Below are 54,274 nucleotides of genomic sequence, written 5' to 3'. Positions count from 1 at the left end.
ACTGCTCACTCTCTCCACAGCAGCACCGTCGATGGTCAGTGGCGGGTGTTGAGTGTGCCCCTCGCCAGTTGAGAAGGGTAAAAAGATTTTTTGTAGATGAATTTGTCCAAAAGCCAAAATGACAGATCTTTAGGATATATAGTATAGTATGTCCAGGGCTTCCTGGGCAAGGTACAGGCCTCACAGAAAGAATGTGGGATTCTCAAGGTATTTCTGAGCAATTAAAGCGGTATAAAATAAATGCTAGATACGTTTAATGCTATATTGTGGAACACTGGAGGTAATGCCAAAACATCACAATGGAAATAAGCAGATGGCCTATCATCCTCCAGAAAAGTTACATTGTGCAGCTTTAAAATAACAATTACTATTAACATGTGAAATAGAAACTTGTCTGAGAACTCAACATAGAGCTGTAGTATTGTTTTGTGCTATAACTGTTAATCCAATGTAATTCTATCCATTTGTTTCAGAGTAATAAAATAGCACAGTTGCCATGGCGATTAACAATTTAAAGGTCTTATATTACTCAAAACTGATTCTTGTGAACTGTTAGTCATGTTGCAATCTACATCCCATAAAAAACAGACCTGGAGTTGTGTTTTGTTTCATTCACACATGTTTGAGTAACAGTGCATTATATTACTGTCTTCATTTCTTCCACCTTGTGATGTCATGAAATGGTAGTTTTCTACAAAAAGAGTTCTAAAAAGAATTACAAAAAGAGTTACACAAAGAGTTGTTTAAAAATGTGTGGTGTACTTTAATTGTGTCTCTTTTGTCCTCAGTCTTTCTTCGCTGAGCGGTTCTTCGCACTCTTTGACTCTGATGGGAGTAAAACCATCAGCCTGGACGAGCTGCTGAAGGCTCTGGACCTGCTCATCCACGGCTCTGAGACCGACAAACTGCGCTTCCTCTTCCAGGTGTATGACGTGGATGGTCAGTCAAAGCGCCACCTCCAGACCAGATAGTTTGGTTTTGGCTGAAAAGTTCCATAAAATCGCATACAACTTGGCAGTTTTTTTCATCAGTTTTTGACAGCGGCGGTTTTTCGACAGGCAGCGGTTCCATTGACCCTGATGAGCTGCGCACAGTGCTGAAGTCATGTTTGAGGGAGAGCGCCATCTCCCTGCCGGAGGAGAAACTGGATGACCTGACGCTGGCTCTGTTTGAGTCTGCGGACAAAGACAACAGTGGCTCCATCACCTTCGAGGAGCTCAAGGCCGAACTGGAGACCTTCCCTGAAGTCATGGAGAACCTCACCATCAGGTAACTCCACTAGTGACGTCACGATTCTCAAATTTAAATTTGATTTTGACACTAAGGAATAAATTCGATACTCGATACCCATTCCGATTCCACAATGATAATCGTAATACTTTCTTTATACAACAGAATGTGATTTTCAACATTAAATCATAGCACTTTCTTTTATATTACAATACTACAATACTAATACTTTCAATACTATGGACAACGCTAAACTAGTTATTAGCTGATTAGTTAACTATCCCAGCCTACATCCCTGCACTTACGATTCAGATTATGGGTCATACACATGTTGATACTGTATGTGGATGATTTTTCTAACAAAATTGCTTAATTTTAGGTCTGACATCAGATGAATATGGTCTAAGCAAGAACAACTGTGATGAAACATAGGCACATTTTATTACAAATATTGGGAACTTTTATATATATAATTTTATATATATATATATATATAGTATAGAGACCCTGCAGTCATGGGATGTTTTTGTTTTGGCCGCCATATTGACCGTCCCGACGATGGTAGCTAGCATTCTAGTAACATGGCTTGTCTGTGGTTAGGTCATAAATTCCCTAATTTATGGCAGCCAGTGTGCGACATACAGCTACCATACAGCTGATTAACCCATCACAAACCCTAAAAAGCCTCAAAAAAATACATAAATAAATAAAAAATAGTCCAGACGCCATCCCATACTGACCTGGACAGGGTCAGCCCAAAGTTCCCGATGTTCATCCAATGGCGAAATCTATGTTCCCAATTAAAACTGCGGGTTGTCATCATCTCAGCTCATCACCATGAACTTATAAAACAGCAGCATGTAAGCAACTCACCACACATCAGCCCAGAGCAGATGCACTGAGGTGTGCATGTGACTGTTACTTCAGGTAACAGCAGCAGATTCTGGGTTGGATCTAGTGAGACTGTAGCATTTCTCACACAAGACTAAATGCAGTTCTGTCAGCTTCAACCAGGATACAACTGAACCCCTGAGTTTTTATCTCTCTGCTAATTACTGCTCTGTGCACAACACTTTTACACCATGTGTCTTAATGTGAAAATTAAATAAAACGACTCGAAAATGTGTTAACTTTACAATGGCGATCTACTGGCAGTCTGACTTGCTGGACCACCGGAAGTGGATGAGGGCACAGCTGTGATGTCACATGCAGGTTGTCTATATATACAGATAGTTACCGGAATATATATAGTTATATAGTTATAGTTCTATGTATTATGAAGCCCCACCCCCCTCTCTAACTCCTCTCTCCCTCTCCTCCCCTTGCTCTCATGTTCTCTCTCCCCTCTTCTGGCTTCTCACTCTTTTTCTCCCTTTCCCCTTTCCCTTTCACATTCTTCTCTCTCCCTCCTTTTCCCTCTCCCTCTGTCGCTCACCCATTTCACTCCCCCCTCTTTGTCCATCCCCCTCTCTTCCCCCTTCTCATTCATCTCTTTCCCACTCTCTCTCCTGCTCTCTCCTTCTTTCCCTGTCCACTCTCTCCCTCCCCTCTCTCCCCCTCTTTCCTTCTCTCAGTGCGGCTAACTGGCTGAAGCCTCCGGTGGTGGACCAGAAGAAGCACCAGACCCCCCGGTACCTGACGGCTTCTTACTGGCACAACAACAGCCGCAAACTGCTGTTCCTGATGGGCTACGTGCTGCTCAGTATCGCCCTCTTCAGTACGGCCATGTGGAGGAGCAAAGAGGGGGGCCCGTGGTACATGCTCGCCCGGGGCTGTGGCCAGTGCCTCAACTTCAACTGTACGCTCATCCTGGTACGGCACAGATTTGGGATATGAGAACCTGACTGACTAATGCTATTTGAGAGACTAGTTTAAAAGCACAAATCAGCTCATCTGTTGTTGTATCAAGTATCACCTGCATTTCCAGAGATTATTCCAGAAAAGTAGAGTAGCCAAAGTGTTCTGCTCCAAATAGATATCACGCTGGACTCTTGGCAATAATACGTCACTGTTGAAGTTACTCATCTCATTCAAGTTGACCTTAATCTTACTGACAACTAATGTGCTTATTTCACCCTGAAAGTGACTTACTTTACCACAGTCATTAAGATCCACTAATTTGTAGCTGTGAGTAAAGTTACCAAGCTAAATGCACGTGAACCCTAACGTTAGATTTTACATTGTAATAAAAATAAATAAATCACCTTTTGTATATTTCGTGTCTAAGTACAGTGTAATCAATACTGAAACTCTCTGTTGTCCCTATAGACTGTATAAAGAAGTGGACAAACCGAGAGTCATGTCACCCACAGCTTTCGGCTCCAGTCAAATGAAGCTCATCGAGGCCAATATGGAGCCAAGTTGAAGTTTGGTCCTTCTGGTTTAACAGGGACTGGGCACTTAGCAATGCTGTCAATCAAACCTGTTGCTAATGATATAAACATTTTAAGACCAAAATAACAGCAGCAGTTACAGAGAGAGGAGTGACAGTTTATCAATACAAAGTGAATTGGAGTTGATGGAGCCAGAAGTGCGCCCATGCTCACTTCATTTATATATACAGTCTATGGTTGCCCCCTGTCTGCAAGTATGACATCCTCACATTCTAGTTAGAATCTGAAAACCACCAATAGATCACTGATTCTTCTAACATGTGACCAGCTTTATAAAATCAAACTCTTTCCTATGCCCCAGGTCCTGATGTTGCGGCGCTGTCTGACTTGGCTCAGGGCCACATGGGTGGTTAAAGTCCTGCCTCTGGACCAGAACGTTCTCCTACATCAGATCGTGGGCTACGCCATCCTCTTCTACACTCTGCTCCACACCTGCGCTCACCTCTTCAACTTCGGTAAGACACAGCAGCTTCATGAAGAGCCTGTGGATAAAGGGGCAATATGGAACTTTTCTGGGAGGGTCTGTCACCTGCTTGGAGTTTGTATGAGTCTTGTCTTAATCAATAGGCCTGTCATAATAATTACTTTATCAACTTATCAATTGTCCAATACATAAAAGCTGGAACAATATATTTTTGGGCTCATTATTTATTGTGTGTACAATTTCTTTATAAAAGTGATCAGATTTGGGGTATTTTTCTTTTAATACAATTACATTTGAGATGGAAAGTGGTAAATAACTGACTTCTATCGCTACTTATTGCTTCTTCTGCTATTTATTTTTGCAGTTTGTGTTTTTTTTAATGATACTGTCTTTTTAAAAATGGCTTACTGGGATTATGTTGCATTATTGTTATTGTATCAGTGGCATAAAGTAGTGTCAAGATTATCATTTATTGCAGTATATGTCTGTAGCAATATATTGTGCTTCAAAATTTGTTATCAGGACAGGCCTAAAACTGGATTTCTATTTCTTTCCCAGTATGGCATTACTCATATCTATGTTGTATTTTATTAATTAGATTATAATTATTCATTTTCTTATTCAGAAGTTCCTTGAAAAACATGTATTCTTATAGAGAGTGGGCTTGCCTCTCCACAGATCTGACCTGTAATTTGGTAACTACAGTGTCTATATAACATTTATCCTGTTCGAAGGGATTTTAATGCTCATCTTGAAAATGCAGTAAGTGGATTCTGATCTAGCAGCATAGTTAATGCCGTACTGTGGAACATGGCAAAGTAACAATATCTCCATGGAGACAAGCACCCTCCAACAGAAAAGTTACATGCAGTGTTAATGGGTTTACTTACTAGATCACGTTTTTGGTCTTTCGTGGGGGGAAAAAAGTGAAAAACCAAAAGTACTCATGAATACACTTGAATACTGTATATGCAGTAGCTAAAATACTGTGACTTATTGACTGTACATTTATAGAAGTAGTTGCCAGAAAACAGCTACAAAAATCTATCTTGCATGTTTTCATTTCAAGGTGATTTTACTATTCAGAAGTACCTTGAAAAACATGTATTCTTAACCGTGAGTCAGCTTGCCTCTCCACAGATCTGACCTGTTATTTGGCCTCCTAACATCACCTGCTTGTCCCACAGAATTCTGCCACATATTTGATGCAAAAATAGATAGATTAGATAGAAAAAAAGACAAAATAAATAATAAAAAAGTGGACTGCACATATATAAATTGGTAAAACCTGAGATATTATTTTTGTCAGTATAATAACTAGGGGTGTGCAAAAATATCAAAATATCAATATATCAAATAGTTTAATGTATTAATACAATATCGATATTGTGGGCTGCTGTATCGATATATCGTCAAGAGTATTTTTTTGTTTATTTTACTAAATCATTTTGTTACAGCTCTACAGTTTTGTTGCTTGTGTAGTGGAAGGAAACTTGTGACACATTTGACATTTTCACTGTTTTGAGGATGAAAATGTTTGTGTTTCATATGAACTTTGCACATGAAGTAGTTTAACAAAGACTTTTAGTATCACAGCCATGATTTAGGCTTTATCTTTTATTGAGTGTTATCATATTGATTTGAAATATATCGTATCGAAAGCTCACTGTATCGAGATATGTATCGTATTGTGACTCATGTATCAAGATATGTATCGTATCGGCAACTTCTTAATGATACCCAGACTTAATAATAGCACAGTCATGTACTTTGACTTTCCTCCATTTGTAGCTAAACTGTCAGAGTCTGGAGAGTTCAGTTTCTGGGAGTACGTGTTCACCACTCGCCCGGGCATCGGCTGGGTCAAAGGGACAGCGTCAGTGACCGGAGTCGTACTACAGGTCCTCATCTTCCTCATGGTCATCTGCTCTCTGACCTTTGTGCGCCGCAGTGGTCATTTTGAGGTCAGACTACAGACTTTATCACTGTTTTTGTTTGTTTAACATTTAGGTGTAAATGTTCATGGAGTAGAATAAGTTTACAATGCTTAAAAAAGGCCCATATTATGCTATTTGCTGAGCTATATCGTAATCCTTTTCATCGCAAACATATCCAGAGTTGTGTTTTGTTTTATTCGCACATGTTTAACACATAAACCCTGCATATTTAGGCTGAGTTCTTCTTTCAAATTGGTAACAATTTGTTCCACCTTATGATGTCATGTGGTAATACAGGAAGTATTGTGTTTTTAGGCTTAGGGAATGTGCAGTAATTATAATTAAAACTGCACATAGGCTTAGGGAATGTGCAATAATTAATAGAATACAAGAATGCAAGGGCTTACCTGTTAAGGATAGTTTAAAGGTCCGGTTGGTGCATCACTCGTGGTCATACTTTGTCTAATATTTAATTAGTTCTATGGTGTTTGTTTATGTGCTGCTTTGTGTTGTGTTGTCCTAGCTTTTTTTTTTTTTTTTTTGATAAAGCATGTTACCCCGTGTCCCAAGACAAATTTCTCCCATGGGAGACAATAAAGGATTATCTTATCTTATCTAAACTCCAGACACCTTCTCTACACTCATTTGTGTAATTTCAGCCCCAGATTTGCCCATTTCTACTAAACATTTCTACTAAACTAAACAAAGGTAAAAGGTAGCTGTTAATTTGAAAAGTATTGCTTAATGACATGACAAGGTGGAATAGAACATTTTTTGCTTTGGAGACTAATAATGTTGGATTACATGTGTGAATGAAACCATACACAACTCCAGGTATGTTTTTGATAAGATAGTAATATTCCAACATTCCTTTAAAGTCACAGTATGTAACTTTTAAGACAAAAAATTACTAAAATAAAAACTTTTCTTTTACTTTTTAATTTTGGTAGTGTTTAATGTCGAAAAACGTGTCTTTACTATGACCAGACTTGCACTTAATTATATTTTTTACCAAAATCTTGCTTAGTTTTTTTCTTTTTTACTTTAATGTAAAAGACAACATCTTTATTTTGTTCAATTTGAATGTTTAAATTGTTAGAAAAATGTCTTTCTTGTATGTAAATTATCTTTGTATTTTAGATGGAATTTTCGGTGTTAATACAAAGTATATTGTACACGAAGCACGATCATTTAAATCTCCATGTCTTCATACATTTCATTCAGATTTGCATTTATTAAGAGTTTTGTTATTGCAACATAATATTTCTCAAGTAAAAGTATAGTAGCATGCTATTGGAAAAGTACAATTTGGTGAAAAAGTTCCACATACCTCACTGCTGTCCCCCTGTGGTCCGAAGGTGTTTTACTGGTCCCACCTGTCGTACGTGTGGGTCTGGACTCTGCTTGTGATCCACTGTGCCAACTTCTGGAAGTGGTTTGTGGTCCCTGGGCTGGTTTTCCTTTTGGAGAAGATCATCGGAATGGCTCGCTCGCGGATGGGAAGCCTCTACATCACTGAAGTCAACCTGCTGCCGTCTAAGGTGAGGGAGAAAATTAGAGATGCACGATAAATCAGATGGATTGGGTATCAGAGGAGAGGGTCAGATGGAGCAGAGGAGGGGGTCAGATGGAGCAGAGGAGGGGGTCAGATGGAGCAGAGGCGAGGGTCAGATGAGAGGGTCAGATGGAGCAGAGGAGAGGGTCAGATTGAGCAGGTCAGACGGAGCAGATGAGAGGGTCAGACGGAGCAGAGGAGAGGGTAGATGGAGCAGAGGGTCAGGTGGGGTTGCCAGTATAATAATTGATCTCTTGTTTTTGCAGGTAACTCATCTTGTGATCAACCGTCCTCAGTTTTTCCAGTTCAAACCTGGAGATTACGTCTACATCAACATCCCGGCCATCGCCAAGTACGAGTGGCACCCTTTCACCATCAGCAGCGCCCCCGAGCAGTCAGGTACGGTACTGCAGTGTTTCACAGACCCAGATGACAGGTTAAACTTCTCCTTTCCCTAAAATGTAATTATTAGATTTAAGATAAGTCAAAAATAATAACATAAATTAAGAAATAAATAAAAGCTTTAATTCTGAAAGCATGGTTAGACATGTGACAGTGGCAGATGTGACATACAAGGACCAAAACTTATCAAAAATAAATGACAACACTTTTATTTTATGCATAAATTGTCCTTGTATTTTGAATGGAACTTTCTATGTTGACAACGCACAACTACTCCCTGTATTTTTGTACTTTTCTTCTCTGCTTTTTTCCTCAAACTGCCACTTAACTGATGAAAACTATGATAATTATTGACCACAAGTGTTGAATATGTAGTTTAAAAAGCTTTTAAAAATTCATTTGGTATTACATAGTTAAAATTACAGTTTGATAAACTAGAAAAGCACTCAGAGAGCGCAGACCTCCGCCAAGGACGACCCCCATTTTTTATAGAAATTGCGATAAAATCAGTCTTCTGGATGAGATCCGGATCAGCCTTTGGAATATGAAAGAGGATCCCATTGTCCATCCCTGAGTCAAATTTCATGGGGTTTGGTCAATAATTAACCGAGATATTGAGTTTTTTAGTTTAGTTTAGTTTATTTTACTTATTTAGTGTCATGCACCATTAGTTGGTGCCCAGCTCACATGGACTTATAAGACACATAAAACAATAAGCAGACAGATCACACATCAAACATAAAGTGTCCTCTTACGGAGGTCCCAGGCTTTCAGCACAAACTGAGCCAACTTAAAAACATTACATTTAAACAAATATTTAAGTCTGTCCTCATCAGACATAACAAACCAACAGAAAGACACATTAGACAACAACTGACAGCGAAGGTCATGATACAAAGGACAGTAAAACAAAAAATGCATTTAATTTTCAATGTCCTTTAAATCGTACAGAACACAAGTGTGCTCCTCCTCTGGGACTGAGAAACAAAATTTTTGGCCCCATTACCACAATGTTAACTAAAATTTCAAAGTGATCCAGAATCCAGGATTTCTTCCGGATCACCCCCAAAATGAAATCAGTTCTTCCTTTTCACATTTCCAACAAATCCTGAAAATTTCATCAAAATCAGTCCATAACTTTTTGAGTTATGTTGCTAACAGACAAACATACAAACAAACAAACAAACAAACAAACAGACAAACGCCGGCAAAAACATAACCTCCTTGGCGAAGGTAATAAATATATTCAGATTGAATTCATTACAAAACTACAATAAGTTAATGTTTAAAAGGCTACAGTATATGATAGTTGTATTTGTTATTTAAAACCAGAAAAAGGATTATTTTCCTTCAGTTGTAGCACCAGATATTTTCACCCATAGATGGCTCTGGTTCTCTGTATTCCAAAAAAGGATGTTGTCTTTAAAAAACTCAGCTGAAGAAGACTGCACTATCAGTTATAAACAGTTATAAACATGTTGGCTAGTCAGAGAGAATATTGCAACTTGTAACAGAAAATGAATGATTTGACACTGGCAGCATCTTTTCAGTAAAGCCATTGAACCTGAAGTTATTGCTCGGACATTTTTTCATTTGTAGTTGTAGCTGAATCCACAACAACAAGTACTATCCCACCAAGGCAGGTCATAATTGCAAAAACATAAAAACCTCTTATGCACTTTAAAGGTTCTCTATTACCCAAAATTGACTCACGTGAGCTTTAAGTTGTGTTAGAATGCTGTTACCTCCACAAAAACACACCGCACACATATTTTGTTATAAGGTTCTTTTTTCAGACCAAGAGTTTGTTTTCATACCTGACAGTTTCGTCTGCTCACTAGTGGTTTTCCTCAGAGTGCTCACGTGATGTTGCTGTGATGTGTCCAGTCAGCTGATTTATACAGGTTGCCCACGGGACTATAAACCTGGGTGAGGGGGCATTTTTACTCTCACACACCTGGGATACTGTCCTGAGGAAGTGGGACTGCAGATGGCACTGTCCTCCTGCCTCCATCTGTAGGAAGACAGCGCCAAAACTTGTAAAGATCAGCTGACCGGACACGTCACAGTAACAACACGTTACCAGTCTGAGGAAAACCACAGGGAGCAGTCCAAACTGTCAGGTATGAAAACAAAACTCTTGGTCTGAAAAAATAACCTAATAACATATGTGTGAATGAAACAAAACACAACTCCAGGTGTGTTTTTGAGGAGGCAAAAGCATTCTAACATGGCTTGAAGCTCACGTGAGTCAATTTTGGGTAATATAGAACCTTTATAGTGCAGGTTAAAGACGGTTTTTCATGTTTTATTTAGATCAGTAGAGATGAGCAATTCCAGGACAGAAATCATCCAAATGATTCAAGTGGAGGTGTATAGAGTTCAAAAACACAGTGGAGCACTTTGTGTATTACCATATGACATCACAAGGTGGAACAGTGTTTTTAGTTTGAGAGAAGAACTCATCCTAAATATGCAAGATTTGTGTGTTGAACATGTGTGAATTAAACAAAACACAACTCCAGGTCTGTTTATGATGAGGAAACAACATTTTAATGTAGATCAGAAAATAGGGTAATTTGGACCCTTTAAGTTTGACCGTTCATTTTCAGCTCTTGCCCCCTCTCCTCAGATACCCTGTGGCTGCACGTGCGTTCCCTCGGCCAGTGGACCAACCGTCTGTACGAATACTTTAGGCAACCAGAGCTCCACGACAGCCCCAAGAGACTGAGCACCAGCCTGAGGAAGAAGAGGCAGGACTCCAAAACACAGGTCCATTACACACTGATACGCCACAAATATCAGACAAAGCAATAACCACTGTTGTGTTTCTCCATGGAGAAAAGCATTTGAGGGACCCTCAATCAAAAAGTTACGCAATGCACCTTTAAGATCAAGTTTATGTGAGGACAAAAAGGTTATGAGTTTTGTGTTGAGCACTTATTTCAGAGCCTGAATCTTAGTGTCTGACTCCCTCTGCTGGCAAGAGTGAAAGTGGAGGTGAAAATAAATGAAGTGAAAGCTGCATGATGGTGGTCATGGAGAACACATATGGACAATTGCTTTGCTTAGAAGGTCCACAGCATGGTACTTAAACTTGTCTAACATAAAGCATGTTATCCCCTGTCCCAAGACAAATTTCTCCCATGGGAGACAATAAAGGGTTATCTTATTTTACACTTTCACTAGAATTATTTGGATATTTTCAGCCTTGTTACTGCTTCTACTAAACTAAAGGAAAAAAGGTAGCTGGTACCACATTATGACATCACAAGGTGGAACAAATTATTTTGAGCATTGTAGATCTAGACAGACTAATAATAAAGCATTACTCAAGCATGTGTGAATGAAACAAAACGCAACTCTGGGTATGTTTTTAAGGAGGTAACAGCAATTTAATATGGACAAAAGCTTGCATGAGTCACATTTTTTGTAATATAGGCCCTTAAAACATTTATTACTTTGACTGTGTAATATTGTAACACTCTTGTTCTCTGCCAGGAGGCACTGTTTTGCTCCACAGACTGTCTGGGGACTGTGGCGTCAAATGAAGACGAAGCCGTAGAGCTGACAATGTACCGACACAATGGAATCGAACCAGAGCCGATCGAGAATGGGATCAAACCAGTCCAGAGTCCAGAGATTGAGACTATAACCAGCCAGAGTCCAGCAACCGGGACAAGAGCAAATCAGAGTCCAGAGACCAGGACTAGACCTAGCCAGAGTCCAGAGACCTTGACAAGAGCCAATCAGAGTCCAGAGACCGATTCCAGTCCAGAGGAGACCATGGGAGCCCTAGACCAGCTGGGGCAGACAGAGAGAGGAGAGGCATTCAACCACAAAGAGGTCAGAGAAGAGGTATAATGAGATTAAAGGTTCTGCATGACTCTTGTGGGTTTTAAGCCATGTTATAATGTTGTTACCTCATCAAAAACATACCTAGAGTAGTGTTTTGTTTAGTCTGTCTATATCTCTTAACAGCTCCTTTTACCTTTTGTTTACTAGAGATTGGCAAATTCCAGGGCTGAAATTATACAAATGATTCTAGTGAAGGTGTACTGAATTTTAAAACACAATGAAGCACTTCCTGCATCAGTGTTTTCTGTTTGAGAGAAGAACTCCTTAAATGCAGGGTTTCTGTGTTAAAACATGTTTGAATGACACAAAACACAACTTCAGTTATTAGCTTCTTTTTTCAGACCAAGAGTTTGTTTTCATACCTGAGAGTTTGGGCTGCTCACTGGCACTCTTCCTCAGACTGGTCACATAATGTTGCTGTGATATGTCCGGTCAGCTAATTTAAACAGGTTTCGGAGCTGTCTTCCCTACAGGTGGAGGCAGGACGACAGCGCCATCTGCAGCCATGCCTGTGCTAAAGAGTACATCAGGAGCATAACAGAAAAAGTGCAGAGGGCAATGAGAAAACACAATATCAACACACCAGAGAAACCGTACAGAAAACTCAGGCAACTACTCATCCACCTAAAAGATAAAATAGAACCAGAGCATAAATATGATGTCATACCCTGCATGTCCTGCAATGAAACACACATCGGGGAAACAGAGAGGGCATTCAATACATGAAAAAATGAACAGAAAACAGAATGCAAGAAGAATACAGCAAAGGCGAAACACGAGTAACAAAACACAAAGTAGAACAGGACCAACTCAAATCAGCCATCTTTGACCACTGTAAAAGAGAGAACCACATTATGGACTGGGACGGTGCAAACATCATTGGGACAGAGGAAAACAAACACCATCGCTGGATCAAAGAGGCAATCGAAATAAGGAAACGTGCCCACGGGACTATAAACCAGGACGAGGGGCTTTTTTACTCTCACACACCTGGGATACTGTCCTGAGGAAGTGAGACTGCAGATGGTGCTGTCGTCCTGCCTCCACAGGTAGGAAGACAGCATCAAAACCTGTTTAAATCAGCTGAGCAGACACGTCACAGCAACATCATGTGACCACTCTGAGGAAGACCGCAGGGAGTAGAACAAACTGTCAGGTATGAAAACAAACTCTTGATCTAAAATTATTGGAAGACCAAATGAATCTCATTGGACAACTCCAGGTCTGTTTGTGATGCGGAAACTACATTATAACATAGATCAGAAAATAGTGTGACATCAGTCTTTTACATATACAGAGCAGTGGGTATAAAGTGTGTTGCTCTTATTGATGGACTTGATACCTTCGTTGTTTCAAGATAAAGCTGGTACTTTTAAAGATGAATATTTTGGATAGGACTTCTGTAAAAATCTTCTTAGAAGCCATTGCTCTGTTATCTGTAACTGCACTTAGACTGGTTCATTTACATTACTAAACAATATAAGTACATATGATATTTTGATTATCTTCAGGTGCCTTCCAGGTTTGGTGAAAACCACAGATTCTGCAACATCAAGGTAAGTACAGCCTCTTTGAGACAAATGTGTGTATCTTGACATTATACTTGAAAGCCCATATATAGCTGCATTCATCACAGTGAAAAATATTTTACAGAGATGTATATGTTTATGGAGCCAGTCAATAACAAAAATGGGCATTACTTTATTGATACTTTGCAGTGACGGTGGTGTTGTACATGTATCTCTAATGGTGAGTTGTTTAGGAGTTACCATGGTGACGAAATGCACATATTAGCACTGTCAAAATAGATAAACAACACAATTTTAGGAGCCTGTGATCAATATGAGCTTTCATGCTCCTGATTAGTTGAAAAACTCTTAGCTAATGCTCACTATCTTGTGACTTTATTAATTATTAATAGATAATAATGTATTTCATATGTACGAAACTTGTTTGACAACCCAAATTAACTGTTGTAGTTCCACCTTAATCAGTTCTGTATGGTCAGATTGTGTTAAAATAAAGCGCAGATTAAAGTCTGATTAAAGTCTGACCTCAGACAGAGCAGAGTCCACAGCAGCATCACAACCCCAGGTAATGTTGATGACATCAGCTGTAAAGTATCAATTGTCACTACCTTAATTAGCCTTAAGCAATGCGCTGATAGTTTACTAGAATTACAAACAAGTTATTTAAGGAGTTGGGGTTAGGGTCTAAGCCTGAACCACAGATTTGATATAAATGGGCATGGCTAACCTGCCAGCTGACACATTCCAAATAGTGTCACCTTTCCCTCTGTGACTGCTGCTCCTTATTTTGGTCTTAAAATGAGTTTTTTTTTTATTTACAATTTTATCCCTAAATCAAGATATGAACATTAATAGCAGACATATCCAACTTGTTGCTCGGCTCCCAAAATCACACCTATAACTATATTAGCCTCCATGAGCTGCATTTGACTGCAGCCCAACACTATGGGTGAAGTTATACTCTCTTAGTCCACTTCTTTACACAGTCTATGGTTTGAACCTTCCCTTATTTTTCATTATGAATTCATTTCTTGTTCATGCTTTACTAAGGTTAATTTGATGTGTTGTTATCATAAGGGGATTTTCAAACTTCTAAACTGGGACACACCTGGGTTGGGATGGTTGGTATAAATAAAACAGTGAAAAGAGCGTGTAACATTGTGCATTCTTGTGTCAGTCATAATCTGAAGGACTTCTGTTACTGCATTTTTTATTTATTTTTTTGCTTTATTGTCATTTGCAAACACGGTTTTCTGTTTTTGACTTAACAAATGACAATCTGCGCTCCTCTTTACTGTTGGTGGGGATAAGATAAGTCAAATATTGTGATAGTCCTGTTTTAGTCCTGGTTTAGACCTGATATAGTTCTGGTTTAGTCTTAGTTTAGTCCTGATTTAGACTTGGTGTAGATCAAATAGGTCAAAAATAGGGACACCTGGGACATTTCTTGTATTTGGACAAATCACTGGTTTTGGATAAATCTGCTGGGACAGGGGACACAGGGCTCAAACCTGGGACTGTCCTGGGTAAATAGGGATATCTGATCACGCTATCTTATCATAAAGTGTCACCCATGATCCCTATTCTCCATCTAAGTTTACTGCACCATGAAATTGTAGAAGGTGAACACAACAACACTACATGCTGACTGAGTAACCTGAACTCATTTCATTCTTTTGTGTTCTTTTTAGTGTTACGTGGATGGACCGTACGGGACCCCCACCAGGCAAATCTTTGCCTCTGAACACGCTGTCCTCATCGGGGCCGGGATCGGAATCACCCCCTTCGCCTCCATCCTCCAGAGCATCATGTACAGGTAACACAGACTCTGCCACTCAGTCTGGAGGTCTCAGGCCAAACCATCCTGTCTCCTCCTCTCAGTAAGCAGGTTGTGGGTTAGACTCCTCATTTCGCTTGTCTATTTTTTCTGCAGATATCGAATGAGGAAGCAAAACTGCCCCAACTGCAGCTACTCCTGGTGCGAGAACATTAAAGATGGCGACATGAAGCTACGCAAGGTAAGAAAACTATTATAATTTCTCATAGTGTTGTCACAAGACTAAAATTTCAAACTCTATTTCAATACCAAGGAATAAACTCAATACTCAATACCAATTTTGATACCACAATGAGAATAAAAACATTTACTGTTTTTTTTTTTTATATTACCGTGTGGGTTTGTATGTGTGTAATCCCTCAGTGGTCCAGGTAGGTCTCACAGTGGTCCATGGGTGTATACTAGTCTGTGTGCTCTTATACTTGTTCTGATACAGCTCAAGATCATTCTCAAGCTGTTCAGGAAAGGTCCATTTCTGTCCTGTGAATGTGACTTTGTTGGTTTGTTGGTTTGTCCATGCTCAGATTAGTATCTAGTTTCAATACCAGTTTGAGTATCGATTAGTATCTGATTTTTGATACACTGGACAACCCTAATGGCTCCTCAAATTACAGCATTATATTTATTATAATCTGAATAAATTAGACTTATGCTATATGACAATAATAATAAATCCCCCCCAAAAAATAATAATATTCATAATAATAAAAAAATCTATTTAAAAAATCTAATTTGGCAAAATAAGGACCTATCCCCCCTTCCCATAAGCCCAAATCTTTCCTTTTTTAATGCACCATACTGTCTTTTAATGCACCTCACAAAGCTAGGCATACATGCACAACTGCACATTGAAGAAATAAAATCATAAATAACATTTTCTTACATCATCATTTAAGATAAGGGGTTTTTTTGGTACAAGAAAAAATGGGAGGCTTAAACATCAATCCGAAAAATTCATTCATAAACATAACTAGGTTCCCCTTCCTCATCTTCTTCCCATTAGTAACTTTACAGACTGGCACATGTGCTGTTATTATTTCTACAGTTATCATTATTCTCAACATTTAGCTTATGCCTCCAATACACTTTAAAAATCTCTATATAACTATACACAATTATTTATTTATATTTACTGATGCTGAAACCTCACACACACACTCACACACTTTACACCTTGTCTGCCGTGGTGGTGTATGCATTTGTATTGTTGTTGTTTTTATTGTTGTATTGTATTGTTCCATATTGCACTTTTTGTATTGTACTGTCTAATGTCTGTGTGCACATTGTATGTTGCAAATGAAATGAAATTTTAAAAAACAAACAAACAAACAAAAAAACTCTATATGATATTTTCAAGAATGAATAGCCCTTAAATCCAGAAATATTTCTTAATCTAGCCTTAGTTTAGTCCTGGTTTATTGCTTCTTTAGTTTAGATTTTGTATAATTAAAATGCATAGCGGATGAGTGGCTCTCACCTCACATCCAGAAGGTCCTGGGTTTGCATGTTAGGCAAAATCCTTCAGCTAGGTACTCCTGAACGTAGCTCAAATTTTGGACAAGGTTCTTAAAAGGTCCAATGTTTGTCCACTGATCCGAAGGTTGACGGTTCAAAACTCGACATAAAACTTCACTGGTTGAGCGTTTAGACCCACTGACCAACAGGTTGGCGGTGTGATTGCAGTTGCCACAGATGAATAGTGTTGTTGTGTCCTTGGGCAAGACCCTTAACACTTAACCCACTTGCGCCCACAGTGAATGCGTACACTGGTGTATGAATGGGTGTACGAATGGGTGAGTGATTCCTTGACCATTTAACTTGAGTAACTGACAACAATGACCCACTTTCTGATCAAATAATCCCATCACAATTTCAATTGGTGAAAAAAAAAAAAAAAAAACTAAAAACATCCATTTAGTTATGCTAATATTGAACTTTGTGCCTACAATCTTCAATCTGACAGTTAAACAGCAAATTGCACCTTAAACTTTGAGCAGTCGGTAATGCCACTTGTACCTAAAATATTTAGACAACAGTTGCTATTTAACAACATTGTTTTCTCCATGTTTTTGCATTCAAGGTGGACTTTATCTGGATAAACCGAGATCAGAAATCATTTGAGTGGTTTGTTAGTTTACTCACCAAACTGGAGTTGGACCAGGCCGATGAAGAGCCCGATGGTGAGGAAGACTGAATATCTTTTAAATCATCATCTAACTTATTTTTGTGAACAAATTTCTATTCTGTTACTTTAATCATGTTGTGTGTTAACACTGCACAATATTTTCACTATTATTAAAGTTTTTTTTTTTTCAAACTAGCATTATAGAGGTGCAGCCGCCTTGTAATTATGATACCCCCCCCAAAAAAAAACAAAAAAAAAAAAACACAAGAAAAATCCATTCACTGTGAACATGGTGGGGCCAGAAAAATATTAGCCAATAGTTTATGAGACTACCTTGTTCTCTATTGGTTCTTAGCCAATAGAGAACAAGAGCTTGCAGAGTTTGTGTGTTAAACATGTGAATGAAACAAAACACAACTCCGGGTATGTTTTTGATGAGGAAACACCAGAAAATAGTGTAAATGGGCCTTTAAAGTAATAAAATGCCTGTGATTCTTGAATTATGTTATTTGAGTTATTGTAATTGTGGTATGTTAATAATAATGCAGACTTCTTTATATTAAACGTGTGTATTATAAGTTGACAGTTTTGAAATCAAATTAAATCAACGTGTCATTGGCTGAACCTGTTGCAGGGCGTTTCCTGGAGATGCACATGTACATGACATCAGCGCTCAGTAAAAACGACATGAAGGCCATCGGACTGCAGATGGCACTAGATCTCCTCGCCAAAAAAGAGAAGCGGGACTCCATCACGGGACTGAGGACCAGGACACAGCCGGGGCGTCCTGAGTGGGGCAAGGTCTGAGGAGATGAGCAAAGTGGCACAGTCACAGGACCGAATTTGGAGCAGAGTTAAATGTTAGGAATAGGAATTCACTGTATTTACAGGCAAAATAGCAGAATAAAAACACCAGGACCGTGTAGAAAGGATTGGTGCAAGCATTTTAAGACCCAAATGACGAGGCTCACTGCAGCAGTTACAGAGAGAGGGGCAACAGTCTTTTAATGTAAAGTCAAGTGGAGTCAGAGTCAGTGGAGCCTGAAGCACCCCCTTAGTCACTTCCTATATGAAACACAGCATCTAGTGGGTTAGGTATTTCCATTTACATATACACTGCAAATTTCTCTGATCTGGCCAAGATTTTAAAACTTATATCAGGTTATTCATCTTTTATTATCTACTTACTAGACCAGAGACTCCTTAATTCTAGCCTAGAGGTAATTTATTTTATGACTTTAAAATTATCTGTCCATGCAGCAAGATAATTTCACTACTTTTAAGTCATTTTCTGATAGATTTAAGTGTTTATATCTTAAGATGTTTTGGTTTGTAGCCATGGTATTAGTGCAGCGCGTCGTACGTTAAAACTGTAGAACAGCTTCTTCTTGAGTAACTGGTACATTTTGAGGAACACCATGCTAAATTAAATAGCACAATTTCAGCTGTTCTACTTCCAACTTGCTATTGTATTTCCAGGTTTTTCAGAAAGTGTCAGAAGAGAAGAAAGGAAAAGTGCACGTCTTTTACTGTGGCTCTCCGGCTCTTGCCAAAGTCATCAAAGCCGAGTGTGAAAACTTTGGGTTCAACTTCTACAAAGAAAACTTCTGAAAATGCACCGGAGAGTTTGGACTTACTGCACCTGATCTGTTCTTATATCATGAGGACAAGTACAGCAGATCTTCACATTTGCTATATTTTAAAGGTGCATTATGTAACTATCTACCATCTGATGCTGGTCGTTAAAGAGACGTTATTTACCTGAAAAAGTTCCACAGTATGGCATTAAACATATCTATCTCCATGCAGTGCATAATGAAAAGGTAATACAACATATGATTAAATATAACATATTAAAAGTCTGGTATGATCCCCCACCTCCACAAGGACAATAAAAATACATCAATACAAAATCTCAGTTTGTAAAGATGACAGCACTTTTACCTGTTTTCAGCACTTTTACCTGTTTTCTTTCTAGATGCACAGATTATTGGATTGTTATTTGGGTTTGTGCATCAGTCTAATCAGTCTCTTTCACAAAATTTGAACCAAGCCTTTGCAATGGCCTTATTACATCAGATACACTGTGAATATGTAAATAATGTTCTCATAATATTTCTATATGTTTCAATATTTGTTTTCTTTACAAAGACGATATTTTACTGTGGATTTCTGATCACAGTAACATCTTTCTTGTACAGTATTATGTGTAACTTTACCATGTACTTGTTTCTGTAAATATTTCAGTGTTGTATTGACTTGTATTTGTGTCTTGGAAGATTAAATTAACAACTGTTTTATAGATGGTGTTGAATAATTTGAGCTCTCTGACCTTGGGGTTATAATATCACCTATAGCAGCTTTTCCCAAATCAACCAGGGGTTACTTGGAATGATTTCAGATTTTAATGGTAAAGTCAAATCATATTTGTCTATTTAAATATATATAATTTTCTTCTTTGTATTTATTTATTTCATTATCTTTGTTTTGTAATAACATTTTGGACATCAGTATCATTAAAACAATATAATAAAATTGAAATAATTGACAATAACATGTATATCAGGGTTCCCACAGTCATGGAAATTCTGGAAAAGTCATGGAATTTTTGTATCTTTCACGCAACTACAGCGTTCTGTTAAGTTATCATTAGGCTAGAGACAACAATAAATGCACTGACAGTATTTTGAATGTTAATAAACTATAATATCAAACCATAAGGTGAGTGGAAAGGGTTCACACTTCATATTTAGCCCTAAAAGCTCCTCAATTCTGGACATGTAGGTGCCGTAAAGTCATGGAAAATTCACTTTAGATCATGAAAAAGTCATGGAAAAGTTTTTGAAATTTTTTCAGTCAAAAGGACCTTGGTCCTTCAACCTTGGTATATATTAGGGGGGTACTCGGGATTTAAAAAAAATAGTTGGGATCCACCGACCTGGAGAATGTAATTTTTCAGAATCATAACTTTTTCCTATAGCCCCGTAAAATAGACTTAGACCTAGACTTGATCCATTGATCCACAAGGGAAATTATTTGGACACAGTAGCTCACATATCACGATATAGTATAATAACAAAGTTTTCTCTTTCATATAAATGGTAATAATAAATTCTAAATAAGTTCTAATTTTATTCTATATAAAATATAGTTATACTTTTAAGTAATTTGTGCAATCCTCATGAAATATAGCCAGTAATATACAATTAAGTCAAACCACAGCCACTACTACTAATAATAATAATAAAAGAAATACTGTCCCACACAATGAATATGAAATAATATAATGTAATAATGTATTGCTATTCCCAATAAATAAATCTGTCTTGTTTTATCTGTCTTCTGCTATTAATAGTTCATTGATTCGTGATGATTATAAAATGTTATTAGACTGAAGTTATCATGGCGGAACTGGCCTTTGTATTATGTGCACAGCCCTCTATCCAAAAACCCATCCAAAAACTGCACTGTTATTTCTCCTGTCAGACTCACAAGTCGATACAAGACACATGATCAGATCCTTATCCAGCTTTATTAACAGATTTCTCTACCTTTTCTGGCTCATTCGACATCTTAACCGCGCGCACAGGTTATGCCAACATTTTAGCCTTATTTAATTTGCTAAAGACGCGCTGTCGTTGTTTTTCTGACTAAATACGTGCAGTTTTCAAGGTTCGACTCTTTGCGTTCGGCGCTCTGTTGATAAGCCTGAGCCGAGCTAGCGGTGGCGTTAGCGGCTAGTTCCACAGGAGCTGAACCCCTCGAACCAATGCCTTAGAAATACTGAACAATCTGCCTCCCTTGGATTATATGAATGTTGATCGTTAATTTCTGTGGACGTTGTTCTTTTACTGTCACCGATCATCACCGATGTTAGCGTTAGATAGAGCTTTTAATCCGCGGTGGCCACATTTTCCGTGTTTGGCCGTGCTAGTTAGCCTGTTAGCATAGTTAGCTGATGATGGCAGCTCAGTGGGGGAGCGACTCAAAAAAACAAGGTAGGCCTTTAATTTTGGTTCCGATCTCTGGTTTTACACTGTTATCGCACATCCAAACATTATATTTAACTCTGACATGATTTAGAGCTCTTGTGGTGTTAAAATAGTCCAAATATCACGTTTCGTAGTGGTGAAATTTGACTGGCAGCGGGCTATATCCGGAATGGGCTAAATTAGCTGGTAGGTTGGGTTAGCTTCCTCAGATTGAAAATGGAAGCTGTCGGTGCCAAATTTAACATCTCGATGAAGTGTAAAGAGTGTAAAAGCAACTGGCATTTTTCACGTGGCTGTTTTTAGTGTTCGATTGCTTAACCAACCCAGAAAATCTACCATGAACCTTCCTGTCCACTAACACTAATGTCAAATTGTCAAGGAATGAATGCAGTCTTGTTCCATGTATGTGCCATCGTCATTTTACCAACTTCTGATGTTTATTTTGGCGTGGTTCGAGTTTTAAATGGACTGATCTGATTTCATCTAGCGTTAGGTTTGTTCTCTGTTCAATCCTGAAGCAGATTGTAGCTTATTCTTGTTCTCTAAGTTGTGTCCTTTGTCAGTGATGAATGACATTGTTATATGCAGTAAAAGCCCAATTTATAGGGCCCAAATGACACTATTTTCTGATTTATGTTAGAATATTGTTTCCTCATCACAAACATACTGTACCTGTAGTTGTGTTTTGTTTCATTCTCACATGTTTAATACACAAACCCTGCATATTTAGGCTGCATTCTTCTCTCAAACAGAAAACACTGGATCATTTCAGCTGTGGAATTGCCCACACAGAACTAAAGGTAAAAGGAGCTGTTAACTTGAAAAATATCGCTTCATGACATCACAAGTTGAAACAGAGCATTTTGTGCTTTTGAGATGTACAGACTAATAATGCAGGATTACTCAAAACCAAAACACAACTCCAGGTATGTTGTTAAGGAGGTAACAACATTATAACATGACTTATAACTCACAGGAGTCAATCGTAATGTAGGACCGTTTTAAAGCTTTTGCAAATAAATTCTGTGTTACAATGTATTTTGAACTTGCTTAATTGTAAAAATGTTTCTTTTTTGCTCATGTTTGCCTTTCCTATATCTGCAATTCATTTCTTATTATATTGACTTGCCCCCATTATTATCAGTAGTTATAAATTAAGTTTTAAATTTGGCTAATCCCAAGATGTTTTAATGCATGCTTTTTTGAGTTTTAGAATCTATTTTTCATCAAAGGTTTCATCCTAATTGTAGGCCTGTTAATTATATTGAACTCAAACAATAAAGCAGAAATCATCCCCCAATAAGTATTCTAAATGTACAATAATGTTAAATACATGAGCTACAATAAATAATTAGCAGAATGGAGCATGTAGTTAGATTGTATAGTCCTAGTTGATAATTTAACCACCTACACCTCAATTTTGATCATATTGCAGAAAAAATAACCAAACATTGCCACTAGTACTAAGAAAGAAGTAGTCACAAAGTCACAATAAATAGTGACCCCCAAAAGTTATTGTTCCATTTATCATATTGAATGATAAGTTTATATAGTATTTATTGTGACTGCAGGCCTCCCTAACCCCAATTACACTACCAGTTATACTACAGTATCAACCTCTATAATACTAAACAATTCACACAATGAAGATCAATAAATGCTCCTTTTTTAGTGACAGAATGTAATTTTCATTGTTCTTTGTTACCATGAGACCTCTAATTTCTTCCTGGTAATGCGTAACTAAACTTCAAAGTAGTATCTGTTTTCTGTAAAAGTTTTAGTATCTGTTAGTATCTGATTTTCCATACTTTTGACAACCTGCCCTAATTATAACAGCATGAATATGTTTCAAAGAAATGTATAGTTGCAAATTCCGAAGTTAGATTGTTCTGAATTAATTGGTTTAGGTGAAATATGAACTGTTGGTCCTTTACTTGATTAATGGGTCGATGGTGTAGACCAAAATTTGTATTGGTGACTAATCATTTTTATTTAGATGATAAGGATTTTTAATGGGGCAACAGTTGAAAGAAGTTGCTGAGTTAGCTGAAGATTTGGTATTGGTATTCATATGTAAGAAAGGCAGACTAAACCCGCTATTCTCATGTTTACTCACTCAATATTAGGGAAGGGCCCATATGGATTCTTTTAGTTGATACTGATATCTTAAGATGCAAATATATCTAAAATTCCAGATCACAAATGAAAATAAAATAAGTAGTTGCATGTTTGTGTAGCATACAGCCGTATAAAGCTCTCCTGTTTTTATTTTCACTTTTTTGTCTGTTCACAAAGGACAAACAGAGAAGAATTGGACAGTACAAAAATACTGGTATCGAATATCGGCTGATACTTAAACCGATATATCACCCCTCTCTACTCTTTATATAAATACAAGTTTCCTGTAGTCTTGTGAATGCAGTTTGGATCAGATACACACAGATATATAAACAATTTTTGAAGCATGATACATCACGAAATACTGCAATTAATGACAATATAGAAACTACCTTATGGCGCTGACACAATAAAAATGATACAAGACAATCCCCGCAAACCATTTTTAAATAGACAGCATCATTAAACTCATGGGCTCCAGTGGAAAAAAAAATAAAATAGGAAAGTGAAGCAATAAATACCCATAGAAGTGATTTATTCAACACTCAAAGCTCAAATCTTACCTTATTACATAAAAATGGCAAGAATCTACCCAAATTTACCAAAGAAATTGTATTGTTGCAGCTTTCATATATTGATATTGATATAGTAATTACGGTGACAGACCTATAATTTTGGCCAGGCCTTCTTAGCCCTTCTTAGCTGGCCAATCAATCAGCAGGACATGCCCTCGTATTACTTAACCCTCATTATAAAAGCTTGTGTTTGTGCTTCGCTTCCTCCCTGTTTACATGTGGACAGAGTTGCGGTTTCCGAGTTTGGTTGTGACATTCTTGATTTCTTCGTTCCTTTTGGGTGTGATCCTCGAATTAGACTTGGCTAATCTCTCGCTCGGGCCATTTGAGGACAGCGATTACCATCTGATCCACTATAATCATGTATTGTTTACATGGAGGCACCAGAGCCCACAGACAAACGTATTACATTGGAAACGAGGCCCGGAAACACTTCTATTTTATTGCATTCTAATTAAGGCTGTGTGTGGTAGGACATAATAATCACATTTTTTTACTCATCTCACTTGTTATCGTTTGTCATAATTTTACATTTTAGTTTGTCTTCTTAAAGCCCCAGTGTGTCACTTTTTAGCCAGAAAAGTAAAACAAATAAAATCATGTGTTTTAAGTGTTTTTTTATTGCACTAAAAACTTACACTGTTTGCTGATCTCTGTTATAATATTGTTTCCTCATCACAAACAGACCTGGAGTTGTGTTTTCATTCACGCATTTTTAAACACACAAATCCTGCATGTTTAGGCTGAGTTCTTCTCTCAGACACAAAAACTCCATACACCTTTTAGCCCAATCTCCACTTAACAAAAGATATAAGGTAGCTGTTAACTTGAAAACTACCACTTTATAACATTACAGTTTGAAACGGAGCATTTTGTTTTTTGGAAATGTAGAACATGGGTCTCTAACCTTTTTCCTCTGGTGAGCTCCCTTTGGAAAGTAAAACTGCCAGAGAGCTACACATTTTAGCGTGCGAAAGAAATTGAGTAAATATATAAGAGCCACAGCAAGATGAGGAACAGTTTGATGCCTACAAATCATAAGCCTTTATTCATTTATTTATTTATGAGGCATCAAAATGGTTGTTAATCAAATTTTACTTATTCAGCACAATACATATAATTCAGAATCCTTTGGCGAGCTCTTTGAAGGCTGTGGAGCTGTAGACGGATAAAAAATGCAGGTTCCTCAAAAAAAAAAAAGTATGAATGAAACAAAACACATCCCCAGGTATGTTTTTGAGAAGGTAACAACATTATAACATGACTTAAAGCTCACAAGAGTCAATTTTATGTAATGTAGGACCATTAAAAAATATATGCGTCCTTACTGTGAGCATGCTTGCATCTCCACAAACCTGACAAACCTCGTCTCCATGGAATTTTTGTCCCTTTGACTATAATCTTCCACAATATGGCATCAAATGTACCTATCACTATGAAGAATGTTCCAAAGTATGGTTTTAACTTTCTATTTCTTTGGAATCATGCAGGTCAAGATCTCGTGCCACAAACTCTCGCAAGACAAAAGTGTCACAAGATTGTACACATATGAGAAAAATTATCTTGTGAGATTTTTTTTTCTCAAGCAGTGCTACAATGACAGCAGAACTATAATAAATAATAAAGCAAAAATCGTGAACTGAAATGGCATATTTAGACAAAGTTCTATCAAAATCTTGTCTTGTCTTGTTCTCATGGACATGTCTTAACTAGAAATTGCACACACTACCTTTTTAAAACCAAATAAAAATGTCTTTTGGTATTTTCTTAGCAAAAGCATTACAAACTTTTTATCATAGTCATTTTACACAAAAACATCTGAAACTCCATCAGAATCAGTGAAACTAAGAAAAAGCATCTGGTTTTTGTAATATGGTGCAACATAAAACTGTGAATAATAATCCTCAAAAGTATCAAATCATTGGAAGTCTTAAATTGTAAATAATGAGCACTGCCATTATTTTTTTCTATCATAAGACATGTTATGTAGCTAATGATATGTTTAAAGTAGAGTTGTGCAATGAATCACATTTTAATGGGGGTTGTGTCATTCCTGATGGTCAGTGCTCAGTTTGGGTCTTTTTAATGGAGAGGTCTACAGCCAATCCTCTGTCAGTAAAAGCATGAAGATCTTGAAGATGAAATCTTTCATAGCGGTCAATTTCTGATCTCTTGTTTGTTACTTGGTTGGTCCTGGTTTAGTCCTTGGTTTAGTCACTGGTTTTATTGTGTTAGTACAGATGGGGTTTTGGTTCGGTCCTGGCTTACTTCTGTTTTAGCCCCCTGGTTTAGTCCAAGAATAGCCTTTATTTAGCTTTGGATTAATCCTGCTCTGAGACATCGTTTAGTCCTGGTTTAGTCCTGGTTACAGTTTTTGTACTGGTTTAATCCTGGTTGAGTCTTGGTTGTGTCTTGGTTGAGTCTTGGTTCGGTCTTGGTTCGGTCTTGGTTCGGTCTTGGTTCGGTCTTGGTTCGGTCTTGGTTCGGTCTTGGTTCGGTCTTAGTTCGGTCTTAGTTCGGTCTTAGTTCGGTCTTAGTTCGGTCTTAGTTCGGTCTTGGACTAGTTCTGGTCTAGTTCCGGCTTAGTTCAGACTGGTTTGGTCCCCTGCTTTTGTTCCAATGGTTTAGTACCCTGGTTTAGTCTCCTGGTTTAGTCCTGGTTAGTCCTGGTTTGGTCCTGATTTAGTCCTGATTTAGTCCTGGGTTGGTTTAGACCTGCTTTGGTCCCCTGGTTTGGTCCTTGGTTTTATTTTCCTGTCAATGTTGGCGGTCGCAGTGACCCAGAGGCAGCTCCTGTTTTAGACTCTTATCTGAAGAAAGACTCAAGGACTTTAGGGACGGAACGGGAGGGGGTCCAGTAACAAGACGGATTAAAAAATAAAAATATCCTCAGTATTGTGCAAAGAATACACATTTTGTTCAGTTTTAAGTAATTCATTTTGATTGAACTTGTAGAGGTGGTGCAATTATTTTTGTATAAGCAGTTTTCATTGTTTTTGAATAATAAAAAAATAAAAAAATTAATCAGTGATATAGTTGGCGGCTTTGAGCATGTGGTTTGTAGCAGATGCAAGAATTTGGAGGAAGAAAGTTTTTGGTGTTAATTTTGGTATTAAATTAAAAGTCTGTATTGTTAATGTTCATAAAATCAGTAACAAAATCCTTTTATTTGGTTTTGAAAAGACTAAATTAAATCAAATTAAAAATCAAGATCGATCAATATGAGAAATAACCATTTGTCTTTGTCCATATTACCTAGCTCTATTGCTATGGCAACGATAATACTTTTTCATAATTCTGAACCCCATGGGTAAATGATTTCAAAATCTCTTCTCATTTTCATGGACCCAATCTCATGTCTTTTTGTGGGAAATATGTCTCGTCGTCCCATTCCTTTAACCTTGAACTTTACCTTTTGCATTTTTATATTTGCTTCGTTAAGTGTCTTAGTTTTATTTATTTTATTTATAATTTTATTTAAAAAAAATTGTATTGGTATATTTCATTTCAATGTCCACTGAAGTCCATCTCTCTTTACCTCAGTCTAGAGGCGGTGGAGGGGAGGGTGTGGCCGGAGCAGGACTGACCCACTCAAGATGGCGTTGCGTCAGAGGAACTCGGTGCGGATCCTGTCGAACAGAGAGCGAGGCTCCCAGACGCGAGGCTCCCAGAGGCTGCTACAGCTGCTCGTGGAGGAGAAGGTCCGATGGATGAAATGGCAGAGTCAGGTCTGTATCAGTGCTCGGTTAGTTAGGACAATGGAATAAAAAAAATGCTGTTGCTGTTATTAGAGTTCAGCGGATTTAAAAAAAAAAAAAAAAAGAGGCCAAACTTTACATTAAACTCTAAACGAACTACTTACATGGTGCGTGTGTGTGTGTGCTCTAAGTTGTAGCAGATTAACTCTATGTATTCAAACACAAGCATTATACATTAAAATAAATTATTCAGTTGTTTGAATGTATAAACTAAACATTAGGAATTGTGTGATCTTGACACCAGAATCACAGATCTGAAATTTGTTTTAATCTATAGTATGAATTATAAAAATCAGATTTTTTTTCTCCACATAATTCATTTTCACGTTCCTTCCTCTGACAGAAAGTGGAGCTGCCGGACAGTCCTCGCTCGACCTTCCTGCTGGCCTTCAGCCCTGACAGGTGAAGCTCTGACAGAAACCCACACATGCTGAGAGTCCACACTTTTTGGGGACACTACACAGAGCACTGCATTCATTTACTGGAGACTGATCTTAACTTTAAAAAGATTACTACATAACGTAGTTACTAAGGGCCTAACCTTACAGCCTGTATTTTTTTCACATGCATTTGCCCCTGTACAGGTATATTGCATATAAGAGGATCTTGAGGTCATGCTGTCTGCATCTAATTAGAAAGCATTTCATTGATGTCCATTAACCCATTGACGCCGGATGCTGCGCAGCGCTGAGTCTCCTGTCGGTGTTCTGGATTGTCTGGCGATCAGCGTAACTGGTAAAGGTGGGGCCACATCTGGAAGCATGGAGGGCATGCCCTCCTCTCGCTTCCATTCACTCCCATAGAGAGACGCAAAACTGCGGGAGTTGTATTGTCACGTTAAACCTTCTTTATCGTGGCGTATTATTTCCCCATTGAAAAATAATCCAAATGTATCCCGCACATGTTTCCATCAAGACCTGGCGTTTGAAGTAACAAACGTTGCTCTTTACTGCAGCGCATGAATGCACTCAACCACTTGATCTGTTCGCTGTTCCAGACGCTCCTATAACAGGTGCCATATCGCTATGTCGTGTAACAAATAAACATTGTCAAGCACAAAAATGCTGACAGTGACAATGACAGTGAAGACACGGACAACATTTTTGTTGTCCGTCAACAGATCAAGTGGTTGAGTGCGTTCATACGCTGGCAGTAAAGCGCAACGTTTGTTACTTCAAATGCCAGGTCTTGATGGAAACATGTGTGGGATACATTTGGATTATTTTTCAATGGGGAAATAATACACCACGATAAAGAAGGTTTAACGTGACAATACAGCTCCTGCAGTTTTGCGTCTCTCTATGTGAATGAATGGAAGCGAGAGGAGGGCACGCCCCCCATGCTTCCAGATGTGGCCCCGCCTTTACCAGTTACGCTGATCGCCAGACAATCCAGAACACCGACAGGAGACTCAGTGCTGCGCTGCGCAGCATCCGGCGTCAATGGGTTAAGCAAAATGTGGAAGTGTAGCCAGTTAGAATGTTTGTTGTTATTAGCTTTACATCATGGGAAAACTTTGCTCTGGTCTTGTGAAACGTGCTTATAAACTCATCACTGTGATTAATTTGCATTCTGAGCGCATAAAGTAAGTGAAGAGTAGCTTTGGACCACTGCAAAATGTTGTAAAATAATAAACTAGTTCAGTTTTTCAGACCTTTTAAAAATAAGGTACACCAAGACTGTGATCTGTGATGATGAGTTTAATCTTCATCTTTGTTAAACCTGTGTAGGACGCTCATGGCCTCAACTCACGTGAACCACAACATTTACATCACTGAGGTGAAGACAGGGAAGTGTCTGCACTCTCTGGTGGGACACCGCAGGACGCCCTGGTGCGTGACCTTTCACCCCACTATCCCTGGGCTTGTGGCCTCGGGCTGCCTCGACGGGGAGGTGCGCATCTGGGACCTGCACGTAAGTACCCTTATTATCATAATAAAGACTTTGGATGACAGATTTTTACCATTCTCTTTTTTTTTTTTATTATTAATTACTTACCTTATACTTTTGTTTTATACTTTTACACCAATCAAGAATCAATTTGTGAAAAAAAAAAACAGGCAGAATTCTATCCATACAATCCTTTCCTGATATTTTAAACATTGTTTCAACTGGAGGACTCCAGGGCTTTTTATTTGTCAATTAATTAATAATTCTGTATACATTAGAGAGGTTTTTGCCCAGTTTGCAATAGGGTTGCTAGGTAACAATTAAGAAATTCTCTAGCACAATGTCATGAACCAGGAAGTAAAATATAATATAATAAATAAATAAAATATAATGATCTTAACTTGTTTTAGAAAAATGTGTACACTAACCTGTCATAAGCACTAAATTCGGTCTAATCCTTTTTCAGGGCGGCAGTGAGAGCTGGTTCACGGAGAGTAATGTGGCGATTGCGTCTTTGGCCTTTCACCCCACTGCGCAGCTGCTGCTCATCGCCACCAACAATGAGCTGCACTTCTGGGACTGGAGTCGCCCTGAGCCCTTCGCCGCTGTGAAGACGGGCAGCGAGACTGAGCGCGTGCGGTACGACCACAACAATCACAATACTGCAGGGAGAGACATGTACAGAGCTTTAGAAGGCAGCACTCACTTAACATAACCTGGTGTGTTTTTAGGCTGGTGCGGTTTGATCCCCTGGGACACAACCTGCTCACAGCGATTGTGAATCCATCCAATCAGCCGGTGAGTGTTTGTGTTGTTTTAAATCAGTGTAACCTGATGTGACCCTCTGTATAACCCTGTGTCTGTTCCCAGAGCGAGGACGACTCGGAGGTTCCCATGGACAGTGTGGAGATGCCTCACTTCCGGCAGCGTTCCTTTCTGCCGTCACAGCCCGTGCGCCGCACGCCTATCCTCCATAACTTCCTGCACATCCTGTCGTCTCGGTCTCCGGCTCAGAGTTCGGAGCAGCAGCGCCCCCTGGGGGAGGGGCCCTCCAGTGACCCTCCCTTGCCTCAGTTCTCCTCAGAGCGTGGGCCGTTTCCTGGCTGCACGCAGCACCTGGGGCTGGTGTGTCTTTGCAGTCGCTGCTCCACAGGGCGCCCGCCTTTGGCCCCGGAGCCCTCGGGGACCTCCCCTGAGCCCCCTTCCTCCTTCTCCTCTGCCCGCACTGAGCCGCGGCCTCTACCCGAGCGGCCCTCCGCCTTCACCAGTGTTTACTACAGCGGCGCAGGCCTGTCCAGCCTGCCTCCCACGTTGCCCCCCACCCCGGGACTGGAGCCCTCCAGAGGCCCTCCAGAGTGGCCTCGCGGGCCCCTGCTGCCCCCCCGCACCTCCACCCCCTCCTCCGTCAGCCTGCTCTCCGCCCTGCGACAGGACGGACGCTCGTACTACACCTCTGCCAATGAGGGCCGCGAGCGGGACACGGGCACCAGCAGTGGGCATCACCCATTCTGGGAGGGTGCGCGGAGCTCCGCCTCCTTCAGGAACGTGCTGCAGTGTAACTTGAGCCGCTACTTCATGGAGTTTGACCGTATGTCCGAGCTGGACCCTCCAAACCAGGAGCTGCTGAACAATAACCTGGAGCCGGAGCGTCCAGGGCCCTCTGCCCCGACCATCATCCACTATCAGCCCCCCGCCCCTCCTCCTCCGCCCCCCTCTGAGGGCCCCTCTGCCCCCGGGGCCAGGGGGCACCTGAACCGCTGCAGAGCCTGCCACAATCTGCTCACTTTCAACCATGACTCACAGCGCTGGGAGAGGACTGCGCCCACTGCCTCCACCTCAGCCACACCCCTCGACGCGCCCTCGCCGTCATGGCGACCAGAGGAGGGGCCGGAGCGGCGCCCAGAGCCCGAGCAGCCCCCCGCCCCTCCTCCCCAAGAGCAGACTGTGGGCCTTGTGTATAACCAAGACACTGCACAGTGGGAGAGGGTCTATCGCCAAACCTCCAGAGAGCAAGAGGCCTTAAGCCAAGAGGTGCCTGTGGACCCGCCTGACGAGGACTCGCTCAGAAGGTAGACCTGGTTTTTGAGGCTGATTTTTAGGGTCTGGATCTGAGCTTTTGGTCTTAGATCATGTCTTAAATGCCCTGTGAGTCTGACCCAGGTGTGTGTCTTCTCAGGCGTCTGCTCGAGTCCTCGCTCTTGTCTCTGTCCCGATATGACATGACAGGCTCCAGGGACCACCCCATCTACCCCGACCCCGCCAGGTACCCCAAACTCAATATCAGAGTAAGCCACAGGTAAATCTACCACAGTGTCTGACCTTTGACTTGTCATACTCAGACTGTCCCCAGCTGCATACTACGCTCAGAGGATGATCCAGTATTTGTCTCGGCGCGACAGCATTCGGCAGCGCTCGCTCCGGTACCAGCAGAACCGGCTCCGGGCCATGTCCTCCTCTGCAGACAGCCCCCAGAATAACTCCTCGGGATCTATGGACAACAGCGACGTGGACTTTGAAGAGCTTGAGTGAGTCCTAGTTTAGATGTGGTGAACTCACCTTAGAATCAAAACCCAATTAGTCACTTGAAGGACTTTAGGTTTATTGAAATCATTCTTTACCTCTTACGAAGAATATTTTGTATTTAACCCCCAAAATTCAGGACTAGGTTCTGAAAATAATGTAGATTATTTAACCTGTTGATTTTGCACTCTACTGATATTAAATTATTTTGTAGTTGTAGCCTTTGTGATGCTTATTTTGTTTAGTCTTTTTGTTTGTTTTGAACCTATTTATTTTTTTCTTCTTCAGTGACAATGGAGACCGAGCGCGACACAGGACACCTCGAAACGCCCGGATGTCTGCACCTTCACTCGGACGATTTGTTCCACGGTGAGAATCCTGTTCTGTTTCATTGGGTTATCTGACATTCATAGAAAGTCAGTTACAAACATAACTTTTGTTTCACATCCTATTGCTGTTGTCCCCTTTTCAATCAGTATTTTATTGGCTAAACTGTTATTTCTGTGTTTTTCTTCCAGACGGTTCCTTCTCCCCGAGTACCTTCCCTACGCTGGGATCTTCCATGAGAGAGGGCAGCCTGGTCTAGCCACTCACTCCTCCGTTAACAGGGTCCTGGCTGGTGAGGATCATGTGTTTTTGTTGTCTAATTAATACAGCACACAGCACATATCTTGAGAGCCTGGTTTTCTCTGGTATTTTTGTGTTAATGTTCAGTAACTGAGTCTTTTCTGCAGGAGCTTCTATTGGAGACGGGCAGTCGGCTGTGGCCAGTAACATCGCTAACACCACTTACAGGCTGCAGTGGTGGGACTTCACAAAGTTTGACCTCCCAGAAATCAGCAATGGTACGAAATAGGGAGCTCTAATCGGGAATAGAAAAGAATTAGGGCAAATAGATGTTTGTGTTTTTGATTATTTTATATTTACATAAACATTTCTGTATTTTGTCCCTCTTCAGCCTCCGTAAATGTCTTGGTGCCAAACTGTAAAATTTATAACGACGCAAGCTGCGACATCTCCGCGGATGGTCAGCTCCTCGCGGTGTTCATTCCCAGCAGTCAGCGTGGTTTTCCAGATGAGGGAATCCTGGCCATCTACTCCCTTGCCCCACACAACCTCGGAGAGATGCTCTACACCAAGAGATTTGGTACAGACAAGGGTTCATTTCCACTGTTTTCACTTCTATAGGTTGGGTTCACATGACCTCACTACATTCTTGAATTCTCTATATAAAGGTGGATTATGCAAGATTGACTTTTAACCATGTTTCAGTTGTTTTCCCTCACCATTTACTCATTGGAAGTTGTACTTAGAGAGATTGGTGCAATCTTTAATCGCTTATTTTCAAGACACCATATTGCTGATTAAACCCTGTTTTCCCTACCAATGGAATACACCCTGTGCTCTGTACATACGTCATTCTCTATTTTTATTTTCTTAATTGGTGATTCATTTTGTTATAATTGCAAAAAATCTGCAGCTCGCTAGTGTGATCTGCAGCTACCAATCGGTGGTGGCAACTTTGTTTTGACGATGGGGACATCAGCTCCCATTGGGCACCGCCTTTTTCAAACACTGAAGTCAGCAAACTTGTTTTTTTTAAAAGTTGTTTTAGATGAATATTGCAATTTAAAAAGTGCTTTTCCTTTTTCTCTGCCACTCTTTAACGTCACATTATAGTATTAATATGTATTTTTCTGGTAAACAGTTTGTATAAATGCATTTATTGCAATGTTTTTCCACATCTACACATTAACACACTTTCCTTCCCTTTTTGAAAATCACCTGTTCTTCCCTTTTTCCAGGTCCTAATGCGATCTCGGTCAGCCTGTCTCCTATGGGCTGTTACGTGATGGTGGGTCTGGCCTCACGCAGGATCCTGCTGCCTCCCACCACTGACCACATGGTGGCACAAGTGTTCCGCCTGCAGCAGCCGCACGGAGGAGAGACGTCCATCAGGGTCAGTCACAGAGACTTCACTAGTTTAGGGTTGGTGGTGTTTATAAGGATGTGTGTTAGAACTGGTGCTGAGCAATATGGCAGCGTACAATTGAATTCCTAATATTGATCAAATGCAATTTTAATTAACTTTATCTTATCAAAAACAAATAAAAATCGCTTTCAATATTAATTTTCTAAACCTAGATGTTTATCCAGTACCATTTAACAAAGTCTTCTGTCTGCTTCAAACCACATGATTTTCCTTTCCTTTTCCTGACTGGAGGCATCTCCATTAAGATACAAGTTGATCATTGACAATTAGAAATGAATCACGATTTGAATTAAAATGCTATGATATGAATCAGTTTGTTGTGTTGTTTATCAGATGGTGTTTAACGTGGTGTACCCCATGGCTCCGGATCAGAGGCGTCACGTCAGTATAAACTCGGCTCGGTGGCTGCCTGACCCTGGGATGGGCCTGGCCTATGGGACCAACAAAGGAGACCTGGTCATCTGTCGCCCAGTGTGAGTGCAGACACGAGCGTGGGCACATACACAGGGCTCAAGCTTACAAAACAACGGGCTTTTTCTAGTCAATAAAAGGACATGTACACGCCTGCTTTGCATATGTCTCCTCCTCACCTCCTCTGACACATTCCTTTGTTCTACCTGTTTTTAAAGACAGAGCGAAACTTCCCTGGAGAAATTCAAGTTTTGCTTAACTTGGTGGTTAAGTGACAGCTCAGTATAACAGGATGATACTTAATGCAGCATTGAGTGCATCTATACCAGTGTCTGCAGAGCGCACCACTTAGGCACCTTCTCATGCACATACTCACTGTCCGCCTCTCTGGCTGAGGAGGCAGGGCCGAGGAGCTCCAGGGAATGTCCAGTTTTAGTTCAGTCTTGACCCAATACATTCTAGAAAGCAGTAATTAAACCTGAAGTTGAGCACTTTATTTGAAGTTTATGTTGAAATTCCATGTAAAAATACAGTCAAATGCTTTGTTTGCACCCGTCACAATGATACACACTTCAGAATTTTCAGTTACAGCTGAAAATAATTTGTCAGTGGCAGAATTCTGGGTTAATGTAATCTCTGCTTCCTTATCACTTTTGATAGCATTAATTAAACTCTTCTAATTCCTCCTCATCACCTCCTCCTGAGCTCTATATTGCATTTTTCATTTCTTTCATTTGAGCTGCTCCATGTTGACAGTGATAAGATTATCCTAATGTCCATCACAACAGGAAGAGCCCTAATATCAGTGGTCGTTTGTGGCGTTAACCAGATCGGCCCGCCTCTGCTTTCGAGGCTTCCTGTGTCCAACTCAATTAACTCTTAACACTGTTTTTATGGATGTGTTTCTGGATGCTGGGCACTTCTTTAGAATTATCACTACTAAGAAATGATGCTGTGCAATTAATTACTATTTAATTAAGACTGAGATTCTGTCATTTCTGTTTAATTTCTTGGGCTCAAAACTTAGCAGGTGTTGCACTGCATGCCCAAAACATGCACTTTCATTTTCATGCACATGCATTTTCCGCAAAGGGATCAATAAGGTGTACATTACCTTTTCCCATGTGGCTCTACCAAGAAGCAGTATTCAGGATGTAATTAGTGTATAACTTGTCATAAAATATGTTCAGCTCATCATGTACTATTTAAACTGGAGGAATACACACTCTGAACTGAAATCTAAATGTCCCAAAGCATAACAAGCCTTCGACGTACATTCATGCTCACCATCTGTATATAGATACACCGGATATATAGGTCCAACTTGTTTTTAGGTTTTATGGTTAAATTGTTCCCGTGTGTTTATAGGTTTTATCGCAGTGACGGAGAGAGTCCAGCCGAGTCCAGCTCTGAGCCTCTGTTCAGTGTAAACAACAGTGGGACCAGTCGCACCAGAGGCACAGACCGCCCCGGGTGAGTGTGGAGCAAATGGCAATCTCTTTTATTTACTCTCTCTTGTTCCCTTAGCCTCTGTCTCTTTCAGTCTAAGTGGGTGCTGCACTATTTATCTGAGGGGCAAATGTGGAATTAAAACAGGTTGTTAAACTTAAAAATGTCCCCACGGTTAAACTGGAGATTCTGTCCAATGCTCGTGCCCCCAATGCCCCCAAGCCTAGTTACAAATGCTTTTACATAAATATACAAAAATCTGATACAAAACAATACATAACAATTACGCAAACCTGGTGCTATGTGTGTTTCGTTAGCAAAATACACTCCGATAGCGTTCGAAAGGGGAGTGACTGTTTTTGGATAATATGGCCTTTTCAAAACGATGAAAGGTAACATTTTGATCTAAATATGTTACGAGTTAGCAATCAATTCCCCTTAGACGTGTAATACCCCTTTGTAAGCTACATTTATACACATGGCATATTTCCCATTAAAACATGTATTTTACAGTATTTGTATTTGTTGTTGAAGTGGTGTTTTTTTGTTTTTCAGTCCGACACGCTCTGGCTGGAGGTTGGACCGGGACATGGGTCTGATGAACGCGATTGGTCTGCAGCCTCGTAACCCCGCCCCCTCAGTGACATCACAAGGCACTCAGACGCCAATCATCCAGCTCCAAAACGCAGAGACTCAAACAGAGAGAGAACCGGAGCCCAGCACCTCACACGCCGCACTCAGTAAGAAAAATGGGCCTTTACAAAACATGATAGAAATTGTTATAGAAAATTTAGGTTTGGCATATTCTAGAGCTCCAAGATTAATCGCAATAGATTAAATATGATGTCATGATCTCAGATGGATGGCAACGGAATAGAAATATCTAAACTTATGATCCACAAATGTTGAACTTTATCTTTATTTGCTTGGTTTTGAAACTGTAAATTTAATTTAACCTTATGGCGTAGTCCTTTCAATTGACAACAATTGGGGGTTGAATAATGACACCATTGAGGCTATTGTGTAAAAATAAAGACAACATCAAACGTTATGACAGTTTTTGTTTCCAGTAATTAGAGATATAAACCATGAACCAGGTCAACACATCTGCAATCTGACATTTATACATACACAACAAACTCCACCTGAGAATTCTGACTTGTCGTTCAGCTCAGTTTAAACGCAACCTATCGAATCGAAAACGCAATTTGAATGACGCAAATTGCATCGTAGTTTTTGTATTAGAATTTCCTCCACATATGACAAAGTCTCCAGTCTTCTTCTGCATATAAACTGCTAACCTGGTAATTAAGATCTGAACAAACATGTTCTGAAACATGATTAGTTTTGTTTGTTTTGTTTCAGTCTTTCTTCAAGAACTTGTGGACTCCTTTTTAAAATGTGAACTTTGATCAGAATCTGCTTTTTAAAACAGATCTGAATCTAATTGCTATGCTTGAAAAAAAAAAAAAACTCCTGCAGCCCGTCCATAATCATCTGATCCCCATTCACTGAACATGTAATGGAAAATGTCCTCCCTCTCTCTCGCTCTCTCTCTCTCAGATGTATCTACAGATGCTCCCTCGACCAGTGCTGCTGCTGCTCAGTCTTTTTCACTGGACTCTGGTTCGGAGCCATCTGTAGATGGGAACAACGCCTCTGCTACCTCCAGCTCAGGTAACCATGGAAACAGACAGGGTTGGGACAAGATCTCAGATCGAATCGGCACACATGTCCAATGATCTCGTGAGATTTTTTTCCCTATATGTGGCCCTATAATAGAGCATTTTAATTGGACAAAAAAGGGTTAAATGCTGGTGAGTTGACATTTTCAGAAGCTGTAATTCTAAAAAACAGTGCTCCAAAGACAGAAAAATTATTCAGTGAAATAAATAAAATTATAAGATCCAAAATTGTGAACTGAACCACACATTTTGTTTACTAGATGAAAGAAGAGATCCAAGACACTCCGATATATGCTTAGCTATCATTTTATTTCATGCCAAATGCCAACACGTTTTGACTTTTAGGGCATGCCCTGATGAAGACACAAGAGATATCAATCATTTCTAATGATATGGTTCAACACCAACACATTTCAACTGATGCAAGTTGAAACGCGTTGGTGTATGACATGAAATAAAGTTATAGCTAAACATATCGAAGTGCCTTGGATCTCTTCTTTTCTATCTAGTAAGTTTATCTGCCCACTTGGGATCTCCCAAGAGCACCTGATTGTTATTTTCACTTAACAATGATCCAGCTACATATATATTGTGCACACATTTGATTTATTTTAAATGATATCAAAATCTCGTCTTGTCTTGAGTTTGTGGACCCAATTTCTCGCCTTCTGTGAATTCCAGTAACAGATCAGTTTATTGTATTAATTTATTTGTTGATAGGAGAAATTGTGTAATAATTTTATCTTATCTGTGTTCATGGGAATAAAATGAAAATTCACAAATGTTGAATCTTATTATAAATTGAGATCAGTTTCCTGTACCAGTATAGTATCTATAGCCTGTTTATAATGCATTTATCCACTAATGGCATTATATATATATATATAAGTCTATAAATACGCAGAATGTACAGGTAGTGGTTTAACCCAGAAAGCCTCACACATATGGACTATAGTATGTGCAGACACGACAAAAGTGATCTAGTGAGATTTTTTTGTCCATGTGTTTTTGGGTTGGACAAAAAGGGTTGCATATGGGTGAGTTAGATCGCTTATAATTCCAAAAAATTGTGCTAGAATGGCAACAAAAATATAAAATAAAGAAAAATAAAGCAAGACAGTGTGAGGCCAAAACTGGAAACTAATCGCACAATTTATGTATTTGTAATTATGTTAAAGTCTTGACTCATTCTTGCAGACCCATTCTCGTCTCAACTTGTGGAAATTGTGTCTTGTTTCATCCCTGCTTTAAACTTGAAAGAGAAAAACTTTCACATTCACTTACACTGATCTGTTTCAAATGGACCTTTTTATATTGGAACTGGAAATGTGTTGAGTGAGGATGTAGGAAGCCATTTTGGAAATGAATAGATTAGTAGATTTATCTGTATTTGTTGATCATCACTTCAAACTACTTTGGTTCTCGGCACTACACAAGTGCAGTACATTTAGGAAGCCAACTTTTAATTTGATTGACTTTGACAAAATGAAGATTTAGATTTTGGAAGAAAAATATGGTCTCATGTATTTTTCTCTATGTTCTAAAGTGTAATGACAAACCTTGTGATGCCATGTGGTAATACAGAATGTGCTCCACTGTGTTTTTAAACCACATACACTTTGACTAGAATCATTTGGATAACTTAAGCCTTGGACTTGCCAATCTTTACTGACATCACAAGATGGAACAGAGCATTTTGAGCTTTGGAGATGTAGACAGACTATTAATAATGGATTACTCACACATATGTGAATGAAATAAAACACAACTCCAGGTCTGTTTTTTAAGGAGGTAACAACATTCTAACATGGCTTAAAGCTCATGAGAGTCAGTTTTGCATAATTCAGGGCCTTTAAGAACATGATCTTTAGTATAAGGTTTGCAAGTTCTATTCATAAATTTTGTTTTTTGTTAAAGGTGCATTTCACAACTTTTCTAGTGGAGGGTTCATCACCTGCTTTTTTTCCTTGGAGCTGGCTTTGTATAGAACAGGGGTTGGCAACCTTAAATACTCAGTCATTTGGAGTGTTTCCCACAGAAAAGAAAACACCCTGAGCCACAAAACTGTTTTGACATCTAGAATGAGGATAACACTGCATATCTTTTTTTTTTTTTTTACCTGTATGCTCTGTATAAAAGACTATAGCGTGTTGCATTTATGAAATCAATGAAATGCTACAGAGAATATATGTCCATTCATGTATATACAGTCTATAGTATAATTTGTACACATATAATCTCTGAAAAGTTTAACATGAACCATCTCCAATGTGATAGAAGGACAGAACAGACTCACCATCAGCAGAACACCCCTCTGTCATAGGAAGAACATTCATATTCCACTGAATCATGTCCTTTAGTTCAACAGAAGCTGAACTGCATCAGCAACACAATGAGCACTTATAGTTTATGCAAATTACCCTTGTGCTTTTAAGTTTCGTTTCTGTAAAACTTAAATGTGCTCAAAGCTGCATTAAACACATTATTCCTCAATGTCTATTTGAGTCCTCCTCACAGGAAATAAAAATCCAAACTTAGATTATCCACCCAAGGCGAACCAAAACTGTCATCTGCTTGTATTCGTCATCATTTTGTCACGTGTAGTTCTGTGTGCACCAGTCTCATCAGCTGTGAAAGCAAATTAGGCAAGGCAAGGCAAGGCAAGTTTATTTGTATAGCACAATTCGTACACAAAGTAATTCAAAGTGCTTTACAGAATAAGAAATACATTAAAATCATAATAAAAACAAATCAAAACATAAATAATCATGAAGATTAAAATTAAAAAAGAGAGACATAAATTGGAGAGAAGAGTGTGGAATGAAAACCTTTCAGTTATATGCACAGTTAAACAGAAATGTTTTGAGTCTGGATTTAAACAGCGTCACAGAAGAGTCTGTCTCACATGTTCAGGAAGACTGTTCCAGGTTTTAGCTGCATGAACCTGAAACGCTGACTCCCTTTGTTTAGTCCTGATTCTGGACACCAGCCGGAGGCTGGTCCCTGAGGTCCTCAGAGTGCGAGATGGTTCATATGACACTAACATGTCACAGATGTACTTTGGTGCTCGGCCATGGAGAGACTTCTACACAAGCAGAGCTGTTTTAAAGTCTATTCTCTGAGGCACAGGAAGCCTGCCCCTGTAGCATTAAACGTTCTGTTTTCTTCAGAAAATTTTCTTTTCTTGGATTTATCTATCATTTACCTACCATGGGTCGAAAAGCTCAATAAATCATGCTGCTGGCGTAGGACCTGGTAAGTCTGGGTTGCCAGATCTGTACCGAGTGTCGCTCATCGGTGGCTTTGACACATATTTTGAGTGACAAAAATATTAAAAACATTTTATTTGAATGTTACAAGATTACTATTATCTGCAAATTTATAATTACATTTAAAAACAAACTAACTAAAATGAAAATACATTATAATTAAATACTCATTATTTATTTTCTGAAGTCACAGTGAGCCACAACAGAAGAATAAAAGAGGATTGCTGGTGGTTGCTGCAGGTTGCTGGTAAAGAATGTTCCACAGTAGAGATTAAACCTAATTATCTCAAGGGAGACAACTTTAAACTATAAATAGGTCATATCTGTGGAGAGGCAACCCTATTCACAGAGAGAATTAGTTAGCAATAGAAACACCCATAATGAATAAATGCTAGATAGATGTGTTTAATGTCATACCGTGGAACATTCCAGGCAAAGCAATAACATCTCCATGGAGACAAGCAGGTGACGGACCCTCCACCAGAAAAGTTGAGCAATGCACTTTTAAGTTGCTCTAAATGTGGCCATTCAAATTGTGATTTTGATTAGATACATTTTACATCTCAGTTTTCGATTATATGTCTGCATATACCAAGAGTCCATTGCTTCATGACCTGTTGTTAATTTTCAGGAGAGTCTTCGGAGCTGGTGTCGGGGGAGGACGCTCTGGCACGTATCCGGCGTCTGATCGCGGAGGGAGGGATGACGGCGGTGGTACAGCGCGAGCAGAGCACCACCATGGCCTCGATGGGCGGCTTCGGCAACAACATCATCGTGAGCCACCGGATCCACCGCGGCTCCCAGACCGCCACAGGCCACGCCCCTTCGACGTCGGGCTATACCCCCTCCACGTCAGACCACGCGCCTTCCACTTCGAGCCACGCCCCTTCGACACCTTGCCACTCTCCGTCGATACCTGGTCACGCCCCTTCCACTTCTAGCCACGCCCCTTCAGCTTGTAGTCATAGCCTTTCGACAAATGGCCACGCCCCCTCGACATCAAGCCACGCCTCTTCCACTTCCAGTCGCAGCCTTTCAACACCTAGCCACGCCTCTTCAACTACTGGTCACACCCCTTCTACTTCTGGTCACGCCTCTTCAACACCTACCCACACCCCTTCCTCTTCTAACCACTCCCCCTCCCCCTCTATGCCAACACATAGCCCTGCCCATTTAAGCACACGCCACACCCCTTCAACTTCTGGCAGCCCCGCGCCTTCTTGCTCAAACTCCGCCCCCTCTTCGTCCATGGCGATTTCCTCTGTTTATACTTCGTCGTCGTCGTCATCTTTGCCCCGCCCCTTTTCCCAATCTGTCCAGGCGCAGTCGGCGTGGGGGCCTCAGTCCCTGCTCTCATTGGAGGATGTATTCGAAGGACCCGCCTCTTCTGCTTCTTCCTCATCAAACTCCTCCCCTTCCTCCCAAAGCCCCGCCCCCAGTCCAGGTCCAAACTCTTACCATGGCGACCCGTACAGTAGGTAGGCCCCCGAGAATACGCAAGAAAGAGACGCTCGAAATGGCGATTAAGTTACAAAAACAAAGAAAAAGCCTTATAATCCAGGGTTCCTACACAGATACACAGGTGGATGCTTGGTTTTAGCAGGTTCCAGGTTAAAAAAAGTATGGGGCCATTGTATTTATAATTTTTTGTAAATTATGTTGCATTTTTTGGTTACTTAATTCTGACTTGCAAAATCCACATTTGGCCTGTGACAAAGTGGCATATTTAGAACTGCTTTTCAACAGTGTAAGAATGACAAATCTTAAAGTTCCACTGCGTAACTTTTTATTAAAGAGGGGATATGCCACCAGTCTGTCTCCATGGAGATGTTATTGCTGTGCCTGGAATTTCCCACACTATGGCATTAAACGTATCTGTCTATTAGTATTTATCACATTACAGGTGTGTTTATAGCTGAAAAATGCCTTGAAAAACACGTGTTCTTACTGTGAGCGGAGTCGCCTCTCCACTGATCTGACGTGTCACTTTGCCTGATGGTGTCTGTCAGAATAGGTACACCGAATGCTGTACTGCGTAACGTTCTCGGCAAAGCAATGACATCACCATGGAGACAAGGAGGCGCTGTATCCGCCACCATGAAAGTTCCACAGTGTCTTTAAAGCATTTAGATATGAATAGACATTTCAGTTGTATCATGTCACAAATATCCAGTTTGAGAACCACTGCTCATTGTAAAGTCTGTCGTTTGGGCAATAGGAGTTTGCCTTCTGCAGGCCAAAAATAAGAAATTGTTTTTTTAGTAGAGTTCGGTTGTAAAATATCATGTTTTGATTTTTTTTTTTTTTTCCTTATTTAATTTACTTTTTTTACTGTTTGGAAAATAAACTGATGTGCAGTCAAAATAAAACCTTACATCATCTGTGTACATTTCATTAAAACATACAGTGAAAGATTTTGTAAACTTTTGTAGATTAAAAAAGCAAAACGTTTACTTTTTTTTTCTTTTTTTTTTTGTAATAAGCTAACAATTTTGCAGCATTGTTAATTAGAAATAAGATTACTTTTTTTTAACAGTTGTAAGTTTTCCTGTCAGGAATTTCTTCTAATAATGTCAAGAGTTTTTCTCGTATTTGAAAATTGGGATTCAATAGAGCAGTGGTTTTAAAACTTTACAGGATATTTAAAACGTTTTCATGTACCTATCTTCCAAAATGGTTCTAAAAAACTAAAGATTACGTTATTTAAGAATTATGTAGACCTAAACCAGACCAAAGTTGAGACTGAAATTGTGAAATAATCTGCAGTACTACAGGATTAACCAGGCCTAAACTAGTACTTTAGATAAAAAAAAAAAAAAACTACAATTTTTTTATTTTAATCTGTACAGTGAGCAGTAAGATAATCAAATTTAAAGCTGTTGCATTGGCCCCAGTATTTTACATAAACAGTTCACTGGATCATGCTCAAATAATTTTCAGTTTTTAAAAAATGGAAATTTGCATGTAAAAATTTTGAAAATTCAGCAAGCAAATTGTGTAGGAACCCTGTCTATCTCTCATTGAAACGGTGCTGCTTGGAGTTGAAGGGACATGGTATACCAAGAACATTACTACTACTACTACTACTACTACTACTACTACTATTACTACTACTACTACTACTACAAGTACCCCTTCCCCTTTCTTTGCATTTTAAGAGATTTTACTATCAAAAAACATGGAAAAAACTTCAAACTGTTGCCCTTGTGCTCCTTAAGTGGCATTTTCGTGCACTTACAACAACAAAAACTGCTTGATCATTCCACAGTTGAAGAAATGGAAGAAAGGGCTTGTACTTGAAAGGTTTAACAAAAAAACAAAACAAAACAAAAAAAACACGGAAGAGGAATTTTGGTAAAAACAAAAAAAAAATCATCAAAAAGTGCCATCGTTTGAGGCGGGACTTGTACAAAAAAAAGACGATAAACGTGGAGGATACTACCGACGAAAAACTTTTTACTCCAAAAACCGTGCTGCATTGGTGCCATGTGATTGTGTGTGATTGAAGTGTAAAATTGTGAAAAATTGGCGAAAATTTCTTGAAGCCTGGAATTTTTCGGGGTTTTTTTTTCTTTTTTTTTTCCCCCCTTTTTATTCTAAACCATGTGTTGAAGTTACAAAACTGTACAATTATGGTTACCTGTGCTGATTGGGTCAAATTAAGGGACGCTCCGAACTACTACTGGTTTTGTCGTAAAAACTTAAATGCATGCATGGTCTGCTACATTTGAAGGCAGCTAAGTTGAAGTTAGTAGCTAGATTTTCAACAATTTTGTGGTTGACCAAAGCGGTGTTAATAGCTTAAAGTAAAGCTAACGTGCTAAGCTAACGTGCTAAACTAAGTTTTATTGATGACTACTTTCTATTTACTTTTTTGCAATACTTTCAGTCAGTGGCACCCAAACAAAGCATTTAAACAAGTTAACAAATCCATAATCTAAATGCTCGTGTATTGATACTTTGCAATGACATCGCGCGGGGGGTGTTCTACGTGGCGGTGGCAGAATTTTCATAAGTTACCGTGGTGACTAGGGTGACCAGACGTCCCTATTTACCCAGGACAGTCCCAGCCTTGAGCTTTGTGTCCCCTGTCCCAGCAGATTTATACAAAACCAGTGATTTGTCCCATTTGTTTATACAAGAAATTTCCCAGGTGTCCTTATTTTTGACCAATTTGATCTAAACCAGGTCTTAACCAGGTCTAGGCTAAGACTAAACCAGAACTACATCAAGTCTAAAATAGGACTGTCACAATTTTTGACTAATTTTTGATCCCAGCCAACAGTAAAGTGGCATAAATTGTCATTTGTTTAGGAAAAATACAGTAAAGCTGCTTAAAATTACCAAAGCACAAAGAAAATGTGACTATACTGACACGTTAGTCATGAATGAGTGGAGTGCAGAATGATTTTTTTTCTCAAATATGCACTCCTTTCACAATTTTATTATTACCAAACACAACACAGTTTTTGATTTTGAAAATCTGGTCACCAAAATCTAGTGACTCAATTGAAAGATTAGCAAACCCTCTCAAAAAAGATTGATTAATCAGCTATGGAAACCATCTGACCTTGCAGCTTTAGGATTTGTTCACTCAACGGTTAGGGTTAGGTATCGCTGCTATTTGGTCGTGACATACACTAACCAGGCTAACTGGTATATTAAGCTTTTCCCAAATCCCATAGGAAGAAGGACAATAACATCTTTTCCCTTGATAAAATTCAACAAACCTCTTTGTTCCGGCTTTAAATCCTCGATCTCGCTAACCATTGCCAACACAGAATGTATGGCTCTTCGCTGATTGGCTGGTGCCTGGACTCGCACTTCTGGGGTTCGTACAAACCGTCTAGTGTATTCCGATTCCTGACCTCATCGCTGGAGAGAAATTTAAATGAGCAGAGACACTAGGTGGCGCTAGCATGACTAGTATCTTTCACCTTTTTTGTTGAAAATCAAACTGAAATCAAACCTGAATAACAGTCTTTTGAGTAACAGAGCTTACAGTTAGCGTTACATCCTCATGGAATATTGATGACATCAGCTGCAAAGTATCAATAGGTGAAGTACAGTAAATATTAAAGGCACTGTACCTGATTTTTGCTGACTTACAAATGTGAAAAAACTAACTAGATCATTTTAAATGGTTTGTAGTGGTCCAAAGTTATTCCTCACTTACTTTAGGCATTCCGAGTATCCTAATTATTCACCACTATGTGTTTATTAGCACTTTTCATAACTTTCAGAGACCAGAGTGGAGTCCCAACAACTAGCATGCTAATTTCTCTCAGTTCTCAATTTTTTACTTTAAGAGTTGCTTTTACGATACATCTGTAGTGAGGCCAAATCGGTTTTACTCTGTTACATTAAAAAATCAGGTACAGCTCCTTTAGAACTCCAACTCAAAGCTTGGCGGTTCGATTCCAGCTCACCCCAGGGTGTATTGTTGTGTCCTTAAGCAAGACACTTAAGTCACATTGCCTACTTTTTTTGTAATTGTTAAGTAAATTCTGTCAACGCAATCTCACATTTTGAATCTCATAAACGATTTTGAAAGATTGAAAGGCGCACTTATGTAATTTTCTGGCGAGTGATCCACTGATCGCTTGTTTGTCGTCATGGAGATGTTGTTACCCAGCCTGAAATGTTCCGCAGTATAGCGTTAAACATATCGAATTTGCCCTTAATCAGATGCTCCTGCTTTTATTACACAAAAATAACTCGGAAAAGTCTGCTGCTTGTTTCCTCGGAGACAGATGCGGTTAACGTCATACCGTGGAACATTCCAGGCGAGGCAATGACGTATCCATGGAAACAAACAAGTGACGGACTATATCTTGAATTGTCTTCTCTACGCAGCTAATCGACTTCGAAGCCAGCAGCTACTATTCTATAAATTTCTATGAATAATTTTGCTTTTACTGCTTTGAAAACCCTTTGACTATACTGACAACATTGTAAGATCTTTTTACACTTCTTCTAATACTCTTAAGACATTCTTTTCAACAACCAATCAGAACCGAGCGTCCTTTTGTTTTCCACCAATCAGCCCTCAGACTTGTATCATGGCCTATAATTTTGAAACTGCTCAAAAACCAATGAAATCCAATGACTGAAATCTATACCGCATGTTGCCCATTCTACAAACACGTATATCACATATTTGTTAAAAGTGCATATGACAGGTTTTCATGTTTTTCTGTTTTCTGACTTCTTTTGGCGGGATAGTACACGTTTTCAATATTTATCATAGTTTTACACCAGTTCAGTGGCAATTTGTGTGGGGAAAAAAGTCAAAAAAGTACAAAAATACAGAAAGAAGAGGTGCGTTCTAAAACAAAATCCCCCTACTTATGTTATCAACACCGATACTGATACTTTGGCTTTGTATTTAACGTTGCATCTGAACACACGCACTGATCCATATAAACGCACTCTTTCTGCCCTCCACCACCGCAGCAGCACAGCCACCAGCCGCCTCAGCCTCTCCGCCTCCTCCTCTTCACCTGCGCCCAGTGCTGTCACGATGCTAAAATTTCAAACTTGATTTCAGTAGTAAGGAATAGACTTGATATTAAATGCTGATTCTAATACTGCAGTTTCCACATTTATATGAGAACTTTAATTCCAAATAAAAATTAATGTGCTTTAAAAACACCATGCAAACAGTTAATTCCTAATGAAAATTATTATTCAGACTTAAACTTAATTCCGAAGTAAGTGGGTGTTTTATTCTGAGTTTAAAGCCAAATTAGTTTATCCCTCGATCATGTAAATGTTTATTCTTCTTAAAAATAATTCCGATCATTCAGTGCATGCTCGTTGGGTCGCCCTTCTGATGCAACCCGGACGATCCAGCTCCACCAGTCCTGGCTTCGGACTTTCATCCACTGCTCTTTGGATTTGCGAGCGGGATGTGGGCTGAGGTAGAGCAGCCGTCGATTCGGTTTGTCTTCTTCCTCCTTTCTCCGACTCTCTTCCCTTCTCCTCCTCAGCTGACAGACGTAATGAGAATTCTCCAGCTGCTGCTTCATTATCATCGAAACGACTGCGAAAAAAGTTCGGATCATTTTTTTGCCCGTGGCGTGACGACAAACCGAGTTGACAAAAAAGCCGGTAGCAGCTGAAGTGTGTCTTTTCTGCTGGTCGACGTAAATACGTTCATGTCCCTGTCCAATCCGAACCCTTCCTGAGCCCAGAGACATTGAGCGGAATTAAATAAAAGCGATTTAATGTATTTTCTATGTAAAACCTAAATTCGGAATTATTATTTCCATGTAATATTACAACCGATACTACAGCAGAGAATGAAAATATCATTTATTTCCTTTAATATGTTCTGTAACTTATTTACTTTATTTAACATTTCAAGTAACTACAGAACTGCTTTGTAAAAATACTACTTTTAATAATACTAGGAGACATTTTGGACCAACATTGGGTGGTAAATTGTCTTATTACACCAGTTTGTAGAGCAAATGGGATATCTGCTGAACCGATATCTTAGAACCGATATCAGATCCACCAAAAATTGTCAATATGAGCGCCGATATCTGATTCTAATACCAAATCAGCGCATTTCTAATCAACATGGAAGATTCTATTCAAAATGTAGAGACAACTTATTTGCAAGGAAGGTATTTTTTTGACAGTTTAAACCTGAATAATGTTTTTTTTTTAATTATTCTTGTGTAAGTTAGAAAAGTTTTGATCCTTGTTCATATTATGGTTGCTAGGTAACAGTTATGGCATTACCTTTACACATTTCATATTGTTTCGTCATCACAAACACACCCAGAGTTGCGTTGTCGTTTCCTTCACACATTTAACACACAAACCCTGCATATTTAGCCTGAGTCCTTCTCTCAAACGGAAAACGCTCTGTCCCACCTTGTGATGTCACGCGGTAATACAGGAAGTGCTCCACTGTGTTTTTTTTTTGTTTTTTTTAACTCCATACACCTTCACTGGAATCATTTGGGTTATTTCAAGCCCTGGAATTCCCAATCTCTACTGAACAAAAGCTAAACGGTAGCTGTTAACTTGAAAACTACCGTTTCGTGACATCACAAATTGGAACAGAGTGTTTGGAGCATTGGAGAGGTAGACAGACTGATAATAAAGGGTTACTCATGTACATGACATGTGTGAATGAAACAAAACCCAACTCCAGGTACATTTTTTGAGGAGGTAATTCTGAATTCTGAAGCTCACAAGAGTTTGTTTTGCGCAATATAGGACTTTTACCTGTCATATGCACTTTATATTTTTAAGGCTGTTAAGAAAGACAAACATTTCAACTTAAATTTTGTCACACACACACCTGGTTGCACTATTAATACTGTTGTAAAAATGCTGAGGCAAATGTGTGAAAGCGGGGAAAACTGTTCAACTCTGACCTAAAATCCTGCCGTTTATTATCTGATTTTGCACCACAATGTTCTTTTTTTTCTCAATTTGATTCAAGTCTTTGGTCATTTTCTTTGTCAATTTGATTCTCATGATGTTTCCATAGTTTTCATTCATCATTTCTTTAGGTTTAGTGCTAGTAGCAAGAAGTAAGGATGTGCGTGTCTGTTTGATTTTACGTCAGATGCCCAACCATACAATGGTTCTTACTGATTTTTAATTTCAAGCATAATTTTTTGCCAATTTGACACATAAAATTTTAGATTCCAAATGTTATCAACCCTTTAATTGTAGCCCAATGATTTGTACGTTTACTTGTTATGCCAAATGCCCTCCCTGATTTAAATTCGATGCCAAATATTTCACAATTCGCTCATACATTTTCTGGTTTTGCATTTATTTTCTATCTTCCTTATATGAGCTGAACAAACCAAAACTTTTATCATTTCATGCCACATTTGAAACATAATTTTTCAATCAAAAAGTCCTCACAATGGCAGCTTTGTCTTAGTCCTTATTGTGGATTTTATTGACAAATTTAAAGTTACTGAAAACCGAAAGTTTAAGTCAAATATTTTTCCATTTTTTCATTCAGATTTGAACAGTTTTCCCCTAAAATGTCTGTGTTACATATGATTGAATTTTCATTTTATTTCTCAGCTGTTTTGATCCTCTTCCTCCCCAAACTTTTACAGAAAGAAACTTGAATCTTTGCTCAAATTTTCTTTCATGTGACGGGACTGTACAGTTTGTTGGCTGCTTTTTAAAATATTTTGTTCATTTTTTTAAAGTCTTGGACAGTTGTTTCGCCTGTTTTTTGCGTGAGTGAATTGTTATCATGGACCTATTTTCGGAGGCCGTTTACTTGGTGGATTTTGTGTGTTCGCAGGGTTAACAAATCAGGGCTTAACCCGCCTAATCTGCAGCGGCTTCGGAGGAAAGAATACATGGAAAACTTGGTTGGTTTTGGACAAAATGGTCAACTACGAATTAGATAGACAGGAAGTGGAGCTCAGTAAATTTCTCTTTAACTTTTACAATACTCTTTTCAAACTAATTTCGGTTAGTGCCTCTTGCCCTTACACTGTATTCCAAAGTGGACTAAGGCTGCAGGACTTAACGCTCAATTCAGATTTTTTGTGAAATCAGATTTTTTTGCGAGGTCATTCACATTTCCAGTTAAATGTGACTTGGTATGTGATCTCTGGCGTGAACTTTAAATGCCCTAAAAGTGTCCTGTATGTGCATTGGAGGACACGACGATGTTGCACGCAGCGAGTGTGCTCAGTGTTTACAGAAGTAGCCTAAACGCTGAGGTTGTCTCCCAAATTATGGTCCAGTTCTTGATAAAATGACAGATTACACATCCGTGGCTGCTTATTTTGTTTGAGTCTTTAGCCACCTTGTATTTGGCTCGCAGACTCTTTATTTTTTGTTGACATTGAAGCCAGGACCGCCTGTGCCAAAAAAATGACCGCCTCAGACATTTCTTTGGCAATCATTTCAAAAAACGCACAGTTCCAATAAGACTCCTCCAATTTGGCCTGAATACAGCGATCCCCCCAAATATTAATTAACTCACTAACCTCGCTTTCCCTTCAGTGATTAAACTCAGAGTCTGTCGTGTAGGTGGGATGAATGCAACCTGGCTGTTCAGACTGAAGTTGCATTTGAAAAAATCGGATCTGTGTCATTAAAAGATCAGATACAGGTCACATAGGGGCCAAAAAAATCTGATTTGGGTCACTTCTAGCTGCAGTCTGAACGTAGCCTAAGCGTGTGATGTCACCCATAGCGTTCGGCTCCAGTCAAATGAAGCTCACCAAGGCTGGCGGTTATAGGGGCGAATTTGTATCCGAGTTCCATATTTGGAATCCAACTATGAGTATCATAGCAACCAAAGAGCCAATACGAAGCGAGGCTGTTGAAGGTAAACTCCTGGCACCTGGTCTGTCTCGTATTAATGTTCCCATCTTGACTGATACACAAAATAGCGAAATAAAAACACCAGGATCATGTACAGTGGGTTAATATGAACATTTTAAGACAAAAATGAGGAGTCTGACAGCTTCGGGTGTAGCGTAAATTCTGCGCCCTAGATATGAATCTGTTTCTTTACATGTTGTCTAAAGAAAAATGCATATTAGAAGACTTCATGAGGGGCCCATGTTTGCACTGGGCCCCGGGTAAACAATACTCTTTACCCTTTCAATCTGACGCCCCTGCTGACAGCTGCAATTAGAGATACGGGTGACAGTTTTTCAGTACAAAGTGAATTGGAGCCAGTCGATTGAGCCACGGTGAGCGTAATTTGACTTGAGCCGAACACTATGGGTGACGTCACACTTTCTTAGTCCACTTCTTTATACAGTTTATGTAATTTACAAGACTTAAAGCTGCCATGTGTAAAGTCATTTGATAATTTCTTACCAGTAGATGGCCAAAGCAGACACACTGTCAGGCAGCAGTAATGTAGATAGCATCTAGTGGTCATCCAATTTAGTTAAAAATGGTAGCTTTGAGTTAAATTTTTCTGAAAACAGTTTAAAGTTGAAGAGAATTTTGCTTTGATTCAGTCTGTAAAAGAGAACCTGAATATTCTGGGACTAGTTAAAAATATATTACATTACGCCGTTTTCTGATCTGTTATAATGTTGTTTCCTCATCGCCAACAGACCTAGAGTTGTGTTTTATTTCATTCACACATGTTTAACATTCAAACTCTGCACTCTGTTCCACTTTGTGATGTCATGTGGTAATGTGGAAGCACTCCACTGTGTTTTTAAACTCCACACACCTTCACTGGAATCATTTGGATGTTTTTAACCCTGGAATTGCCAATCTCTACTGAACTAAAGGTAAAAGGTAGAAGTTGACTTGAAAATGATCACTTCATGACATCACAAAGTGGAACAGAGCATTTCGAGCTTTGGAGACAGACTCAAACATGTGTGAATGAAACAAAACACAACTCCAGATACATTTTTGAGGAGGTAACAATATTCTAACTTGGCTTAAAGCTCACAAGAGTCAATTTTGTGTAATATAGGACCTTTAAATAAAACCTAACCCTAACTTTGCGTACAAAATTTGACCATTTTCAAAACCAACCTGCGTTTTCAGAGTGATTTTTTTTGGATAGCTGTTGAACTGAATGATCCTGGTTTTACTTGATCAACGAACATTTTACAACTACAAAACCCCCAAATATCGAGACACCAGAGAAAAGATTTCTCATTCTTCTCCCTGTAAAATTTAAAAAACGACAAACTAAATTTACAAAACGGTACAAATTACGAATATTTTTGCTTTACCGCGTCGCAAAGTGGCGCCGGCTTGTACAGACCCTATCGATTTTTTTTTTGTAATTAAACATTTTTGACGAGATCGTGGTCGGATTAAGAAATGTTACAGAAATTCAAAATGTTATCAAGCTTCAAACCCACGTCTTTTACCAGTTTATTCTATTATTGCTTTTATTAGCAACTGGCAATGTAAAAAACGGCTCAGGTTGTCATTAGAAGAGTAGTTAATAAATTATCTGGATGAACCTGATGAATGTGTCGTGTGGTCTGTTTTGTGTATTAAACCTTAACTGTGTAACTTTTCTAGTGGTGAAAGAAGTACTCAATTTTGTTACTTAAGTAAAGCAAAAAAAAAAAAAAAAATACTCAAGTAAATGTAAAAGTATCATATGAAAAATCTTCTAATAAAAGTGTTAAAGAACCTGTTTAAAAAAGAGTAAAAAGTAAAAGTATTTAGCAGATTTTGAGATCCAATCAAATTTGAAAGTAGTAATTTTGCTCAACGGAAACAGGTGAATTAATAATTTTCCCTGGCTGTTTTTATTTTTTGTATATTTTTATTTTGTCAGACTAAAAACATGTTAAAAATAAACCCTCCGGCTTTTCAGCAGGTCTCAAACGATAATATAAAATACTTTTACTTTTCAGTCTTGTTCAAAATGTAGTGAAGTAAGAAGTACAGACACCTACTTTCAGATGTATTGAAGTAAAAGTAAAACATATCCACTAAAATCTACTTAAGTAAAGTACAACTACCTCAAATGTATAATTAAGTATAATACTTTTACTTAAGTACTACTTTTACTTTGTTACGTTCCACCACTGGTAACTTTTTTAGTGCCATCTGCTACACTATTTTCAGATCTTATAATGTTGTTTCCTGTATTTTGTGCTTTGTTTCACACACAAATCCTGCATATTTAGTTCTCTCAAACGGAAAACACTCTGTTCCACCTTGTGATGTCGTGGTAATACAGGAAGTGTTTATATACTCCATATACTTTCACTAGACTTATTTATAAGGTAAAAAGTAGCGGTTAACTTGAAAATGATCGCTTCTTGACATCATAAACAAAGCATTTTGAGCTTTGGAAACATAGACTAATAATAAAAGGTTACTCCAGATCCACAACCGGTCAAAAGTTTTAGAACACCCTAATTTTTCCAGTTATTTATTGCAATTCAAGTTGTGCAAGTCCAGTAAAAAGCTTGAAATGGTACAAAGGTAAGAACTGAGCAGCCAGAGGTAAAAAAAAAAAAAAAAAAAGTACCTCAGAAAAAAAAAAGAACAAGATGGTGAGCTTGAAAAACATTGAGTGTCCAACACATCGAGCTGGTTTGGGATGAACTGGACAGAAGAGTTCAAGCCAAGCAACCTACAAGTGCCACACATTTCTGAGAACTTCTGCAACAGACTTGGAAAGAACTTTCTGAAGAATATTTGATTTTTATTGTAAATAGAAGAGCCACAAGCGTGTTCAGCTGTTATATCTGCCAAAGGTGGACACTTTCATGAATCAAAAGTTTAGTATGTTTTGGTCAACAGTAAACAGTAAAAAATGGAAAAGTGTGGTGTTTTAAAACTTTTAACTGGTAGTGTATGTTTTTGAGAA

General features: G+C 39.0%; 2 protein-coding genes across 2 annotated transcripts in view; both read left to right on the top strand.

Annotated features, from left to right (window-relative positions):
- Positions 1-18,901, top strand: part of nox5 (NADPH oxidase, EF-hand calcium binding domain 5) — a 19,822-nt gene extending 921 nt beyond the window's left edge. Inside the window, exons 2-16 of the mRNA XM_055155383.1 lie at positions 789-939; positions 1,059-1,269; positions 2,805-3,042; positions 3,925-4,078; positions 5,839-6,011; positions 7,343-7,525; positions 7,806-7,938; positions 10,574-10,713; positions 11,443-11,799; positions 13,311-13,355; positions 15,020-15,144; positions 15,262-15,346; positions 17,246-17,345; positions 17,925-18,091; positions 18,770-18,901. Coding sequence (XP_055011358.1) covers positions 789-939; positions 1,059-1,269; positions 2,805-3,042; positions 3,925-4,078; positions 5,839-6,011; positions 7,343-7,525; positions 7,806-7,938; positions 10,574-10,713; positions 11,443-11,799; positions 13,311-13,355; positions 15,020-15,144; positions 15,262-15,346; positions 17,246-17,345; positions 17,925-18,091; positions 18,770-18,901 — 2,394 coding nt within the window. The remainder of the gene's footprint in view (positions 1-788; positions 940-1,058; positions 1,270-2,804; positions 3,043-3,924; positions 4,079-5,838; positions 6,012-7,342; positions 7,526-7,805; positions 7,939-10,573; positions 10,714-11,442; positions 11,800-13,310; positions 13,356-15,019; positions 15,145-15,261; positions 15,347-17,245; positions 17,346-17,924; positions 18,092-18,769) is intronic.
- Positions 18,902-21,011: 2,110 nt separating this feature from the next.
- Positions 21,012-52,911, top strand: ambra1b (autophagy/beclin-1 regulator 1b). The gene is made up of 19 exons (XM_055155132.1): positions 21,012-21,288; positions 27,519-27,703; positions 28,077-28,135; positions 29,464-29,647; positions 30,090-30,262; positions 30,355-30,421; positions 30,494-31,692; positions 31,800-31,886; positions 31,963-32,148; positions 32,432-32,512; positions 32,662-32,762; positions 32,878-32,988; positions 33,102-33,290; positions 33,949-34,103; positions 34,470-34,609; positions 35,916-36,020; positions 36,552-36,736; positions 37,560-37,673; positions 41,582-52,911. The coding sequence occupies exons 2-19, from the start codon at positions 27,572-27,574 to the stop codon at positions 42,430-42,432; spliced, it is 4,119 nt and encodes a 1,372-aa protein (XP_055011107.1). The 5' UTR covers positions 21,012-21,288; positions 27,519-27,571; the 3' UTR covers positions 42,433-52,911.
- The last annotated feature ends 1,363 nt before the right edge of the window (positions 52,912-54,274 follow it).

This window comes from Boleophthalmus pectinirostris, unplaced genomic scaffold (assembly GCF_026225935.1).
Source record: "Boleophthalmus pectinirostris isolate CB_2022bp ecotype Guang Dong unplaced genomic scaffold, ASM2622593v1 HiC_scaffold_2, whole genome shotgun sequence".
Lineage (NCBI taxonomy): Eukaryota > Metazoa > Chordata > Actinopteri > Gobiiformes > Gobiidae > Boleophthalmus > Boleophthalmus pectinirostris.
Note: the sequence above shows the minus strand (reverse complement) of the source record. Positions and strands in the feature narration are given on the sequence as shown.

Excerpts from the sequence above, each read along its gene's own strand:
- ambra1b (XM_055155132.1), top strand. The coding sequence starts at position 27,572 with ATGGCGTTGCGTCAGAGGAACTCGGTGCGGATCCTGTCGAACAGAGAG. Across the intron at positions 30,263-30,354 it reads AGCGAGACTGAGCGCGTGCG|GCTGGTGCGGTTTGATCCCC; the intron begins GTACGACCACAA and ends GTGTGTTTTTAG. Across the intron at positions 32,763-32,877 it reads CGTTAACAGGGTCCTGGCTG|GAGCTTCTATTGGAGACGGG; the intron begins GTGAGGATCATG and ends TCTTTTCTGCAG.